The following is a 67,750-nucleotide window of genomic DNA, read 5'->3' on the forward strand; positions in this document are numbered from 1 at the left end:
AAATGAAGGCAAAATAAAGACATGTTTAGATAAACAAAAGCTGAAAGTATTGATCCCCAGCAGAACTGCACAATAAGAAACGTTAAAGGAAGTTTTTCAGGTCAAAGGGAAATGATGCCAGATAAAAACATAGATTGACAATACACAGAGAAATGTGCCCAAAATGGTAAATATATGAAGTAGATAGAAAACACTTTTTTTATTTTTTTAAAATACATTTACTATTTAAGGCAAAAATAATGACAATGTGTTTCTGGGTTTATAATATATGTGGGAGTAAAGCATCTGATAACATCACAGAAGACAGGAGAGGGACAAATGGAAGCATATTGTTGCATGATTCTTATATTTCACAGGAAGTCTTATCAGACTTCAATTCAGACTGTGATAAGCTAAAGGTGCATATTTTCAGCAACCACTTAAATAAACAAAACAAATAGTTGTAACTGAAAAGTCAGCAGAGGAGATAAAATGGGATACTAACAAATACTCCATTAATCCAGAAGGAGACAGGGGGGAGGAGAAAGGGAACGAAGAATAGATAGATTAAATCAAGAACAAATGGCAAGATGGCAGAATTAGACTCAACCTAACTTACAAATCTGTTGCGGAAATAAAATGAAATAATGAAAGTTGAACTCTGTTATAAAGCTGTCCTCATACTAGATACAAAGTTTCGGCTGTGGGTTTCAGGATGGAGGGGAGAAGGCGGGTGCTAAAGGAATGGAAAAGGAACCAGGGGGATATGAAAACTCTCACAGAATAGCTCCTAAGTGGCCCTGCTACTCCCCGCTGATTTTTCTGGGCACAGACAGCTGCGCACCACTCTCACCGATGGGGCATGGAGCCGGCTAATGGGTGCCATTTTCATGGCTTTATGGAACAACCTCACGCACTTGGCTTGGGCTCAACGCCCCCAGGAGTGGAAGCTGAGCTGGTCTGCAGTGCTGTTGTTCGAGATATATGGAAGGCAGGAGACAAGCTTCCAAATCTATCTGCTGAATGTGAACTCTTGGTGGGAACAGCATGCCCTCCTGAACTGAAAAAGGAGAGGGCTCTGTCCACCAAAAGGACAGCATAAAAAGATGGCAGAAGAGAACTAAGACAACAGGTCCGGAAGGAAAATCACAATCAAACACAGGACACAGGGAGCAGATAACTGTAAAATCAGCATTTGACAAGGTTTTTAATGGGCAAAAGGATCAACTAAAACAGGGCTCTCAAGTGTGGTGTGTAGACAAACTGTTGGTTATTTAACTCAGCGAAGGCTCTGGGACTGGAGACACAGCAACGTCTTGTCTGAATGTGTCATCTAAACACTATTTGTAGCTCATGGCAGAGACATAATTCCGTTCAGTTTAGCATTCATTTACTGAGCACCTTCTGACACCAGGCTCTATGTCAGGTGCTGGGGGTACAAAAATTACTGAGACCAGGTCCCTGCCTTCAAGAAATACCCAGTTCTAGGGGGAGAAAGAAGTGAAGAAACAAACCAAAAGTAGTGTGGCTTTGGTCCTTGTATCACTCTGCCATTTACCAGCTCTGTGGCTGTGGGCAAATCACTTAACCTGGTTTTCTCATCCACAAAATAGGATAATAACAACTGCCAGGCGAGATTGTAGTGTCTGTGATTTTAAAAGCACCTAGCACGGTGCCTGGAATATAGTAATTCAGCGACTCTCAACCTGACGGCAGGACACGTATTAGAATCTGGGTGGCAAGTGAAGGGTATTTCTGACCATGCCCTGCCTCCCTCCCCTGCAGAATCCTGATCCCCCAGGAGAATGTGTCCACCTATTCCAAACCCACACGAATGGTGCATATGCAGAATAAAGTTTGAGAGTCACAGATTCAATTCAACACGTAGGGAGAACCTACCATGTGGCAGGTTCATAAACAACTAGTTAGTATTATTTCAACGTAGTGACAGAGGTATGTATAAAATGCTAAGAGAGCGCAAAGAGGAGTCACTCAACCTGGAGGTCAGGGAAGCCCCACAGGCCGTGGCTGGCAGCCAGGCAAACACTGTGAGAAGGGCATCTCGGGGGAATAGAGAGGTCCCAGCTGGCAACAGCATGAGGTATGCAGGGAGCTACAGTCCAAGCATGAAACTGTCAGGGAACTGTATGTCTGGAGAGGGAGGCAAGTGCATGAAGGACAGGTCCAGAAACTCACTTAATCCCATGGGAGGTGAGAGGCACCAGGGTGTGGAAGGGAGGCCTGGGGTTCACTCCTTGCTCCAGGTGGCGTCTCTGAAAGTGGTCCTCAAGCTAAATTTAATGAGAGCACCACCAGCCTGAGACAGCCCAACTTCAAGAGGAATTCCTCCAGGGCAGGGTCCACGGCTCACTCGGCTTTGCTTCCCAAGCATCACCGCCACCCCCACCCCAGAGTATGACCCACAAAAGACACCCAGTTTGCTGAACAGAATTGAAACTTAAAAACTTCCTTACCCAGAATGTTTTGCGTTTTAAACCTTTTCTCCAACAATGGGATTGACTCCATCACAGTTTCATTAAGTCCCCTGATGGGCACACCACCAAGTGGGGAGAGAAGATATGAATGCAAATATTCTCAATACAGTGAAATAAAGGTTATAATTCAAGCATGTGCAAAGTGCTTTAGGAGATAGAGAAAGAAGAAATTAACTGTCAAGGGAAGCCAGGAAATTCTCCACCATGGAAGAAATATTTGAAATGGGTTTTTAAGGATACATAGGAGTTCGGTAGTCAGAGAAAGATGCAAGAGTGTTCCAGCCTGAGGAGAGGCAGAGGTAGGAAGCGTGAGAGGGCTGGAGGTATCCCCAGGATGGACGATTAGCACTTCCAGTCACTGGGGGTTGATATAAGAATGCAAGGAGAGGAGAGCCTAGAACAGTGGTTTTTCAACCTGAGCTGCACATCAGAAACATCTGGGGAGATTTTAAACCATCCAATACCCAAACCCCCTTCCAAACCAATTAAATCAAGATCTCTGGGGCTGGAAGCCAGTCACCAGAATTTTTCTTAAAGCTCTCAAAGTGATTTCAATGTACTGCCAAGTTTCAGAATCACTAGTCCCGAAAGAGGAGATAAGGATTTGCTGCATCCCCAGAGGCCAGGCCCTCTTGGTGGCCTGCAGTCCTGGCACTCACCCCCCACCCCGGGAAAAGACCAGCCACACCACAGCCATGGGTATCTTCCAGCTGCTCATTTTCCCCCATCAGCTTTTTCCTGTGAAACAGCGATTCTCAAAGTGTGGTCCCCAGACCCATAGCATCAGCCTCCTGGGGTACTTGGGAAAAATGCAAATTTTCCAACTGCCCACCAGACCTACTAAACCAGAAATTGGGACCCAACAGTCTGTCTGAACAAGCCCCCCAGGCGATTCTGCTGCATGCTAAGGTGTGGGAACCACTTTCCGGAACATTGATTTCTCCCAAGCTGCAGCCAAGCAGCGTCTAGGTGTGGTTCTGCCTCTGTGGAGGCTGCACGCAGAGCCCTGTGGAGTCACTGCTCAATCAGCAGACACACGTGAGCTGGCCTGGGCGCCATCACATTGGCAGGGAATCAGAGATGCCGGAGGGTGGACAGCCCGGCTGTTTTTGTGGTACCAGGAAAAGGCTTAGGGTAGGGAGGAATGGAGTTTTGTTTATCTTCTCCCTTTTAATACAAAGTGGCCCCTTGAAAGCAAATTCTCAACATATTTTACATCACAATTGGCAGGAAAATCCATGATGTCGATGGGCGTGGATGTACCATCTGCATTTTTCTTTGGAGGAAAGAGGTAGGTTAAGGTGCTGGGGGGTCTTTGGGGCGCTTCATCCATCTCCTCCTCGCAGGCCCCAACCCGGTTGGGAATTCACAATTCCTGGGAGGAAAATAAAATAAAGGAAGCAACAAAGGAAATGAGTTCCCGGTATAGAAATGGAAATTGCGTTTCCCCTCAAGGTCAGGCGGTCAGACAGAAAGGAGGAGTTCACCCAGTGACAGCCACTGCTGGAGCCCTAACCCGGAATTCATTTGCCCTCGAAGAAGAACTCCCAGCTTTCTTGCTGCTGGAGCCGGTCGCTTCCTGAGTCCCCACTCACCTGAGGGGTCAGCCAGCTCCTCAATTACTCAATGAATCGGAAGAACACTAGTGGATTCCCCGCCACACAATTAAAGAGGACAAGTTCCTTGGGATTTTTACCACTTCCTTTCAGCTCCACTGTTCTAAGATAAGTACTGGGCCTACTTGGGTTTTTTGGTTTGGTTTTTTTTTTTTTGGTCCCGCTTCCGTAAACCCGGGAAAATTCCCCAGGTTTGGAAAAACTGCTGGATTTGACAGCGTGTCTGTAGCGCCACCTGGTGACCACAGCTCATCAAAACAGCTCTCTTCCTGGTTCTCTCGTTTCTCCGACTTCAGCTCCCAGACAGGTACGCATTCAGTTCTCACGCCTCGTCGACTTTCTCGTAGGAATTTCCGCCGTGGCTGAAAATCTCCTGTCTTTTCACAGGCACAAAACACAGTACAAACAAGCAACAGAGTTTTCTCTTTCTCTTAAGTAACCAAGCATTTAAAATCTTCTCAGGGACAAATTTCTCTAATTGGCAAAAGGAAGCAAGAGAGAAATTTCTGGCTGCACCCATAAATCAGGGACACTTTCTCCCTTACCGTGACTCCTGGGGTCCTAAGAATACAGGAGAGTTGAGGCACCCTTGACACTATAGTATGCTGGGCTCCAAGTTTCTGAAGCAATATTTGATAGACGTGAAGGACACAGGTGGTGGGAAGAAAAGACGGTCTGGAGAGGTATTGAGGGTAGTGGAACATATGGACAACTAGGTATCAGGAGAAACCAGTTCCAGTCTTGGCACTGCTGCTAACCCACTGTGTGACCTTGGGCAAGTTACTTAATCTCTGTGGACCCTAGTCCCCCAGGCCTATTACCCTCTTCACTATTTTCCCCATAGATTCCATAGTTTTAAAAGATGTTGCCTTCCAAAATGCATCTCTGAAAAAGTAACAAAGGACTTCTCTCTCTCTCTCTTTTTTTTTTTTCTGGTGAGGAAGATTGACCCTGAGCTAACATCTGTGCCAATCTTCCACTATTTTGTATGCAGGACGCTGCCACGGCATGGCTTGATGAGCCGTGTGTAGGTCCACACCTGGGATCCAAACCCCCAAACCCTGGGCTGCTGAAGCGAAGCACGTGAACTTAACCACTATGCCACTGGGCTGGCGACTTTCCTATCTTTAGCAATCAGATTATAAATGTCAACCAGGGCTTCTGATCACCATGAAGCAATCAGAGTTACCACAATGGGTTTACCTCCCAGGCGAAAGCAAAGACACTGATCCGTCTTTATCCTGATTCCCAGTAAATGGATGATTTCTGTTTGGCTTTTAGAAGATTGACCCTAACTCACAGACCCTAGGTACAACTTTCCCAGGACTCAAGGGCTGGGGAGTCCTAGCTTGGGAACCAACAGACTGGATCGTCTTGAGAGTAACTCAAGCTGCTATGAACTAAACCAAGGGAAGAATGGAAGGCTGTGATGTGTATGTGGAGGTAGAATCCCAATTTTAGAAACATCATTACAGGAAATTAACATTTAACAATGCCAGCTCTATGCCGGGAGCTCTAGATACAGATCCCCATTAATCCCCACGCTGGCCTCTGAAGTAGCCAGACGGATGAGGAACTGGGCACAGAGAAGTTAAGGAAATTGCCTGCACTGTACAACGGGGATCAGAACTAGGGCTGTATGATTTCAGAGTGCACAATCTTTCAAAATCACCAACTTTTAAAATAAAACATGGCAATTTCCAGGTATGAACCAACAGCCCAAATTTAAACCACTTTGTTGAATGGATACCTAGGTGCTACTATGTTTCCACAAGTTCCCATCTTCTTAAAATGTAACACTTTTGGTTCCAGTGTTTATAGACAAACTGTCTGACAATCTGTGCAATGTTTGTTCTTTTTGCTATACGTTCGTTTATTGTTGTAAAGCCAATTTCCTGAACTTCTGGCCCATTTATCTGAAAGTAGACTGTGAAGTACTTCCACTCTACAGCCTGATAATTTTTAGTGACTTGGGCTAATGTGTTGTTTCAAGATATGCAAGCTCAGTTCTGGGATATTTTCTTCTATTGTTCCTTTGATAATTTTCTTCCACCCATTATCTGTGTTTCCTCTTCCTGAAATTCCTGATAGTTGAGTATTTGACCACTTGAATAGATATTCAAGTTTTTTAACTTTTCTGTCTGTATTAGGGAATATGATTCAGCTAGGAGTAAAAGAATATCCAGGTAAACAGTAACCTAAACAAATTAAAGGTTTATGTTTTTCCTCACACAAGAAGTCAAGAGGTAGTTGCACTGGTATTATTTTAGGCTCAAGAGTATCAGGGCAAAGATCTCTGGGACTCTCTTGGCCTCTAACCCATGGTCACAAGATAACTGCTGCAGCTCCTGCCATCTCATCCACATTCAAGGAAGGAATAAGGAGGAAGGGGAAGGAAACAGACCGGGTTACATCTGTATCGGGAAAGTAAAGCCTTTCCAGAAATTCCCTGCAAACTTCAATTTATGACTTATTGACCAGAAATGTGTTGAAAAGCAATTCTAATAACAGGACAGTCTAGGAAAGGAAGTTTAGATATTCCACCCCCATGGGGGAGGGAGGCAAGAGAAAAGGGGGTTGTAAAGGAGGAATGAACCAACCCAGTGTCCTAGTTTCCATTCTTTTTCTGCTTTGTTTTGTTTTACTATTTTATGCAAGAATTCCTCAATTTCATCTTCCCAATTTTCTATTGAATTTTTTGTTTCTGCTCTAATCATTTTAATCTCTAAGAGTTCTTTCTTGTTTTCTGATCTTTTTTTTTTTGTTTTAATGGCATCCCCGATTCTTATTTCACAGGTACAATATTTTCTCATCTCCTTAAGATACTTAGAATTTTTCTTTAAGTTTTTTGCCTCTTCTCTACAATATTTTCTTTGTCATCAATTGATAGCTTCCACACACACACACTTTGATCTCTGCTTTTTATTTTTATTTTATTTATTTATTAGGAAGATTAGCCCTGACCTAATATCCGCCACCAATCCTCCTCTTTTTGCTGAGGAAGGCTGGCCCTGAGCTAACATCCATGCCCATCTTCCTCTACTTTATATGTGGGACGCCTGCCACAGCATGGCTTGACAAGCGGTGCCATGTCCGCACCCAGGATCCCAACCGGCAAACCCCAGGCGGCCAAAGCGGAAAGAGCACACTTAACCACTGCTCTGGCCCCTCTGCTTTTTATTTTGATGGTGTCTCTCAAAAGTCTGGTGATCTTTGGTTGTTGATTTATGCTTAAAAATGACACCAAGAAGTAGTTTGGAAAGATTGTGTGATTAGACCAGAAGTGCCACCTGGTGGCCTGAAAAGCAATCAGGTGTCAAGCCACTCTGTCACTGGGAGACACCCTACCCCAGCCCCAGGGGTTATTATGTGTCAGTGTTTCCTCTGGGGTCACTGAGTTTTTCCATTGACCTTTCACTGTGGTCTTCTCCAACATCATGGAGTTGGAGAACTGGGTCTGAGCAATAAGCCTGGTGCCATAGTGGGAGCAGGGAAGATGATGGGGACCCCCCAGCTAGCATGCCCCAGAGCCAAAGACTGGTCAGTTTCTCCAGAGAAAGAACGCCATGTTCTATAGGAATTAGGGAGAGGTTGTCCCTTAATGGTGTGACTCAGAGGCATAACAGATCCTTAGAGAAGCTTTCAAACCATCTCCCTATCCTCAGCCCCGGGACTCACCCTTGCCCCTTCCACTGCCCTAGTGTCCCCCACTCCAGAAGCCTTCAAGGAGCTCAGTGAAAAAATCTCTTGCTGCTCATCAGTCTTCCTCGCTACAGGCGCTTGAGTTGCAGCCACCTCTGCTCTGCTAAATCAGTCACCACCTTTCAAATCACCCTTCATCTCCCACATGTGACCACATCTCTTCTCCACTCTTGTCTTCCCTCCAATCTCTTTGTACGTATGGCTTTATGCCTTTTATTCTTCCACTGTAATTTTGGATAAAGAGGGGAAGGTGAGGATGGAGCTCGGATTTATGCATGTGTTTAATCTGCCATGCTTAACTGGAAGTCTAAATATGTATTTTTTAATTTCTCCAATTTCATAACTATTTCCAAAAAAACCTTATAACCGTTTTATTATGAATGTGGCACCTGCCTCCAGTCATAATATGCCTTAGGAAGTCTATAGGCATATACCAGATTGAACAAGTTTGACAAATATTATTCTGGAAACCCACATTTGGTCAGTAATCTCCAAAGTAAATAACTGGTTAAAGAGGAAGAAGATGAAGCAAATCCAAATTGTGTTTGTGTTCTGTAAGTCAAAGATAGAGCATATTTTGAGAATAAATTCAGATCTTCCAATATTAAAAAATCTGGAGAGTCAGGATAAAAGCGAGCTAGGCTTGTACATTAAAGAAGTAGCTGAACACCTACAGAAAGTGCGAATCCTGGGGGAATCAAGCTGTGAAACTGTACAAATGACTTCAAGATAATTATACAAAATAAAGTACATTTTCAGAAGGTAAGAGTCACCGGGAAAAAAGAGCTAGCCTAACCATATGGAGAAAATCGATGCACTAGGGCTTACCTCATAAGAATGGCTTGTAAATATACCTCTTGTCTAACAAATCTAATTCTACGGATTTGTTTTACAGATACAGTTGCCCAAGTGTTCAATTATATATGTTCAAAGATGTTTATTTTGGAGCATGTTTAATAATAACACAAAATGGAAACATCCTATAGATCCTTCAATAAGGCCCACCAGATCCAGGGATCTAGTGGCCACAGGAATGATAGCTGAGCTGTGAGTGCAAGCTAAAAACTGTAATATAACCCTGGACATCCAAGAGAAAACCAGAGTTCAGCACCAGAAGGGTCTTTGGTGCAGAAGTGAGTGAGGGGTCTTTGGACTGTGCAGGACCCATTAAACAGTGAGGGTTTGGGGCTGCTGGTGCTCTCAGTCCCTCCAGTTCTGTGCCTGACATCTGGAAACCAGACTGACCTCTTTAGACTGAATAAATCCTTGGTGCATTCCACACGAGGAGCCTGGACTTCCTCTTCCACCCGGCAGTTAAGAGGAGCCTCTCCCTTCCCTTTTGGGGTGGTATCAAAGGAGGCCTAGTGGAGAGTCAAAATTTTCACCATCATCTGAAAGTTACAAGGCCACTCCCACTGTGGTGTCAGTGCAGACTACATAGGACCTCAAAGACCCACAGATGAAAACAAAGGATCTTATATTCATGTCATCAGAGCCCCAGGAGAGAAGAAAGAAGGCAGATCTAAAAAAAAAAAAAGTATTATCACAGAAATAATGGTTGAAAACTACCCAAATTTGCCAAGAGACCTAAACCTACAGTTGCAAAGAGTTGAGTGAATCTCAAATAGGATAAATCCAAAGAAATCCATACCAACACATATCATAGTCAAATTTCCAAATATATAGGAAATTTCCAAATTTCCAAAACTGAAGACAAAGAAAAAGTCTTGAAATCAGCCAGAGAAAAACAGGGACAAAACAATTAGAACGGCAGTAGATTTCTCATCAGAAACCATGGATGCCTAAAGGAAGTGGCAAAATATTTTTCAAGTGCTAAAAGAAAAGACCCGTCAACCCAGAACCTTATACCCAGAAAAAATATCCTTCCATAATGAAGGGGAAATAAGATATTTTCAGATGAAGGAAAACTAAGAGAATTGTTACCAGTAGAACTACCCTAAAAGAATGGCTAAAGCAAGTTTTCTAAACAGAAAGGAAATGAAAAGAGAAGGAAACTTAGAACATCATGAAGCAAGGAAGAAAATACACAGTAACCAAAAATATGTGTAAATCTAATAGGCTTTCTTCTCTTTTTGAGTTTTCAAAATTATGTTTTATGGTTGAAGCAAAATTTATAACATTGTCTGATGTAGTTCTCAACGTGCATAGAGAAAATATTTAAGATGGTTGTACTGTAAACAGGGATGGTAAAGGTGTATAAAGGGAACAATGATTTCTATACTTCACTCAAACTGGTAAAATAATGGCACCAGTTGACTCAATAAGTTATGTATATATAATGTAATATCTAGAGCAACCACTAAAAAAGCTACACAAAGAGGTATATTTAAAAACACTGTAGATAAATCAAAATGGAAAAACGTTCAACTAACCCAAAGGAAGAAAGGAAGAAGTAAACAGAAAAACAAAAAACAAACAAACAAAAAAAGCAGAACAAACAGAAAATGAAAAAACAAAATGTCAGACTTAAGCTGTAACATATCAGTAATTACCTTACATGTAAATGATCTAAATAAATCAATTAAAAGACAGAGATTGACAGATTGGATTTAAAAATATGGCCCAACTATATGCTATCTACAACAAATTCACTCCAAATATAATGATATAGGCAGATTAAAAGCAAAAGGATAGGAAAAGATATATCATGCAAACATTAATAAAAGGAAAGCAAGAGTGGGTATATTAATACCAGATAAAGTAGACTTAAGAGCAAAGAAAATTACCAGAGACAGAGAGGGACATTATATAATGATGAAAGGGTCAATCCACTTAGAAGTCATAGCAATCTTAACTGTGTACACATCAAACAACAGAGCTGCAAAATATGTAAAGAAAAAACTGATAGGAGAAATAAACAAATCCACAATTATAGCTGGAGACTCCAACATCTCTAAACAATTGATATAATAACTAAACCAAAAATCAGCAAGAATAGAGAACTCTGCAACACCATCAACCAACAGAACCTAACTGACATTTACAGAATACTTGACCCAACAAGGGCAGCATATACATTCTAATACACATTCTCTCTAAGTGCCCATTTAACATATCCCAAGACAGGCTATGTATTGGAACATAAAACAAACTTCAACAAATTTAAAAGAACTGACACGAAATGGAATGAAACTAGAAATCAATACTGGAAAGATATCAGGAAAATATCCAAATATTTGGAAACTAAATAACACACTCTTGAATAACTCATGGATCAAAGAAGTCAAGAGAAATCAAAAGTCACATTTAACTGATTCAAAATATAAATGTAACATATTAAAATTTGTGAGACACAGCTAAAACAGTGCCAAGAGAAAAATTTATAGCACTAAAGGCATACATTAGTAAAGAGGAAAAGTCTCAAATCAATAATCTAAGCTCACCCCTCAAGAACTTAAAAAAAGAAAAGCTTAATAAATCCAAAGCAAGCAGAAGGAAGGAAAGAACAAAGAGCAAAAATAAATGAAATTGAAAACAATAGAGAAAATTAAAAGAGCTGGTTCTTTGAAAAGATCAATAAAATTGACAAACTTCTAGCAAGACTAACAAAGAAAAAGAGGGAGAAGACACAAATCACCAGTATCAGGAATGAAATGGCGAATGTCACTACAGACCCTGCAGATATCAAAAGGATAATAAGAGAATTTTACAAACAACTTTACACACATAAATTTGACAACTTTCCTAAAAAAAAACAAAACACACACAAACTACCACAACTCACCCAATGTGAAATAGATCATATAACTACAAGGAGACTGAATTCATAATTTTAAAACTCCCAAAAAAGAAATCTCCAGGACCAAATGGTTTTACTACACAATGTAGCATATCTTTAAATAATTACACAATCTCTTCCAGAATATAGAAGAGAAGGGAACATTTCCCAGCTCATGTGACTTATACCAAAACCAGACAAAGCCAGAAAACTAGAAACCAATATCCCTCTTCAGTATAAATACAAAAATCCTTAACAAAATATCAGCAAATAGAATTGAGCAATACATAAAAATAATTATACACTATGACCAAGTAGGGTTTATTCCAGGGATGCAAGGCTGTTTCAATATTCAAAACTCAATCAGTGTAATCAAACCATATTAACAGGCTACAAAAAATCACATGATCATAGCAATTGATACCGAAAAGGTATCGGACAAAATTCAACATTTATTCATGATAAAAATCCTCAGAAAAATATGAATAAATGGGAAATTCCTCAATTTGGTAAAGAGCATCTTCAAAAAACCTATAGCAACATTATACTTAATGGTGAAGGACTGAAAGCTTTCCCCCTAAGATCAGGAATAAGGCAAGGATATTCACTCTCACCACTCTTATTCACCATAGTTCTAGAAGAGTTAGCTAGTGCAATAAGGCAAAAAAATAAATAAATAAATGAAAAGGAAGATATAATTTGTCTATACAAAGAAAATCCCCAGGAGTCTACAAAAAAAAACTACTAGTGCTAATAAGTAAGTTCAGCAAAGTTGCAGAATATAAGATAACGGTACAAAAACCAACTGTATTTCTGCATAGCAATAAACATGTGGACATCAATATTGAAAATATAATATCATTTACAATCACTCAAGAAAGAATGGAATACTTACATGTCAATCTAACAAAACATGCATAGAACTTTTGTGCTGAACACTGCACAATGCTGATGAAAGGAATTTTAAAAGATCTAAATAAATGGGGAGACATTGTGTGTTCATGGACTAGAAGATTCAACATAAACATACATAGATGAAATATAGATATATAAACATAGGTGAAGTATAGAAATATAGAACATAGATAAAGATTCAACATAGATGTCAATCTTCCCAAAAGATACAGATTTAACAAAATTCCTATCAAAATCCCAGGAAGATTTTTTATAGATATGGACAAAGTTATTCTAAAATGTAGATGAAAAGGCAGAGGAACTAGAATAGCTAAAAACAATTTTAAAAAAAAGAGAAGGAGGGGCCAGCTCCGTGGCCGAGTGGTTAAGTTCGCGCGCTCTGCTGCAGCTGCCCAGGGTTCAGATCCTGGGCGCGGACATGGCACTGCTCATCAGGCCACGTTGAGGCAGCGTCCCACATCCCACAACTGGAAGGACCTGCAACTAAGATAGACAACTATGTAGGGGGGCGGGGGTTTGGGAAATAAAGCAGAAAAAAAAAGATTGGCAACAGTTGTTAGCCTGGGTGCCAATCTTTAAAAAAAAAAAAAAAAAGAAGAAGGAAAAAAGTGTAAGGAATTAGTCTATGTTAATCAAGACTATATGGTATTGGTGGAGGGAAAGATATATAGATCAATGGAACAGAATAGAGAACCCAAAATTAGATACACACAACTATGCCCATCTAATTTTGTGTGTGTGTGTGAGATAGAGAAAGATTGTCTCAGAGCTAACATCTGTGCCAATCTTCTTCTATTTTATATGAGATGCCACCCCCATGTGGCTTGACCAGGGGTGCTAGGTCCTTGCCCAGGATCCGAACCTGTGAACCCCAGGGCATGGAAGCAGAGCGCATGAACTTAACCACTATGCCACCAGGCCGGCCCACGCATCTAATTTTTGACAAAGTGCAAAAGCAATTCAATAGAGGAAAGATAGCATTTTTCACAAATGTTGCTGGAGCAATTGCCCGTCTATGACCAGAAAATAAACCTCGACCTCAGTCTCACACGTTATACAAAAATTAATTCAAAATGGATCACGGACTCCAGTGTAAAATGTAAACCATAAAACATTTAGGAAAAAACATGAGAGAAAAAATTCAGGCTCTAGAGCCTGGCAAAGACACCAAAAGCACAATCTATAAAAAGAAAAATTTGTAAATTGGACTTCCTCAAAATTTAAAACTTTTGCTCTGTGGAAGACTGTGTTAAGAGAATGAAAAGACAAGCTACAGAATGAGAGAAAAATATTTGCCAACCACATATCTGACAAAGGACTAGTGTCTAGAACATATAAAAGACTCTCAACATTCAAAAGTAAAAAAGCGAACAATCCTGTTAGAACATAGACAAAGCACCTGAAGAGACATTTCACCAAAGAAGATATACAGATGACAAATAAGCATATGCAAAGCTGTTCAACATCATTAGCCATTAGTGGAATGCAAATTAAAACCACTGTGAGAAATCACTACACACTTACCAGATTGGCTAAAATAAACAGTAACGACACCAAATTCTGACAAGGATTCAGAGAAACAGGATCACTCATGTATTGCGGGTGGGAATGTAAAATGGTAGTATTTGGTCGTTTCTTAAAAAACTAAATATGTAACTGCCATACAACCCAGCAAGTGAGCTCATGGGCATTTATCTCAGAGACATGACAACTTAAACATTTGCACAAAAATCTATATACAAATGTTTGTAGCAGCTTTGTTCATAATAGCCCAAAACTGGAAATAATCCAGATGTCCTTCAATAGGTGAATGGTAAAACAAACTGTAACTACAGCCATACCTTGGAATACTAGTCAGCAATAAAAAGGAACCATCTGTATTGATAGGCACAATTACCTAGATGAATCTCCAGAGAACTATGCTGAGTGAAAAAAACCAACCCTGAAAGCTTACATACTGTATGATTTCATTTATATAACACTCTTGAAATGACAAAATGATAGAAATAGAAGACAGATTAGTCGTTATAAGCCAGGGGTTATAGAGGGAGTGGGAACAAGAGGGAAGGAGTTGTAGCTCTAAAGGTTAACATGAAAGATCCTTATGGTGATGAAAATATTCTGTATCCTGACTGTATCGATGTGAATATCCTGGTTGTAATACTGTATTATACTTCTGCATGATGTTACCATTGAGAAAAACTGGATAAATGGTACATGGGATCTTTATTATTTCTTTCAAGTGCATGTGAATCTATAATTATCTCCAAATTAAAAAGTTAATTTTTTTAAAAACTCAGGGCACACAAAAATAAACTTTTTTCCATAAATCTACAAAGTTCAGCTGATAGAGACCAGGTGGCTCTGTTGATCTTGGCTGGCTTCACTCATGTGCCGGGGGGGGGGGGGGGGGCTTCAGCTGACCTAGGCTGGGTTCCTCTAGATCAACTGGGCAACTTGACTCCGCTCCATGTATCACTCATCCTCAGCAGGCAGGCCTGGATGTGTTCTCATGGCTACAGAAGAGGCGCACAAGAAAGCAAGCTCTAATGGACAAACCTCTCTCAATCCGGAGCTTCATCATGATGACTGATGCAAGTCACATGACTGAGCCCGGACTCAAGGGACAAGGCAGATCACACTACTCATGATGGAAGGGCACTGCAAAGTTACAGGCGCGTACACAGGGAGCAATGAAGAGCTGGGGCTGTGATGGACTCGACCACACCATCCTTGATCACCTCCAGGATTAAAAACACCTGCTACCACTCTTCTTCCTCCTCATAAGCAGACTGTGGCTACTCTCCATTGTTTCATGGATCATTCCACAGGATCTGAGAGCCCTTTTGCCAAAGACGGGTCACAAGGGAAGAGAAGATATGATGTCTAAAAACTTCCCATACCGAGTCAAGCGACCCCTAAACCATCCCACTGCCACTTGTCTCCACCTTCCCCAGCCCTGACCCAATCTTTATTCCATCTGCTGCCCCATCTCTGATTCTCTTCTCACCCCTTCAATCTTCTAGAATTCCTGTTTCTTTCCTAGCACTCACCAGACTTTATTTTATCTGAATCCCTGTCCAAGGTCACTGAGATCAGTTATTTTGGCCTCTATTTCCTCGTCTGTAAAAGGTGAATAATAGCAGTACCTACATTGCTCCATCCCAGTGTTGATGTGAGGATGAAACAATAACACTCACGTAATGAGTTTATACTGCCTGGTTCATAGTAATCCCTCAATAAATGGAAGCAGTTTTTTTTTCTTTAATGTGGAGGTGGGAGACGTGCTCAGTCTAACTGCAGAGAGTTAAAGGAAACACAGGATTCCAAGATGGAATTCTGAAAATATTTTCCCGTGGCAACATTGTTCCACACCGTGATTGTACTCTCTATGACTATTATTCTCCTAAAGATTTTACAGTTCTAGTGCTTCAGCTCAATCCTACAAGTTAAATGGGCCCTCCTGGACTGAACTGGCAAAACTAACCACCATGAAAAATCTTATTTCAAGGGAAAAATGTGAGTTCTATACACGTCCCTTATAAATGAACTTAGAAATAGAATCCACTCTTACTCTTGGTGTTGCCTAGAATTTAATGTTGTAAAGGAAGGTGCTTTGGAGGCTGTAAATTTGTCAGGCTGGTGAATGGTAGACATTCCACTGACCTGAGCTCTCTGAGCAAGAACCTTAGGAGTAAGCCAGATGACAGAGGTGCTCAGGGACAAGAGGGGAAAGCAAAACTGTGTTGTAAAGAAAACTAGGTAGGCCTGGGGGCACGAGTGTCAATAGGAGGTCACAGTCAATGCCTTGGCATGCAGAGGCTGAGGAGGAGTCTTGGAAAGAAACCTCAAAAAAAGGGAAAACAGGGTCCTGAGAGCAACACTAGAGGAGTGGGTACCTACCTGTTGGTGAGGAGGCTGTGAAAACAGAAAGGTTTCAACCAGGAGCTTATAAAAGTATATCTGGGATCCAAACAGAAAAGGAATAGCTAAACTCAGAATTTAAAAATGAAATAGAGTGGCCAGAAAAAGTACAAAAACTGCAGCTCCAGGGCTGAGTGAATAGAAGAGGTGGATTTGGGGCCATTACATGGAAGTGCGAGATAAGGTTTGAATGATGCTATATCCTGAAGCTAAGCTGAGAGGTTTCAGGATACAGCTGGGAGACACTCAGGACTTCTCGCTGTTGTCAAGTTCAGCATGAAGCTGGTCTTGTGGGTGCACAGGACAGCAACGAGCAGGGTGGGAAATGGGGAGGGAAGCGATACTGCAAGAAAGACAGGAAGTGGGGAAAGGAGCTGGCTTTTGGTGGAGGCACAGTCTCTTCTCCACACTGAACTAGTGAGAGCCAAGAATGAGCCTGACAGAGAGCCAGGTCTACCTGGGCACTGCTGGGCCCCGTCTCAACCTGTTAGCACACCAGGCATCCCGTGCATCTGCTGTGTCTGCAACTACATGTGGACCCCAAAGTGACACCAAGATCTTGGTGATATGAAACGCAGCTAGCAAACAGGAAATCTCAAGGATGTATCCTACAGTGGTCATCAAGCCTCTGCTTGAATACGTTTACAGATGGAACCTCACTCATGAGGCACCCGTGTCCTTATTAAAGGACTGTCATTGTGAAGAATTCCCTCCCCACAGCCAGAGCAGAGCTGCCCCCTGGTGACTTCTAGCCCCTGGTTCTCATCCTGCTCTCTAGAGCTAAGTAGTCAAATCTTATCCTTCCTCTCCCTGAGAGCAGGTTGCATTCCCCTAAGTCTTCTCTCTTCTAGGATAAATAATCTACATTACACAGCTTTAATAACCAAGCAAACGATCATTTCATGGTGGCCAAATGTATGCAAAGCACTGTGCACGTGCTAAGTGGGATCCTAAAGTGAATAAATTATCTCCTTGCTCTTCAGGCACAAAAGGTGAAGACAGAGGCATGGACAATGGACTCCAACACAAAGAAGACTGATAAGTACTATAATAAATGTTCAAAACTTGCTATCATGTAGCTATGGGGCAAGAGTAGCCCAAGTCAACTTGGTAGATGTGGAAAGGCTTCTAAGAAGAGGTGGGATTTGAGTCAGTTTGAAAGATGTGGGGAAGGAGGCAGGTGGTAAGTAGAAAGAGTATAGGACATGGGCTTATGGACCTTGGTTTTTAGCTTCCTGTTTGACCTTGAGCATATTTAAAGTGAGGGCCTTGAACTAGATGATCTCTAAAATCTAGTGATAGAGACCACAAAGGGTATAAGCTTGAGTATTCCAAATTAGGAAAGAGTCCAAAAGGGTGAAGCCCTGCCCATATCAAGGAAATGGTGTCTGTGTGTTTGGAGCAGGGATGGGGCAGGTGCTATGAGGAGGATAATTCATTCAATATTCTGCCTGTTGTACTGATACAGCACGCATCACCATTCTGATCACGTCCTGTTGGGACACTGACAATGTCCTCCTTAGAATGGTGATGATGGTACCACCAGCACCATCAGCAGCAACGACATTTCTTTAGCAATTTACTATGAGCCAGACATCTTTGGACGCACTCTATGTATTTACATTTACATCCCATGGAATTCTTATAACAGCCCTATGAGACAGGTGCAAGTTCTATTATTCCCATTCTACAGATGAGAAAGCAGAGGCATTAAAAACACAGAGGGTAAATAACATGCCCAAGTTCACAGAGCTAGTCCAACGGCAGAGCTGGAATTTGAACTCAGGCAGTCTCGCTTGCTGCTTCACTTCTTCAGTAAGAAAACCCAAGGGCAGAACTGAATATAGCTCTGTAGGCATGTCCCGCCTCAGCAGGACAAGGGCACAGTGGCACTATGGCTTCTTTTGCATTCCCATTAACTCAGCCCAAGACAATATCGGCTTTCTTGGAAGCCACACCACACTGAGGATTCAAATTGAGTTGGCGGTCACCTGAAACACTTTTGACATGAGCCACTCTTAAGCCAGGTCAGTCCCATTCTGTTCACATGCAGTTGATTAGATAATCCTAAATGGTGGGCTTTTCGTTGAGCCCTACTACATTCTAGGTTTCAGCTCAGAGTTTCACCCTACAATAATTTTGAAACATAATGCAATCTGATGTTATATCTCCCAGCTTAGCAATAATAGAACAATAACCGCTAACAGTTATTGGAGCCTTAACTTTGTGCAAGGCACCCTGATAACGTTTTTCATGTAGCATCTTATATAGTTAAGTCTTTACACAAAGTCAATTATTACTATTATTATTATTTGCACTTAAGAGAATAGGAAATCAAAGCTAGTCAAGTTACGAAACTTGCTTAGATCCCATCAGGGAGGGACAGACCCAAGCTTCATATCCAGGGTTGTCTGACTCTGGATCCTGAACTCTTATCCATACATTCTCCTACCTCTTTGCATCAGCTATAAACTTGCCATTATTTAAGTCAATCACAAAAAATATCAAACAGAATCAAGGACAGAACTCAAAAGTAAATTATATCCTTCCAGGCATATTTGAATCAATTACTCACGTTGTCATAGACAGCTAGAGATTGAGGGATTTTTTACCTAATATTGAGGGCCAGAGAAGTTGAGCAATTTGTCCAAGCTCACACACCTGGGGAAGAAAGGAGACGGAAGACTAAACAATCCAGAGAGGTCAAGCCCTTCATTCATCCCATCAGCGCACACTTCAAGGATAAATGAGAAACCATCCAAAACGTTTTGCAACGACAGTATCATCTACGTTGCAATTCTCCAACTCATTCACATGCCTCTCATGAGATCTTTACCAACAACCCCATTGGAGTGAAGGTGCACTTCATCAAAGAAAGACAGCCCTGATCTGTGGGAGATGGATTAGCTTGACCTGGCCGACTCTCAGGGAACACGTGGAGTTCTTCATTCTAACAGTACGTAAATCATCCACTTAATAATCTGCTGTAGGATTTTGCAGGGAATGAGCACCAGTGTGAGGTCTTTTGAGACCTGCCAACTCCCTGAAAACTGTGCAAGTCATCTCCAGTCATCAGGCACCACTCCACGGCGGCCTGGCTCTCCCTGAACTGGACCTGAGGTTTGCTTAAAGCTGCTAAACGCACGCCTGCCATCTACTCTTTATCTGAGGCTTCAGCTTCTCTAAGTCGTTTCCACCTGAGACTGTTTTCCTTGGTAGAGAAGTCAAACTGAGTCAGAGTGGCTCTCTTTTCTTTCTGCCTTCTGTTGTTGTAAGTGCATCTGAAAAATTCCTTCTTTTGTTATTAACATTTTCAAGAACCTCGGCTCAGTCAGACACTTACTCCAGGCCTATTCCACCCTTTCGTATCTGCTTTTTGTCACAGCCACTGACGAAGACTCTCTCCTTGACCAAACTTTAATCAGGCTCCTCTGATCCCAACTAGGCCCTGTCCTTGGGCGTGTTCTCCAAGAGCCCGGTTTGAGCAAAAATCCTGCTAAGTCAGTTTAGGCAGAATCTCCCACCCTTAATATCTGATCATCCTTGAGAGCTGACCAAATTCTTCATCCCCAACCATCCCCTAAGTAACGTGCAGTCCCCCTGGCCTGCCTTCAGCAAGAATCCTATGAAGTTGGTTTAGCCAGAATCCCCCTTACCGCTAGTGCTTCCTCCATCCACTGACTCCCACCCTGATCCTTGGCTATGAATTCCCACTTTTCCTTGTTGAATTCAGAGCTAAGCCAGGTCTCTCTGGCCTACTGCAGAACCCCACTGCTCTAGTCCCTATACCTATTGCAATAGCCCTGAAAATGGCCTGACTTAGTGTTTTAACAAGTGACAGAACAATTTTGTCTTTAGAACCTCCCTTGGACGTCTTTTGTATATGTGCTTTTAAAGTGAGAGCTCATCCAAGAACTTCCTCAAAATCAGCATCTTCCCTTTCCTTCCTTCTCCAGATCCCTCTCTCCTACCCCTCATCCCGTAAGAGGCAGAATCAGGATTCAACTCCAAACCGCCTGTGGAGCCTGAGCCTTTAACTACTACGCTGTATTATCCTTGTATGCTCTGCAAATGTGTCAATGACTGAGCCATTAATTAAAACGCAATCAATAACAGAACCTGAGTTCTCTCTCCACCTGCCTCTCAACAATTAAGCAGACATCAAAGAAGAGCCTGAAGGGGACATGAGGGGCAGAGAATTTAAGTAATTTAACCAATGTTAGGAGAGAATTTTTTTTAAAGGTAAAATCATGACTGTGAAAGATAAACAGAGCCAGACCCTAGTTAAAGTGGTAAGGACATATTTTAATCAGTCATATAGTGTTGAAATAGAGAAAAGAGTCTATCACTAACTGAACTGAACTTGGATTTGTACAAGAGTGACCTGGCCTTTTAAAGGGAGAATGAGGGAGATTGAAACAAAAAAACAGCCCACTAATTGGGAAAAATATTTACAAGCTACTTATCCGACAAAGGGTTAATCTCCATAATATACAAAGAACTCACACAGCTTAACAACAAAAAAACAAACAACCCAATCAAAAAATGGGCAGAGGACATGAACAGACATTTCTCCAAAGAAGATATAAGTATGGCCAATAGACACATGAAAAGATGTTCATCATCACTAATCATCAGGGAAATGTAAATCAAAACTACACTAAGATATCACCTTACACCCGTTAGATTGGCAAAAATATCCAAAACCATGAGTGACAAATGTTGGAGAGGTTGTGGAGAAAAAGGAGCCCTCATACACTGTTGGTGGGAATGCAAACTAGTGCAGCCACTATGGAAAACAGTATGGAGATTCCTCAAAAAATTAAAAATAGAAATACCCTATGACCCAGCCATCCCACTACTGGGTACCTATCCTAACAACCTGAAATCAGCAATCCCAAGAGTCCCATGCACCCCTATGTTCATCACAGTATTATTTACAATAGCCAAGACGTGGAACCAACCTAAATGCCCAGAAACTGATGATTGGATAAAGAAGATATGGTATATATACACAATGGAATACTACTCAGCCATAAAAAAGGACAAAATTGTTCCATTCGTATCAACATAGATGGACCTTGAGGGTATGATGTTAAACAAAATAAGCCAGACAGAGAAAGACGAACTCTATATGACTCCACTCATAGGTGGAAGTTAACATATAGACAAGGAGAACTGATCAGTGGTTACCAGGGAAAAGGGGGGGTGGGGGGAGGGCACAAAGGGTGAAGCGGTGTACCCACAATATGACTAACAATAATGTACAACTGAAATCTCACAAGACTGTAATCTATCATAATCTTAATAAAAAAGAATTAATTAAATAAAATAAATAAAAAGGGAGAATGAGGGATTAGGGAGGGGGTGAGCAGGAGTTCAGTAGAGTCAGTGGAGTAATATATTACCAAAAGCTGTAAGGGGAGATTGGTCCATGTGAAACCATATGGGTTTGTCAGGCTCCTACCCTCCCACAGAGACCAGGAGACAGGGACTCTACATTCAGGCATTGGCTCGAACAAATAGTAAATTGTTTTGGCAGCCTTGCGTTTTCTCAAGCAGACACTTTAAGAGGGACTAGGGTCATCCTAGAGATGTGGCCATATGTAATTAGAAATTATGTTAGTGTTTTGTGCAAGTCTTTTTTTTTTAACATTGGCCCTGAGCTAATATTCATCATCAATCCCCCTCCTTTTTTTTTTCTCCCCAAAGCCCCAGTACATAATTGTATATCCTAGTTGTAAGTCCCTCTAGTCTTTCCATGTGAGACGCTGCCACAGTGTGGCTTGATAAGTGATGCATAGCTCCACACCCAAGATCCGAACCACTGAACCCTGGGCCGCCCAAGAGGAGTGCACAAACTTAACCACTCTGCCACTGGGCCAGCGCCTGTTCAAGTCTTTATAGGACAAGGTGAAGCCTAGTCAAGAAAGGGCTCAGGAGAGCCTGGCTAGAGTTTGGTCAAGGAGAAATCTTTGCCAACTCTCACATAATATAAAAGAATATGTGTCAAACATTTTATTTAACTCATTAATTAATGGTGGAACCAGTAAAATGTTACAACCAGTTCGAAGGAGAACTCAAACTACTGTACATTTATAGTTAAATAAGAAATGCTGAAATGAATTTATAAATAGAGGCAAAACTGGAAAAACCGGTCAATATCCGAAGCTATTGCATTCCACGAGAGAAAATTTGCATTTAAATGGAGGGAATTATTTGCATTACTATCACTTTCCTATAAGCCAACTTCTGTCTCTACAGATTTGTAAAATAGCCCAATCAAAAGTCAACAAAGGTGCGCCTGTCTATAAAATCAAATAATCCCCAAAGTTTCCAGTATCCCATTGAAAGCACATCCAGCAATCTCTCTTGCCCGTTTCATAAGCTTCCAGTTTTTCCCTACAGCAAGGTCAAACTGCAGTAAAAGTTAGTCAAGAAAATCAAAACGATGAAGAGTATCAATAATCAGGGATCCATCTGTACAGTATTAGGACGATGGTCAGGTTTACTGGTTAGGTTCCTGAACTCTGAAGATTGATTGCTTGGGCTTCCTCAAATCCCAGTTTTGCCACCTGTGGTTGTGTTACCTTAGGCAATTTTACTCAACTCCCCTGTGCCTCAATGTCCTCATCTGTAAGATGGGCATAACAATAAGTATCTACTACATAACTGAGTTGACAATTGGTAAAATCTCAGTAAAATGTTAGCTATTATTATTATGCCTCTTTGGAGCCTCTGGCCATGTCATGTCTCTGGCCGTGAAAGCATGCCTATCTTTACTCTAAAAGATAATGCCCATTGAGCCCCAGAATTCTATCTTAATGATTATAAATTCTACATTAAGGTGAACATTAATTCTTTCTCCCAAAGTTTCCATTGCTTCTAGTAAACTAACCAGTTCCTCTTTGCCTAGTGTCAGATTCAAGTGTAGAAAACATTTATCACCATTGCTTCCTTTTACTTAAGACATGCCATTAGCATCAAGTTAGAGATTCTGTTTGTTTATCAGGAGTGTTTAAAGGAAGTCAAGGTAATTTAAACCCTCTATCACAATTATATTCTGCCTCTGTGCCAGTGTGATCTCTGTACCAAAAGCAACATCTGTCTTCTCTCTAGCTGGGCCAATTGTAGCAACCTCCAACACCATCACTTCAGTTCCTTCTATTATTTTGTGTTCACCAAAACACCCTAACCACAAGTTACAGCATTACCTTACAGGTGTAGGGGAAGAAAAAAACTTTTTCCTTGACCCTCCTAGATTCTCTGGCTGGCAAATTAGACAGCTTAACAAGAGAAAAACAAGCAGAAGTTTATTAAAACATACAGCTCGCATAAATGTAGGAGAAACTTGGTGATGAGTAATGCAAACTGGTGGTTAGAACTGGGGCTTATGTAGCATCTTAACAAAAGAATAATACATTTACACAACTATAGGAAACAAAGAAGCAGTTATTAATGAGCACATGAGCACTACCCATGACTATCACCCCAGGGTTCAGAGCAGAAAGAGCAGGCAAAAATGCCCATCTCCCAATCTTTCTCAGGAAGCGATCAGACTACTTACTTTACAAGCTGCTGCCTGAGGGTTGGGCTTCTAATTAGCATACATCTAGATGCTAACTGTGATCCTTACCAGAATCTGAAAGAGCCAGTGGGCACTTGCCCTGTCTTCTCCCTCCTGCTCACTCCAACAGTAAAACCAAGTTGCCAGTATCTCCCTGGAAGGAACCTGTCCTCATATATAGCACCCCAAATTTTAGGCTTGCACCTGAAAGACAGATGGCTCGCTATGATAGCCAACAGAGCTTGTGTTAATGAGTCCCACAGGACTACTGCAAGCAAAGAAGCAGCGTTAAATGAGCACAGGAGCATCCGTTATGAGCTATACACATGAACTTAGCCAGGGGGAGCAGACAAAAACATCCACCTCCCAGTTTCTCCCTATAAGTGGTTTGACTGCATACTTTCCAAGCTGCCTGAAGGCCCAGCTAATCAGTCTGCCTCTAGGTGTTGACTGCAATCCTCCCCTTTGGGACGCTGACAGGTCTTGGCACAACTAACAACTACTGGGAACGACTAAGAACAAAGACAAAAGCTTGGAAAGTCACAAAGCTTTAAGAGGCAACCAGGAGCTCAGTTCAGGCTGATTGATAAGGTCCATCTCCTACATAAAACCAGTCTGTCAAGACTACAAGAGGTGGTGGCTTTTTCTAGTTCACAGAAACCAACACACGGAGTCAAGGAAAATGAAGAAACAAAGGAATATGTTCCAAACAAAAGAAGATAAATCTCCAGAAATTGATCTTAATGAAATGGGGATCAGTAATTTACCTCATGAAGAGTTCAAAATAATGGTCATAAAAGTGCTCACAGAGGTCAGGAGAGCAATGCATGAACAAAGTGAGAATTTCAAGAAAGAGATCAAAAGTATTAAAAAGTACCAAACACAAATCATAGAGCTGAAGAAAACAGTAACTGAACTGAAATGCAAGAGAGGTTCAACATCAAACTATATCAAGTAGAAGAGAAGATGATGAACTCAAAGACAGGGCAGTGGAATTCATCCAATCACAGAAACAAAAGAAAAACAAATGAAAAAGAGTGAAAATAGCTTAAGGGAATCATGGAATATAAGTCCCATGGAGTTTCTAGAACTGGCCCAGCCAGAGAACATATGATGCTTTTGTGTAAATGGTCACATCAAGCAGACCAATATATGCATTATAGGGGTCCTAGAAGGAAAGAGAGAGAGAAAGGGGTAAAAAGCTTATTCAAAGAAATAATGACTAAAAACTTCCCTAACCTGGGTTAAGAAATAGGCATCCAGAACCAGGAAGTCCATATAGTTCCAAATAAGTTGAATCCAAAGAGATCCACACCAAGATACATTGTAATTAAATTTTCAAAAGTTGGGCCAGCCCCAAGGAGAAGTGGTTAAGCTTGTGTGCTCTGCTTCAGCAGCCCAGGGTTTTACCAGTTTGGATCCTGGGTGTGGACTTAGCACTGCTCATCAAGGCATGCTGAGGTGTTGTCCCACATAGCACAACCAGAAGGACCTACAACTAGAATATACAACTATGTACTGGGGAGCTTTGGGGAGAAGAAGAAGAAAAAAATTTTTTTAATTAAACAAAAAAGAATAGCAGTCAATTTTCAAAAGTTAAAGACTTTTAACTTTTAACTTTAAAGCAGAAGCTTAAAAGAAGAAATCAAAAGGGAAATCAAAAAATATCATGAGATAAATGAAAATGGAAAGACAACATACCAAAACTTATGGGATGCAGCAAAAGCAATTCTTAGAGGGAAATTTGTAGTGATAAATACCTACATTAAGAAATAAGAAAGGATCCTAACACATTCTACAAGGGCAACATCATGCTGATACCAAAGCCTGACAAAGACAGGATGAAAAAGGAGAACTACAGGCCAATATCGCTGATGAACATAGATGCAAAAGGTCTCAACAAAACTTTGGTAACCATAATTCAGCAATTCATCAAAAGGATCATACATCATGATCAAGAGGGATTCATCCCAGGGACACAGGGATGGTTCAACATCCACAAATCAATCAACGTGATACACCACATCAACAAACTGAGGAATAAAAACCACATGATGATCTCAATAGATGCAGAGAAAGCATTTGACAAGATCCAACAGCCATTTATGATAAAAACTCTGAACAAAATGGGGATAGAAGGGAACTATCTCAACATAATAAAGGCCATATATGACAAACCCACAGTCAACATCATACTCAATGGGCAAAAACTGAGCACCATACCCCTGAAAACAGGAACGAGACAAGGATGCCCTCTATCACCACTCTTATTTAACATAGTACTGGAAGTTTTTGCCAGAGCAATTAGGCAAGAGAAAGGAATAAAAAGAATCCAAATAGGGAGGGCAGAAGTGAAACTCTCGCCATTTGCAGACAACATGATCTTATATATAGAAAACCCCAAAGAATCCATTGGAAAACTTTTAGAAGTAATCAACAACTACAGCAAAGTTGCAGGGTATACAGCAAAGTTTGCATAAATCAGTAGCATTTCTATACTCTAATAATGAACTAACAGAAAAAGAACTCAAGAACACAATACCATTCACAATCACAACAAAAAGAATAAAATATCTTGGGGTGAATTTAACTAAGGAAGTGAAAGACCTATACAATGAAAATTATAAGGCTTTTCTGAAAGAAATGAATGATGACATAAAGAGATGGAAGGACATTCCATGTACATGGATTGGAAGAATAAACAAGTTAAAATGTCCATTCTACCTAAAGCAATCTACAGATTCAGTGCCATCCCAATTAGAATCCCAATGACATTCTTTACAGAAATAGAACAAAGAATCCTAAAATTCATATGGGGCAACAAAAGACCCCGAATTGCTAAAGCAATCCTGAGAAAAAAGAACAAAGCTGGAGGCATCACAATCCCTGACTTCAAAACATACTACAAAGCTACAGTAATCAAAACAGCATGGTACTGGTACAAAAACAGGTGCACAGATCAATGGAACAGAATTGAAAGCCCAGAAATAAAACCACACATCTGTGGACAGCTAATCTTCGACAAAGGAGCTGAGGGCATACAATGGAGAAAAGAAAGTCTTTTCCATAAATGGTGCTAGGAAAACTGGAAAGCCACATGCAAAAGAATGAAAATTGACCATTCTTTTTCACCATTCACCAAAATAAACTCAAAATGGATCAAAGACCTAAAGGTGAGACCTGAAACCATAAGGCTTCTAGAAGAAAATGTAGGCAGTACACTCTTTGACATCAGTATTAAAAGGATCTTTTCAGACACCATGCCTTCTCAGAGAAGGGAAACAATAGAAAGAATAAACAAATGGGACTTCATCAGACTAAAGAGCTTCTTCAAGGCAAATGAAAACAGGATTGAAACAAAAAATAACCCACTAACTGGGAAAAAATATTTGCAAGTCATACATCCAACAAAGGTTTAATATCCATAATATATAAAGAACTCACACAACTCAACAACAAAAAATCAAAAAACCCTATCAAAAAATGGGCAGGAGACACGAACAGACATTTCTCCAAAGAAGATATATGGATGGCCAATAGTCACATGAAAAGATGTTCATGATCACTGATCATCAGGGAAATGCAAATCAAAACTACACTAAGATATCGCCTTACACCCATTAGAACAACAAAAATAACTGAACCAAATAGTAACAAATGTTGGAGAGGTTGTGGAGAAAAAGGAACCCTCATACACTGCTGGTGGGAATGCAAACTGGTGCAGCCACTACAGAAAACAGTATGGAGATTCCTCAAAAAATTAAAAATAGAACTACCATACGATCTAGCTATCCCACTATTGGGTATCTATCCAAAGAGCTTGAAGTCAGCAATTCCAAAAGTCCCATGCACCCCAATGTTCACTGAAGCATGATTTACAATAGCCAAGATGTGGAAGCAACCTAAGTGCCCATCAACAGATGACTGGATAAAGAAGATGTGGTACATATACACAACGGAATACTACTCAGCAGTAAAAAAGAACAAAATCGTCCCATTTGCAACAACATGGATGAAACTTGAGCGAATTATGTTAAGTGAAATAAGCCAGATAGAGAAGGACAATCTCTGTATGACTTCACTCATACGAAAAATTTAAAAATGCAGACAGAGAACAGATTAGTGACTACCAAGGAAAAGGTGGGGTGGAGGGTGGGCACAAAGGGTGCACTTACAACACGACTGACAAACAATAATGTACAACTGAAATTTCACAAGATTGTAACCTATCATTAATGCAACAAAAATTAAATTAAAAAACTAAAAGAAAGAAGAAAGGAGGCCAGCCCAGTGGCACAGCAGTTAAGTTCACATGTTCTGCTTTGGCAGCCTGGGGTTCACTGGTTTGGAGCCCGGGTGCAGACATACACACCACTTGTCAAGCCATGCTGTGGCAGGCATCCCACATATAAGGTAGAGGAAGATGGGCATGGACGTTAGCTCAGGGCCAGTCTTCCTCAGCAAAAAGAGGAGGATTGGCAGCAGATGTCAGCTCAGGGCTAATCTTCCTCAAATAAATAAATAAATAAATAAAAAGAAAAAACTTGGGAAAAAAAAGAAATAAGAAAGACCTAAAATTAACAACCTAACTTTACACCTCAAGGAACTAGAAGAAGAAGAATAAAATAAGCCCAAATTTAGTAGAAGGAAGGAAATAACAAAGATCAGAGCAGAAATAAATGAAATAGAGACTAGAAAGATGATTTTTAAAAGATCATAGGGACTAAGAGCTGGTTTTTTTAAAAGATAAACAAAAGTGACAAACTTTTAGTTAGACTAACTAAGAAAAAAGAAGACTCAAATAAATAAAATCATAAATGAAAAAGACGACAATACAACTGAAGATATAGAAATACTAAGAATCATAAGAAACTACTATGAATAATTATATGCCAACAAATTAGATAACCTAGAAGAAATGGATAAATTCCTAGAAACATACAACTTACCAACACCAAATCATGAAGAAATAGAAAATCTGAGTAGACTAATTGCCAGTAAAGAGACTTAATCAGTACTCAGAAACCTCCCAACAAATAAAAGTCCAGGATTAGATGGCTTTAATGATTAATTCTACCAAACATTTAAATAAGAATTAATACCAATCCTTCTCAAACTCTGCCAAAATAATTCAAGAAGAGGGAACACTTTCAAATACATTTTACAAGGCCAGCATTACCCAGACACCAAAGCCAGACAAGTAACCTACAAGTAAATAAAATCATAGGTCAATATCCCTGATGAACATAGATGTAAAAATCCTCAACAAAACATTAGCAAACTGAATTAAGCAGTACATTAAAAAGATCATAGACCATGATCAGGTGAAATTTAACCCTGGAATGCAAGGATGTTTCAATATATACAAATCAATCAATGTGATATGCCACAGTAACAAAATAAAGGATGAAAATCATATGATCATCTCAATAAACGCATCTGAAGAATTTAGCAAAATTTAGCACCCTTTTATGATAAAAACTCTCAACAAATTGGGTACAGAAGGAATGTATCTCAATATGATAAAAGCCATATATATGACAAGCCCACAGCTAACATCATACTGAATAGCAAAAAGCTGAAAGATCAGGAACAAAGATACTCACTCTTGCCACTTTTATCTAACATAACACTGGAAGTCCTAGCCAGAGCAATTAGGCAAGAAAAAGAAATAAAAGGTATACAAATAAGAAAGGAAGAAGTAAAATTGTTTGTTTGCAGATGACATGTGTAGAAAACCTTAAAGATGCCTCCAAAAAACTGTTAGACCTAATAAACAAATTCAGCAAAGTTGCAGGATACAAAATCAATATATAAAAGTCAGTTGTATTTCTGTGCATTAACAAAAATGTATTGGAAGGAGAAATCAAGGAAACAATCCCTTTCACAATAACATCAAAAAGAATAAAATACCTAGGAATAAATTTAAACAAGGAGATCTCTGTACTGAAAACTATAAAACACCGATGAAAGAAATTGAAGAAGACAGAAATAAATGGAAAGATATTCCATGTTCATGGATTAGAAGAATTAATATTGTTGAAATGTCCATACTACCCAAAGCCATGAGATGCAATGCAATCTCTATCAAAATTCCAATGGCATTTTTCACAGAAGTAGGAAAAACAATCCTAAAGTTTGTATGGATCCAAAAAAGACCCCAAATGGCCAAAACGATCTTGAGCAAGAACAAAGCTGGAGGTATCACACTTTCTGAATTCAAACTATACTACGAAGCTATAATAAAATATTGTAATCATAACAATATGGTATTGGCATAAAAACAAACACATAGATCAACAGAACAGAATAGAGGTGCCGGCCCGGTGGCACAGCAGTTAAGTGTGCACGTTCCACTTTGGCGGCCCGGGATTGGCTGGTTTGGAGCCCGGGTGTGGACATGGCACTGCTTGGCACACCATGCTGTGGTAGGCATCCCACATATAAAGTAGAGGAAGATGGGCATGGATGTTAGCTCAGGGCCAGTCTTCCTCAGCAAAAAGAGGAGGATTGGCAGTAGTTAGCTCAGGGCTAATCTTCCTCAAAAAAAAAAAAAAAAAGAACAGAATAGAGAGCCCAAAATTAAACTCATGCATATATGGTCAATTAACTTTCAGAAAGAAGCCAAGAATATAGAATGCAGAAAGGATAGTCTCTTCAATAAATGGTGCTAGGAAACAGGACATCCACGTGCAAAAGAATGAAACTTGATCCCTACCTTATACCACACACAAAACTCAACTCAAAGTAGATTAAAGACTTAAATGTAAAACCTGAAACCACAAAACTCTTAGAAGAAAACACAGGGCGTAAGATCCTTGACATTGGTCTTGGCAATGATTTTTTGGATTTAAGACCAAAAGCAAATGCAACAAAAACAAAAATAAACAAGTGGGACTGTAGCAAACTAAAAAGCTTCTGCATAGCAAAGGAAATCATCAACAAAATGAAAAGGCTATCTATGGAATGGGAGAAAATATTTGCAAACCACATATCCAATAATGGTTTAATGTTCGAAATATGCAAGGAACTCATACAACTCAATAGTGAAAAAACAAATAACCCAATTAAAAAATGGGCAAAGGACCTGAATAGACATTCTTCCAAAGAAGACATACAAATGGCCAACAGGTACATGAAAAGGTGCTCATCATCACTAATCATCAGGGAAATGCAAATCAAAACCACAATGAGATATCACCTCACCTGTCTATTAGGATGTTTATATCAAAATGACAAGAGATAACAAATGATGATGAGGATGTGGAGCAAAGGGAACATTGGCACACTGTTGCTGGCAATGTAAACTGGTACAGCCACTACGGAAACCAGTATGAAGGTTCCTCAAGAAACTAAAAATCCAACTAACATGAGATCCAGTAATCCCACTTCTGTGTATATATATCCAAAGGAAACAAAATCACTATCTCAAAGAGATATCTGTACTCCCATGTTCATTGCAGCATTATTCACAATAGCCAAGATGTAGAAACCACTTGTGTCTATCAACAGATGAATGCATAAAGAAAATGTGACATACAGTTATATGCCCCATAACAACATTTTGATCAACCACAGACCACATATATGATGGTGGTCCCATAAGACTAGTACCATATAGCCTAGGTGTGTAGTAGCGTATACCATGTAGGTTTGTGTAAGTACACTCTATGATGTTCATATAACAATGAAATCACCTAACTATGCATTCCTCAAAATGTATTCCCGTCATTCTGTACCACATAACTGTATATATACATATGCATATATGTATACATACGCATATATATGTGTGTGTGTGTGCGTATATATATATATATACAGGGTATAGAAGGAATGTACCTCAGCATACATGACAAGCCCACAGCTAACATCGTACTCAACAGTAAAAAGCTGAAAGATCAAGAACAAGACAAGGATGCCCACTCTCACCACTTTTATCCAACATAACACTGGACATCCTAGGCAGTGCAATTAGGCAAGTAGAAGAAATGAAAGGCATCCAAATAAGAAAGCCTTTATCACATCCATACGTAAAATAGAATATTTTCAGCCTGAAAAAAAAGGAAATCTTGCCATTTGCGACAACATGGATGAACTTGGAGGGCATTTTGCTAACTGAAATAAGCCAAACAGAGAAAGACAATGCATGGTATCACTTACATGTGGAATCTAAAAAATAATTTAAAAATTTAAAAAGTCAAACTCATAGAAACAGAGATTATAATGGTGGTTGCCAAGGGCTGGGGGGTGGGGGAAGCAAGAAGAGGCTGGTAAAAGGGTATGAGCTTTTAGTTATAAGATGAATAAAGTCTAAAGATCTAACGCATAGCATGGTGACTATAGTTCATAATACTGTATTGTTTAATCAAAATTTGCCAAGAGAGTAGAACCTAAGTGTTCTAACCAAAAAAGGGGGGGTCAGGGGGAGGAAATACGTGAAATGATGGTGGAACTCAATGGTGGAAATCCTCTCATAATGTATGTGTATATCAAAATCAGCATGCTGTACACTTTAAATATATTACAATTTTATTTGTGAATTATACTGCAATAAAGCTGGGGGGGAGGGGTGGGCAGCAAACTGTGGGAAGGTAAACATATGAGGGGAAAGTAACGGAAGGTTCCGGTTGTTTTAGTGAGGTTTGTTGTGTAGATTCCTCTGGTAGCAGCTCCAGGCTGATAAGAGTCTAGAGTTGTCTCCAGTGATGAAGAATCCTCCTTCCCTTCCTGGTAAGAGGCAGAATGCAGAGCGTTTTTCCCGCGGATGCCTTTTCTTAATTGCCTTCAGCTCAAAATATGCCCTATGCCAAAGCGGCATGTTTTGGGGTAGCACACTCTGAACCCCTTCACAGGCACACTTCGTGACAAATGGTGCTTCTCCTCTGCTTCTTTTTTCAAATGTTTCATTTGAACCAGATTCTTTCGTTGCTTCATTTCATCTCTGATCCCATTTCAAGTTTCATCATTGAGATGAAATAAGGATGTCACAGCCCCAAAGTAACGTGTTGACCATTCTAAAATCTGCTCATCTGGCCTTTCAAGTCTTATTTGGTTATGCACTTATAAAGATGGGCAAAATCCCCCAAATTTTTCTGAAGATGAGCTTTTTTTTTTCTTTTTAGACATTGGCACCTGAGCTAACAACAGTTGCCAATCTTCTTTTTTTTTTCTTCTTTTTCTCCCCAAAGCCCCCCAGTACACAGTTGTGTATTCTAGTTGTCAGTGCTTCCAGCTATGCTATGTGGGACGCTGCCCCAGCATGGCCCGATGAGCGGCGCCATGTCCAAGCCGAGGATGGGAACCAGTGAAACCCCGGGCTGCTGAAGCAGAGCGCGTGAACGCAACCACTCAGCCATGGGGCCGGCCCCTGAAGATGAGCTTTTTATCCATACATTCTAACACTTAGAGATTTTTCCCTGAGACATAATCCCAGTAATCATTTAAATAAATTCCAGAATCCAAGATTAAGGCAAATGGAAAATAAATACAACAATTTCAAAAATATCCATACCCAATAATTCGACTCCCTGGGAATCACTCCTCAGGAGACAATGCAAAATAAAGGCAAAGATGACAAAACTATACTCTGCAACATTATTCATAACAGTGAGCACTTGAAAACAAACAAAATATTTAAAAATATTTGCCTGATTAATAACTTTAGTGCTTTCATTTACTGGACTCATACCGCCATTAAAAATTCTATTTATGAAATATATTTGTTGGTACGGAGATATATTTATGATAGATGTTAAAAGAAAAGTCACAAAACTACAATAACATCTTAACTATGTAAAATCAAGTACATTATATTTTTTGAGGGATCCATCTGGCTGACATAAACACTCAAATCGGCTTAAGCAAAAAAAGCAGGGGCACAAGGAGTCTCCAGACACCAGGTGGCAAGTGGAGAGCTCCCAGGAACCAGGGCAGTACTCTCTCCTGCCCCCTGGGGTCCCAAGCTCTCCAATTCTCTCTTGATTAGTTCCTTCATCACTTTCTCCACCCATCAGCTTTTTCTCCTCTGCTGCATGGGACCCAAACAGGACCTCCCAGTTAAAACAGTTGAGGCTGGCTAGAATCTCTGTAACGCTATTCCAAATTTCTTGGACATAGAACTGAATTGGCCCAGCTTGGGTGGGCAAGACCACTTGTTGTCCAGTTGGATATAGTTAGAGGGGCAGGGCTCATTCCGTCCTGCTTGCTACAGGGGTGTAGCCCAGTAGGTGCATTATTGGGGGCAGCGTGAAAGGAAAGGGCAGTGGGCCAGGCAGACACCTGAAAGGTAGCCGACTGTTATTGTCATAGAAGGAAGGAAAGACACCACATCTTTAACAATATTTATCACTGAATGACCGGATCGCGGTGGTCTTTATCTTATGTAAGTCATTTTACGTTTTACAAACTTTCTCTAACACTGTGTATTTTTAGAATCAGGAGAAAAGCAGGTTTAGTTTTGTTTTTTAATATATAACATGTTTTGAGTCCTGTCCCTATTATGCGTCAGCTTGTTGGGTGTGGGCGGTGCCAAGTTGAATGATTAATGAAGATTCTCTGTCCTCAACCAGCCTGCCTCCTTGTACCAATTGTCCCTTCCTTGTGCCCATACTTACCTTGCCAAGACCTTGTGGGATTCTGAATGTTTCCACACCACTGTCATGGCATTATATAACCCTGAGCTCCAATAACAACCATAGTCCATACTAGGTGATTTAGTTATTGATTATATGCATTTGTCAATTCTTAAATTGCTTCAAATGAATATATCTCATCTTCCCAAAAAAGACTGTAAGTTTTTTTAAAAAAAGAATAACCGTTCTTAGTATTTCTTTAATGCCCCTTCAGTTGACTAGACTGGTGAATGTTATGCGCAACAAATATTAGTTTGCTAGTTAAAATTCACTTTGAGTCACAAAGGAACTACTTTCCCATAACCACACTTCATTTGGCTCTCAAGGATCTGTTTGCCCAATATTTAAATGGCCAGTTCTTCCCTTACTTTTTTTTGAAATTAACTTCAATTCCTCTTTCGCCATTCACACTTCCTTCATCTTCACATTTCAACCAGCCAGCACTCACGGTTTCAAGATCACAAGTATGGTCATAAATGTCTGTTTCAGTTAAGAATCTGGATAGAGTGGAAAATCATTTTTAACCGTTTCTTCTTTCATATACATAGGAAATTATATCCCTAAAATTGTGACATTCGGTCTTTAAATGAGTTTTTGTGGCTTCTTCTATGGCTGGGGTTGGATTCTGTTTTTAAAGTTTTTTCAGTGGTTCTATTTGAATACCATCTTTGAATCTCATAGGAGAGGTAACATGGTATAGCCTGAAGGCAGAAAGACCAGAGTTTGGATCTCAGGTCAACTGATAGGGACCGTTAGCAAGATACTTTACCTCTCTGAGCCTCAGTTTCCTCATCTGTAAAATGGGGATCATAACACTTGCCTCTCACTGTTGTTAAGATTAAACATGTGAGCAATATCTGTCACATATGAAGCAGTCAGTAAACGTTCGTTAAACTGATGAAATGGAAAGAAAGTAAAGAACTATCAGGAAAACACCCACATAATTGTCCCTAAGGGCAGTGAGACTCCTTGATAAATGATACAGAACTCCTTTTAGAGTTAAATTACATGGGCAAAGGTCAGTCCTTCCTCCAGTAAAAAGCCAGGGGCGGGGCTTAACAAGGAAGTGGTAATCCTTTCCTCAGCCTCAGTCCCAAACCTGAAGAGGCTACATCTGGATGTAGTCTTACATTGAACGAGCCTTCCTCAATGAGAAGCCAAGAAGACGTGGTGAAAGTTACCTCTTAAGTTTTCGTGGAGAGAGACTCAAATACAGAAATATCCCTCCTGACCTGATCCTTACCCGAGCTGCAGCCGGAGAAGCCACTGACAGCTTCGAGACCAGGTAACACCAGGAGGCACTGGTCTTCATTCTCAGCTGCCCAGGAGGACACAGTGTGTCTTGAGTCCTGGCTTTACTAATGAGGTGACCTAACTGGGGGAGACCTTTACTGAGTTTATTAAGTTCCTATTATGTAAGTCTCAGGAAGTAAAACAGGTTTCAAGGAAAGAGAAAGAAAGCTATTTAAGTTTCTCTTTTGCTACAGAAGGTTTGGGATGGTTAAGAATATATAAGTGGATGAAACATTTGTAACATTAAGCAGTCCTCTTCAGTGAGTATGTGACAAGGCATGTGATGACATGACAGCTGGTCAGTGGCAGGAGCCCATGGAGATGCTGACTCCCTCCCCTAGAGTAGGGATGGGGCTGAGGGTGGGAATCCCTGGGTTTGAGCCCAGAGTCTTGAGCTGTAGGAACTGTAGGAACTCAGGCACAAGGTCCAGTCCTGGCAGACCCCCGAGAGACTTCCTTGAGTACAAGCCCCGGATAAAAAGGGAAATTCCTCTCCCTCCTTTCTACAAAACTCCCTCCACTCTTGAGTTCCCTGCCCCCTTGTTCTTCACTCAGAGTCTTAGTCCTTTGTTACTTAATATGACCTAAGGCTCTGTCTCTCAGTTTAGATTCTACTGTAGGAAGTTAAGACGTTTTACCTCATACCTCACTTCACCCTTAGGATTAAAGAACCTGTCATGCTCAGAGATGACACACAGGGGAGAAAGAAGGAGACGCTCAAAGTTCTGAAGTTCGGGGGAGGAAAGAATAGGGCAGCCTCTGATGGGCATAAGGGGACACAGGGTGCTGAGGGGCAGGCTCAAGGCAACCAGACAAAATTTAGCTCAAAAGGTGTCCTGGGAACCTCCCTGGGGATGAGCATCTACACCCCTGAATTACACTCGGGCCTCGTCTATGCATCCAGGGCAATGGAAGTCAGCTCTTTGGCTGAGCCTGTTGCCAAGGGCTCCTCCACGCCCCTCACACCCGGGACAGGCCCTGCAAGGGGAACCTAGTGTGAGTTCTGTCCAGCTTACCCCGGCAACCTGTGGCAGCCTCTGTGAGTGGAACCACAGAGCACACGCTCGTGTTGTGTCCTCCGTGTGCTTATCCATTATCTGCCATGGGAAGGGAAGTGCAATCTAACCTCCACAAATGAAGCCAGGGCTAGAAAAATCCCCAAAGGGGTCTGGCCACAGCAGGAGTTTAGGCGCCGGTGGCCTTCTCAGGACAGCTGCTCCTCAGGACAGCTGCGGAGGCTGGGAGGACCTTGGCCATCCAGGGGGCTGGAGGGAAAGCACTCGGGGAAGGAAAAGAGGCCAATGAAAGAAGGCCTGTGACCTTGCGTTGGAGTGTAGGTTTGCCCTGGTTTGTTCTAGATAAGGAGAGGGTATGTAAATACACAGGAGAAGGGAGGGCTGTGTCCACTGAGTCACTGAATTAGAACGAGCTCGCAGGTCTCATTCCGGAGCCCATTCGCCCTCCAGGCCCTGAACCAACACCCAGGGCCCCCACCCAGGGCTTCCTGTCCAGAAACATAAACATAAAATTGACATGGAAGTGCCCATAAACCCCAAAGTTGGGCTTTTACTTTCGACAGGTGTGCCACACGAGCTCACACGGCTCTGAGACAAGGCTTGTCTCCACAGGGACCACAGCACGCCCCTGACCCACGACGAGCATGCGCAGGGGGACGACGCTGCACCTGTTCACTATGTTTCAGCATCTGAGCTAACACTGTCGCTTGAGCACTGCTGTGCTTGTGTGGCCCTCTCCTCCTTGGCTGGCCTGTCAGCTGGGCCAAGTACCCAGTGCCTGTAACCCAACAGAAATCTCTTCTCTCACCAAATGGAAGGCCTGTGTGCTCCATCTTGACCTCAATGGTTTCCCCCCTTTTCTGATGTTGCTCCTGAATCGGCATTTAGCAAACTTGTTTCTTAAAGAAGTCAGACCCTCCCTCCCTCCAACACCACTACACATACAAGCAGGCACGCATGCGCGTGCACACACACACACACAATTTTACAGTCCGCATACTACATTAGAAAGGTTTTGTTTATTTGTTCTTTAACTTACATGGAGGTTTCTTCAGAAGCATAGTATTATGGCTTGAGGAGAGGGCCCACCCTCCTACCCCAAGGACATACTTCCTGTCGGCCGTGCACTTCCTGCCTACAGCGTCCTGAGCTGCCCAATTTGAAAGGAAGCTTTGACTATACAACCTCGTAAATCCTCTCCTGACACAGTCCAGCTCTGGCGTCCTCCTGGCTCAGCCCCTTCAACGCCAAGTCCACTGCCTAGAGTTTGGACCACATAAGCTGCCCTCTCCTCACTCTTTCTGGCTCATTCTCTTGCTTGTCTCAGGTTGCTCAGTCTTGATTCTTGGTCCATTTTACTCGCTTACATGTACCTCAGCTCTCAATATTTCTCAGCAACATCTTTCCTTCACAGGGTAACCAGATTTGCATAAAAACACAAGACACCCAGTTAAATGTGAATTTCAGATAAACTACAAATACTTTTTTGGTATAAGTATGTCCCATACAATGTTGGGAGATACTTATACTAAAAAATTACCTGTTGTTGACCTGAAACTCGAATTTGACTGGACACGCTGCTTTTTACCTGGAAGCTCTATCATCACTTTTCATTCATTCATCAGATATTTGTGGAGAACTTACCACATGTCAGGCATTATGCTAGGTGCTGGGAAAGCTGGTCCCAGCTTCTGGGAGAAGACTGGGAGAGAAGTTCCAGTCTTCATGTCTTACAGGATATAAACTTTCTATACACACAATATATATATATAGGACTATAGGAAAGTAGAGGAAAAGAGTATGGATTTTGTGCTAAACCTAATATTTGCATGTCACTAGTTTCCTTAATTGCTGCATTTGAGCTTGCTTCTATAAACATATTAAAATTTATAGAAAAGGCACCCTATAAAAATAATATAATTTTAGCGAATAATGACACCAATATTTCTTGAGCATTTGTCATCGACTACGCCCTATTTTAAGTGCTTTACATATACTAATTCTTTATACTAATTCTTTTTATCCGCATACCATCTTGATGACGCAGGGGAGTTTTTCATCCCCATTTTACAGATGGGAAAGTGGAGGCACTAATAAATTAAGAAATATGCTCGGGTGCACAGCTAGTAAGCAGATGACCCAGGATTTGAACTAGGTCATCTGAATCAAGAGACCAGCGCATTAACCACTACTCTGTACAGACTGATGCTTGTATTATTATTTATGGTTTATGAAGGATTTTCACAGTTTGTTATTTAATCCTCCTATATAGTCAGCAAGTTGGATAATATGAATCACATTTTATAAATGGAAAAACTACACCTCACAGAGGTTAAGTGATTTGCCTGAGTTCCTTTACCACTAAGTATGAAAAGCAATTCTTCAACCTATCTTTTCATCCCAAATGTTGCGCTCACCCCAATAGACCATCCGAAAACTCCTTGGAGCTCTTCTAGAACAGTGTTGCCCTAAGTGGGTCTCATAAATATTATTTTAAATCAAATACTTGTTCAAACGCTTCAATCAAGCTCTAGTCTAAATGCTTTACAAATATTAAATCATTTCATCTTCCTAACTCGTTTCATCTTCATAAGAGTGTGAAATAGGTACCGTTTTAAACATGAGGGAAGTGAAGCATAGAGAGAGACGTCACATCACTGCTAGTGGTAGAGTCAGGATATGAACCCAGACAATCTCAGAATAGGAAAAAATTCCACAAGTCATTGTCCAGTGCGTTTTTGTATCAGGCATAATTGTTGTCACTGGGCATACAGCACAGAAAAAACAGCACACAAACATGCCTGTCTTTGTGGTACTTATATCTAGATAAACCGGAAGACCTGGCAGAAGATCCCCATGGCGTGTGACTTAACCCAGCACCGAGAGAGGGGTGAACTGCTCACCTGAGAGGATGCGTGTGGGGGAGGGTGGGAAGGGGGAGGCAGGAGGGTGGAAAAGATGGGAGGAGCACATGCTTTGCACAGATGTTGAAGTAACTCCTGACAGCGAAAGGTTGGCCATGGTGCATAGTGAGTGTGAAACTGGGAGAAGATGAGGGAAGGACTGTCGAAACCAAAGCCCTGGAACAGGACAAGAATGTGAACAGACAGAAGGGAGGAGGAAGCCTGGTGGTCATGCCCCGACTTTGCACCACAGCCCTCAAGCATTTGCTTATATTCAGTTACCTGAGCCGGGTTTGTGGGGCTTAGGAATCGTGTGAATGTGTCTGTGTGTGTAGTAGCCGTCTCAGGTTTTGCAACTCTGCCCTTGGCCACCCTGGGAAATCCATTTCTGTCCCCTCCATCTGCACCTGACGTCCTGGCATAGCCCGCTGCAGTCCCCTCCCGAACTCACCCAGCCAGGGCCCATGGCTTTCTCAGGGCCTCGCCAAGGAGCAGTTCTGCAGAGGAACAGCTTCTGTATCAGCCAGTGTGAACATCTTCCAAATAAAGGAGAGGAAACAAGGATGGAAACGGGAAGCATCCGGCAGGCTGGCAGGGGAGCTACTTCAGCCCCCACGCCTCCTTCAAATCGAATCGGAGGGCGAAGTTAGAGACAATCCAATGTGGAAACCGAGGACCAAGGGGGTTGAGTGACTGCCCAAGGACATTGCAAGTTAGAAGCTGAGCCAGCCCTGACCATCGGCCTCCAGACACCCAATCCAATTTAGCTGTACCTGTCACACTGCCTCCAGCCCTGTCTGCAGTCAGTGTCCCATCTTTGGGATGAGAGGGTACAGTGGAGAGAAAAGAAGGAATATGCCAGTCAATCCCATTAGTATCACTATACCTCACTTTATCACACCAGCTCACATGCCAAAAGACAGTCTTAAAGTAGGACAGTTAAGAGAAGGGAACACGATTAAGAGCCACATCCAGGACAGAGTCAGAGGGCCTGGGATGACAGTTGTACTAGAAAAAACATAATAGCTACCACTTTTGAGCTAGGTTCTGGATTGGGACTTCTAATGCATTATCTTGTACCTTCACAGTATTCCTGTAATACAACTATTATTATTTTCAATTTACCTATAGGAAGCTTAAGTTCAGAGAGGTGAAGTAACCTACCCCAGGTCACACAGCTCTAGTCAGTGGTATGGCCAGAATTTGAACTCAGGACTGTTAGACTGAGATGCCCAGCCTGTTTTCCAGTCCACCCACTGCCTATGAAATTTTAATCCAACAAGAGTTGGTCGATCTGGGCTTTCTGGCATCTGGGACGAAAAGGAAAATGTAGTCCTTAACACACAACAGAAGAAAGCAAAGTAAAACATTAACCAAAAAGAAATGATTTCCTAGCTGGAAACCAGAAAAACAGTTACATCATGAAAGCTTAAACCGAGCAAAATCGGTTTATTACGTCTATCTGGTTATTCATATGAAAATAAAGATGAAACCCCTCCATCCCTGTCATCTTAGTGCTGGTATCAATCTTTCTAAAACACGTCTGTGATCACATCACTCTCCACCCAAAACTTCGAAAAGCTCTCCGTTGCCTCCACCAGTGCCCTTCAAACTTGTAAAAAATAGCAGGATTTTTTTCATATGAAATCTCACATGGAATGCCAAATACGGCAAGAAACAGAAGCAAACCTCTACAAGCTAAAGCAGAGGGTAAAGAAAGGAGAGAGGATAGAAGGACCAGGGACCCCAGACACTGCCCTCTCCCTAAGTGGCCTCCCCCTTTGCCCACTTACTTCTCCCAAGAAGACTTTTAACCGCCCTCCACGGTCTAGGCTCCTTTTGAAATGTACTGATCAATCAACATGAGAAATTGCAAAGCTTTCAGCCCAACATTCAAAGGCCCCCCTAATGGGGCCCCGAATGCCATTTCACTCATTGTCCCTCCGCATCCTTGAGCCCCAGCTATCCACAGCCACATGCTTATTCTATACAGTTCTCTCACCACTCTTCAAACACATCCTCAGTTCACCCATGGTCTACCCTCTGCCCATCCTGTTCTTAGCCCAATATCCATCCACCGGTCTAAACCCTTTGTATCTTTCAAGGAGCCTTCATTCACCCTATCGGTAGCTCTCCATTCCTCCTCCAGCTCCCACATGGGCTGCCTGCAACTCTGTTCCAGCTCCTAGCTCACTCTCTGTTTGGAGTTATCTATGTGCATGCCTCTCTTCCTCATCTCTTTAAGATGGGACTTTCAGAAAGAACCCTGGCTTTTCCATCTCTGATTACCCCCTGCCTCTGAGCACAAACAGAATAGGTGCTCAATAAATGCTTATTGAGTTTTACCTCTGTCTCTCCCAACCTACAAAGAGCAGATTGCCCACAGGTAGAAGGATGCATGTGGACTTTGTTGTTGCAGGCCCGCCATGTGCACCACCAGTGCATGTGACCTGGAGGAGATCCCCCTGGATGATGATGATCCAAACAGCATAGAATTCAAAATCTTGGCGTTCTATGTCAAACAACATGTCTTCAAGAACACCTCTACTGTCATCTCACCAAAGCCGCTGAGAACAAGAAGTTTGTCCCAGAAAGTAGTGGCGAGTTGTTCAGAAAACGATTCATGGACACAGGTGCCGTGGCCTTGCAGAAATTCCAAATCCAGTGAGAAGACTATAAACCTTGCCAAGAAAAAGTCTTCTTGGAGAACACTCTTTGGAGTCATAGAGAAGGGGGAAGATGCACAGAGCTCACCTACAGAGGTCTACGCTCAGGGTAGAGGAGTAGCGGAATATCAGGGTCCTCGCAGTCGGCAGTCATCGAGGTCCCTTTCTAATGTGGAACAGTCCTCAGAGAACGAAGGTAAGCTTTTGAGAATTCCTTCCGTCCCACAACCGAATCTTTCTCTCCTCTGTGTGCATGTTCATCTCCTCCCAGCTAGTAATGTGGCCTTAGGCAGGCACTCATTGTGCCTCAGTCTCCCAACTTATAAAAATTCAATAATAATTGCCCTACATTTCTCAAGACTGAGTAGAAAAGAAGAGGATGGCAGTGAAGTGTGACTGGACTGGTTTTCTCGCTCCATGGTCTATAAATAATCTTGCTGCCCAAATTCCCAATCCTCTGTGCCAGAGACCAATCTAAAGGAGAGTCCCAGACAGGGGCTCAGGCTGCCACTCTTCCTAAGGTAAGTCAACTCACGTCTCTGGGCCTCTGTGTTTCCATCTGTATACTGGAACATCCCTCCCGCCTCTTACGGTGGATGGAAATATCAGGTAGCTGTATACAAAAATACTTTTCAAAGTATAAACCACTCTAAAAAAAAGAACTGAGAAGCATTTTGACAAAAATCTTCCCTCAGTGAGACAACATACTTATGTTGAATAAAAGATTTTCACAAAAGGCTTTATCATGGAGCATGGCCCTTCATCCACAGACCTTGGCATAAGCATCTTCTTCCCCTACAACAATGCCCCGTGCCCAAAGCCCAGTGCCCGATGCCCAGATTTTAAAAGAAACCCCCCCCTCCTGCTGGGCTGATTGGACTGTGTAACTTGTCAGTAATTAGTCAACAGGTGGCAGTAATGTCTCAATTTTAAATGCTGTGACTGACGTGGACAACTTTAGATCATTCACTATGATCAAGGAAACTTCCATGTCCCATTCGACAGAGAATTTGGGACAGGAGAAGTTAGGGTCGGATTATCTGGGGCGCTCCTCCTCCCCGCAGTGGTACAGCAGACTCCTTCTGCTGGGGGTGGTGGCTGAGCTCTGGAGCAAACAACAGTTTGGAGGCACCTAAATAGGCTTTTCTGCTTGGCCTGGTCTCTGGACTTTGCCAGGAGACAGAGGACGATTTTACAGACTCTCGTCTTCTAGCTTTCCTGAAATAAATGATATTCTGTATTTCAATATTATGGAAGTATCATTTGACCTTTTTTATTTTCTAAAACTTCACAAGCTCTATATAGATATACAGATATCCCTAAAAAAGTAGAAATTATTACTTCCTAAGGAGGCTTAGCTTTAAACATTTATGTACAGAGCATCCTCTCTTCCCACGTTTCTCTTTCCTCTCTTTCTTGTTAACTATCTGGGTGGTTAGCAGGTTTCATGTCAGATGTGACTCATGAGAGCCTTGCATTCTATTTCTATTTTGCCACATAGAAATCAGAGCTCAGCAGGTGGCTTCACCTGGGTTCTTTTAACTAAAGGTCACAATTTAGCCTGAGCTGCCATTTCCAGGACTCAGACACCAGGCTAAGTGAGAACTATGAGGTTATGTCCCAGGATGAAAATTTAGTAGCGAGAGGCCTTAAAAGTAGAAAAATGAACATCGACGCCAAATTTAGAAACTATCAACCCAAGTTCTTTTACTCTTGAATCTTGGTTTCCCCACAGTTATGATTCGCTACATGTGGAATGTTGCAGTTAAGATTAGGTTCAGCAACATATAGTGGAAAACTCAAATAACTGTGGCTTAAATAATAAAGAGAGACCATAAAAGAAGACCAAAGTTGGGTAGCCCAGGCCTGATATGGCAGCTTCCCAGTCATTAGAGATTCTTATTCTGTCCTTCCTTAGCTAGTGGCTTCCAACCTTATATTCCTTATATTCCAAAGTAACTGCTGGGACTCCAGCCATCATGTCTACATTTCAAAGAAGAAGAAAGAGGAAGCAAAGGAAGAACAAAAGGGTGTCTCCTTTCTAGATAATTCAGCTCTCTTTTAGAGAGCATTCTTAAAACTGCACCCAACTTTTCACATCTCATTGGTCACGCCCTACTGCAAGGGAGGCTGGGAAATGTAGTTTTTTCAGCTGGATCCATTGTTACTTCTGACACTTCAGGGGTCTGTTACTAAGAAAGGAGGAAATGGAAATTGTATGGGAAATAGTCTCAACTATATGGAAATCTCTCCCAAACTCCCTGCCCCATCCCTTTAAAACAAATGCCTCAGGCCAAAGGCTGACTGGCACCTTCCCAACCCTGCTCTGCTTTTCTTCTTGGCCCCACAGTGACCCCCTAAAATAGACTTGAAAGGATGGGCAGTCTTTCTGTTCTCTCCCCAACCCCATCCAATCTTCCTTTGCCTATCAGATGGGACCAACTCTGACGAGAAGGGAAAATTAAGGTATTCAAGATGGGAATCTTGACTAGAACTAGCTCATCTGAGTCAAAACGTGTTTGCTTTTAGTTTTTCCTGCACGTATTTCATCTGCATCCGTCCTTCCATGCCCACCAATTCATAGAAAATGAACCACCGTACACAGGTTAGTCAGATTGGGTACTTCTGAGCCTGCTAGTGGTCTTGTGATTGCCCTGCCACATGGTGGGGGCTGGAGGGTGAGGATGAGGGAGCTTGGGGGCCATCGTCTGCCTCCTTTAAGTGCAAGATGGGCACACTGTGACTTCCAGTGGAAGAGCCATGCGCTGGTCACCCTAGACAGGCTGCACAAGGCCTGAGAGGTAGAAAATGTAAGCGTTCCTTTCCCATCTCCTGCGGACACAAGGGAAGGCTCCCACTGGCTTTGGGCTCCAGCCTCTTGCCCTTTCCTTGCCAGGGGCCATGGATGGCCAGCATTCAAGAGGAGGCTGGTTGGGCTGCAATAAGGTGATTTAAGAGTGGAAAGCATATTTGGTTTGGTTGTTAAAATGGGAAGGAACAGCATTGATCCCTGTCTCCTTGACCTGTCCAATTTTTCTCTCTGTAATTCACTTGTGTTTTTGAACCCTATGGACGGAGCATGAGAAATATGGCTTTTTAAGGAAGCCATAGTGTCTTTTTTTAAAGGAAGGCGTATGGACACAGCATTAGTTCCCATGGCCTTTCAGTGAATGCCCCGAGGGATGAAGGGCGAGCACCAAAGCTTTCGTGCTATGGAAGAATCCAGGGAAAGAGGACCAGAAATCACCTTGGCAGCTCCACAGATGTCAAAACCTGCTTTTCACGTGACACAATCCCTCCCGGGACCCAGGCCTTGCCCCTCTCATCTATCCTGTTTTACAAAGCCCAGGACTTCCCCCTGGCACCCCCACCCTTCCAGCCAAAACCCCGCTCTGTCACTTTCTTCAAGTCTTGTGAATTAAATAGTGTTGTTTTTCAAACATTACATGATATGACTGCCCCATAGGGTATCAAAGCCAGTGTTTGTACCAGCTTCTGAAAGTTAACAACTTAATGACAAAATGACAATGCAAATTTTACTCCTGAACAACTCAGCGACACTGCCTGCCCTCTCCACTCATCCCTGACCAGGGGCAAAGCTGACATCTTTCACAGGCTATGACAGTCATTGGGCCAATACCATTTAAACCTTTATGTCCCAAAATACCTTATTCTATAGTTAGTTGTGCAAATAAGTGACTATAAATTCTGAACTATAAATTCTTGAAGGCCATGGGTTGCACTCTATGCATCCTTGTGGACCTATCAGCTTTAATTGGATGTTTCCCAGTAGACATTGAGGAGAGAGAAGACATGTGACCATACGAGCTAGGGGAGTTCCGAGTTTACTTGACAATGGGCTTGAGTAATGAACATGGCCTGAGAGCAGACATATTTCTCTTTCCTCAGTGACCAACCCCCAAAGGCTTGTCAACTACTGAATGCCTTCCTATGCACATAAGGGCCAGCTCTCCAAGATATAAAGGATGTCTAAGAAAAAAAAGAATAAAAATAAAAGCATAATGAGCATTCCCTCAAGCAAAGAACTAAGCACTCCCTTTTGTGTTTCCTCCTTTGCAAAGGGGAAAGGGGACCCTAATTTTGCAAGACTTCAAAAAGAGGGTGCAGAAGGGCAATTGTTTCAAGGTGGCAATCATTCCTCTGTGTATCCCCCACCCTTCCCAGCCTCTGCCAGGCAACTGCCAGTGCTTTGTGAAGAATGGGCCTCCCGCCTCCACACACTCCCAGGCAGTTTCCTCTCACTCTGGGCTGGTCTTTTCATTTCCGGCAACTGTGCATACCAATGAGCTAGACAAGGTTCTTCTGAGAGGGGCCTCTCAGCATCATTTTGTCTTGTTTCAGCTGTGGATCCCAAAGTTGTCTCCATTGCCAACCGAGTTGCTGAAATTGTTTATTCCTGGCCGCCTCCAGAAGAACCCCGGAAGAATGGAAGACGCGCCAAGCTTGACGGGTCTATTAAACTGGGTTACCCCCCTCAGCCCGAGTGCTCCCAGTCTACAGCTGCAAGCGCCAAGAAAGGTAAACTTCCCTTCTGAGTGTTCGTGTGGGGTTGGATGTTTGCCAGGCAGAGGTATATGAGCATTTATGGATTTATTTAGCTCAGGGCTCTGCAACTGGAGAATCTCTGCTGACCCGGACCAAGGGCATGACAGCAACGTGCTGGAGGCAGTGGCCTCTAGTTTAAGAGACCAGCCCAAGCTCAGGTGTGTGTGCCAGGAGATTGAAGCAACATACCCAGCTCACCACTAAGTCCAAAGAAAAGTCTCCCGCTGAGGGAGAGGGGCAAGTACAGAGCATGCACTCAACCTTGTCCACAGGGGGAAATGCAGTATTAGATGTGACCATGGTAGCAATGGCCAAGGACCAGTTTGCTCATGGGAGTACTTGGGGTGTAGATGGAATGTCCACCCAGAGATTTGTAATTTAATATTGCCTTGTGTTCCTGTGAAAAAGAAGCGGGTTGTCAGACACCAGGTCTGGTGCAGAATATGAAGCAGAACTGAGAAGTAGTGACCCAACTGGGTCAGTTGTCACCAAAACAGTAGCAATAGCTAGGACTGTAGATCCCATCAGACTGGCAGGACTTCCGGAGCTGAGGGGAACAGGACCAAGTGCCACAGGAAGAGAATTTCAGTCCCAAATCTCTCACTAACCATGGCCCTCGCTCATGGCTCTTTCCTCAAATTCCAGTGGAGGATGAGGAGCAAAGGTGACATATCACATGACATGTCACAAAGGTGGCATGCTGGTTGGCAGCATGCCAAAGCACAAGGCAAAAGTCCTCCCTCCAAAGGTATTGCTGTCTCCCAAACCCGGAAGCAGAGTGGTGGGTCTGTCCACCCGGTGCTGTACTATTGGAACCACAAACTATGCCAGGGCCTAGAGAGAGGAGCCAGAGGAGAGGAGAGCCCTCTGAGTCTGAGAAAAACAAAGCATCTCCACTTATCGCCATCTCATGTGTGCTGGGCAAGGTGAAGCAACACCCCAAACCAAGCTAAAGCTAAGACTCTCATCCTCTGTGCATGTGAGAAATTCGGGCCACTCTTACAGCAACGTTCCCAGACAGGGGCAGCAGCAGGTAAAATCTACACATGGGCGATGGAAACACACATTCTTTCTTCTCCCAGGTGACTTCAGTCTCAGACTTCCCACCTACCTCTTACCTTGCCCTTCAAGAGACCTTCTTGGGACGTGATGTGCTGGATTAATTTCCTGGCACCTCTTTCCCTCTTACCTGGGACAAACATGAGGACTCAGTGACTTCAGAGATTGTGCCAACAGCAAAAAAGTGCTGTTCTCTCTGTAACTGGCTTTTCTGTTTGGATTCTGTTCTATAGCAATGACCATTTTCATCAAATTTAGTTGTTAGCATGTTTTCAGACAAGAACAATCATACGCCACCTCCCCCATTCCACTGCACACACAACACACCAACTGTGGCCATCTTTCTATCTGCCGTGTTAGGCTTTGAAGTGGAAGAACTTCCAAATTTTATTTACTTATACCCCACCTTGTTGTAAAGACACGGCATACAAAGTATAAATTTTAAGATAAGGTTTCGATAAAATAAATCAAGTTTGAAAGATAATGTAAAAAGAAAATAGCAGGAAAATGGAATGAGTTTAGTTTCAAAACTGCAGGCCAGGAAGACAGTACTGCCTCCTAGATAGGACCACAAATTTGTCTCTACACCTTCTAGCAGCTAGCACAAGGGGGAACATGATCAAATAGGAGATTTACGGTGTCCATATGGAAAGGCACCCTCTGTTCAGGAGAAGCCTAAAGACCAGAGAGATACTTCTCCTAAATATCTTTAAAGATAGGATCATATGTAGTGCAACTCACATCAACAAAATTCTTACAGCAAATGTAATGATGAATTTCATGGTGAGAATTGGGGGGCTGAGAGAAAAAAGGAGAAAAAAAGGAAAGAGGGCACTGTAGGAGAGGGTGTGTGGAAGGGTTTGTGCCTGAACAAAGAGGTGAGGCAAAATTTAATTTGCTAAGAATTACAAAGCAAGCACACTTCTTCCTAATATCTAACCAGACAAGCATTGTTACTGGAAAAATTTAAGATTTTTTTTTCCTTAAAAGAAATAACTGGAATTTTCCCCTGACAGATGAAGAAGACCAAAACATAGCCAAAATCGTTGAGCTGCTGAAATATTCAGGGGATCAGTTGCAAAGAGAGGTAGGGAGCTTCTTGAACAAATGTGATTTCTTTCTGCGCCCGCACACTGGGACATGAGAACAGAATTGTACCCCAGGTTGTATGCCTTTTCAAAGTTCTGGTTTCCACTTAGTCCTAAATTTTATTTCCCTTGGAGTGAAAATTCTTCATGCTGGCAGCATCTCAAAAATGAATCACTTTGGAAAACATAAGTAAACCTTCTGGAGCCTCCTTGGAATTTTTGGAAATGAAAAAAGTAACTTTGTTATTGCAAGAAAAGACACCAATATAAATTAAAACTTGCTGAATAGAATTATTAATCTAGTTCCCCGTGTAACTGATCCTCAGGGAAGTTTAGACTCTCGCATTTGCCCTGCAGCCTGGATATCTGTGTCCCGCAGCTGCTCAAGGCTGGCGTCCTTACTGAAACCTCTCCCTAGAATGTCTGGACTGTTCTTAGCAATTCAGCCAGGGAGGAGGGTTAGCGTCACTTGGAGAACTTTGGATTTCCTGCCATTTAGAAGTGGAGACCCACCATTCCGATAGGGAACACGTGAGAGTTGCCTTCAGATAGAGTTGGTGAGCGGGCCCCCACTAGAGTCGGAAGAGCTTCTGAACACAATCTCTTCCGCGTCCACCACCCGCAGACTGCTGAGTAGTCTCCTGGGCTGGCCTGTGGACCCATTCCCTTGTTTTGCCAGGGTCCATGGGGAAGAAGTCAGGCCCTCTGGGGCTTCTGCAGGAGGGGGAAACAGCACTAACTGACCAGCCTCCCTACCCTAATAACAGCATGCTCAGCGGCTCCTCTCTCAATGCCTTTGTTAGAGGTGCGCCCTGAGGATGGTGCAGGAGGGTGAAGGTCATGGGAGATGGTGCCGAATGAGAAATAGTGAGAAAACTGGGGATATCAGACTAAAGAAAAGAGAAGGGGGTGTGTGAGCTTTGGGGCCATAAGTAAAGGATGGATAGGGGCGCAGAGGAAGCAGAAAATAGAACATGGTGCATGATTTAAGGACACCCTGTGTTTCCCCAGAACTAACATCAATGGGTAAGAGTTATTGGGCAATTGATTTCTCCCCATTTTAAGAATGAACTTTCTAGCACTTAGGGCTGCCTATCAAAGCCAAGGGCTGCCTTGTGAAGGAATGATCTTCCTGTCACTAGAAGAATTTCAAGTAGAGGCCAATAACCAGCCAGCAGTTCAGTACATGAACTGCAAGGGATCCCTTAGATATCCTCGAGGATTTTTTACATCTCGAAGGTTCTATGGCTCTTGGGACAACCTCCTTCCTGGCCTTCCTAAGCAGTGACTTGCAGTAGGTCAGGGAGCCCAGGGATGGGAGGAGGTATGAAGGTGACTCCTCCAGTGATGAAGAGAGATGCTTTCATTTTCACCCCACAAATTACCATTTTAAAAAACCTCACTATGCCTGAGGCACTCTCTTGATGATTTGGGGCAATACTTTCCATTATTTATGTGGAAAGCGTGGTTTTTGTTCCCTTTATGTGGTTCCCCAGTAAAGGACTGTGGTAGGAACACCGAAGGTCTGACTTGTGCTGTGTGGGTGTGAGTTCCCACTAGAGTGGGACAGTGACATGGGGAGGGGCCCCACCATGGCCACAGAGGTGAACAAAGCTGCCCATCCCTGAGAGCACATGTGGGCTCACCCTGCACCTCCGTGAGAGGTCAAAGAGCAGGTGCAACCAAAGCGGGCAGGGGTACTCTGTGGAAGGCGTTTCTTCCTGGCGTTTGATTCTTTCACTGTTCTGGCAGAGTGCAGGCTTCCAGCCACCCACTGAGGTTTTGAGTCTAACTTCTTCAACTGGTCACTGATTAGGAGCAGCCCATTCTTGGTGTGGAGGACGCTGGTCATTCCTGCTTCAGATTGATAATTCCCATAGGCCCCTGCACCTCCCAGAAGTTGGGGGGTGAGCTGGGCTCATAAAATAACACCACTCCACCAAAATCTTTACATAGCATCTGACTCATCCGCAGAATATCCCTTTTAGAAAGAATATTTGTTGCAAATCTGCTCAGCACATCATTCCTCAAGGACAGAACTAGAGGATTTTCAAACATTTAGTCCCTGCTCACTACAGAATTTCTGTTTTCACATGACAACCATCATATTAACAGATATTGCAAGGATGGCTTTATAAGGAGGATTTATGACACAAGCTCTGATTTTTCAAAAGAAGTAGAGGCAGTACTGATTTTTTTAAAGGTACGGTAGTCCAAAGGAGGTAAAGCAGAGAGACATAAGGTTCAAGAGAGGGATATAAGGGGCCAACCCCACGGCCAAGTGGTTAAGTTCGTGCGCTCCACTTCAGCGGCCCAGGGTTTCCCCAGTTTGGATCCTGGGCGCAGGCCATGCTGAGGCGGCATCCCACATGCCACAACTAGAGGGACCCACAACTAAAAATACACAACTATGTACCGGGGGGCTTTGGGAAGAAAAGAAAAAATAAAATCTTAAAAAAAAAAAAAAGAGAGAGGGATATGAGGTAAAATATAATAATGGAAAGAAATCGGTGGATTTGTTTGTTTGGGTTTTTTTTAAGTGAATATATGCACCTCAGGGTGTCTTCCCTGACGCCTCTGTGCTCTGGTAGCATCCTGAAAAATGACTAACATTTCGAGAGCACTTCTCCATGTCGGGCACTATGCAAAGTGTTTCACTCAGTTACTCTCTAGTATAAGTACTGTCATCATCCCAGTCTAGAGAAGACAGACCTGACGCTGAGAGGTGAAGTGATTTCCCTGAGATTCTACAGCTAGTAAGAGGTGGAGCAGGGGTTTGAGCCAAGACAGTGATTTCCAGGCTTTGAATTCTGTCCTTTACACGACCTCTAGCAAAGCACTTGGCACGATATTGCAATTGTCACTAGACTGTGAGCCCGTTGAGTGAGGCCTGGGTCTTAATCACCCGCAGTACCTGCCCACTGTAAGTGCTCAGAAAACGTTTGCTGAATGTCGAATGAATGGGCTGGTCAGTTTTATCACTTGTTTGTCCCAATGAAAGAAATTCCCAGAGCAGGAACATGCTCCATCCAGTTCTGCAGGGTGCTGTGCTAGAGTCCAGGGTTTTTCCCTTGGGTATTTCAGTGGCCCACTGTTGACCTGGGGAGACTGCCTCACTGGGCCAAGCAGCTCTACTGAAGGCTTATTCTCTTGTACGCAGCTGGAGAGAGAGAAGGGTTTGATGAACAGCTTCCAGGATGGGCTGGCCTACTCTGATTTCAAGACCATTACCGACCAGTTCCTAAGGGGTGTGGACACCAGGGGAGAATCCGAGGTCAAAGCTCAGAGCTTTAAGGCCGCTCTCGCGATAGACGTCATGGCCAAACTCACTGCCATCGACAACCACCCCATGAATAGGGTGCTGGGCTTTGGAACCAAGTACCTGAAAGAGAACTTCTCACCCTGGGTCCAGCAGCATGGTGGATGGGTAAGTGCATCCTATTGAAATATGAGTCTTCCCAGAACTCAGAAGAATGGGGTGGAAAGTTTTTTGTTTTTTTTTTTAAAGTGAAGGGAACACATCTGTGAAGCAGTTCTCATGGGTTTAGGACACTTAAGTGACAAGAGATTTATCCCATTGATGGGAACATATTTTTAGTGATTATCTTCATCATCAATAAATATTTACTGAGCTTCCAAAGGGCATGTAGGGTATGTGTGTGGGGAGAGAGGGACTGGTCAGCTGTAACAGGAAATGAAGAGATGTTGAGATATAAAATGTTTAGATAGATATAATTTCTGTTTTCACAAATTTTGCAGGCACTGGAAGTCTGGCAGTGAGACAAGGAGAGGCAGATACTTCCCCATCCTCTCAGATGCTGACAGGGTGTGGGGCTAACACTCATGCAGAGATTCAGTGTTCATGACACTTTGTCATTGCTGCTTGAACCCAGACATTTTGACAGGGACATTTCGATACAAACTAAAAAGCAAACAGTTAAATTTTCATCTGTTTTTAATTATCTGATATTAGGCAAAACAGACATCTTCACCCCTGTGCCTCAGCCTCAACCTCTCGCCCATCCTTTATCCCCATCCTTTGAGATTTCCTTAAAAGTGCTGTGTTCAAATGGCCTCATAAGGTCAACCTTGTCAAAACGCCTTACCCCAGGGCTTTAAATCTCAGCAAGGCTAGGGCATTTTTGTCTGTTCAAGTTGCTCCTCAGAAGACACACCTTTGCCCCTCATTATCCTTGGTCCTCTTTCCATTAGAGTGGTCCAGGGGCCAGCAACAAGTATGAGTCTGCTCTAGGCATGGCCAGCATGACTCTGGGGCCTCCAAACAGGTTTAATCTCTTGGCTCCCAGAGGGAAAGTGCAGCTGATCTTCTGAAGTGCCCACCATGGTCTTCAGTGGCTGCCCATTGGGCTTACCCAGTCTTCTGTTCTTTCCTATTTTTCACTTTTGCACCAGATATGATGGCCCTTAAGTAGCTGATCTGAACAACTAGGGCTCTTAAGTATTCTAAATTTGAGCAGCCTTAACTTATGCTGAGGATGGATTCCACATCATTTCAGCGTCAATTGTTCTTCCGTCCACGACTCCCTCCGGTCCCTCCTCTGCCCCAGAGCCTTTCCTGACCACTCCAGCTCAAGGTCCTCGCCAGCCTCTGCCCTCTTACTAAACTTCACGGTTGCACCACAATCATATACAGGAAAACACCATCACTGTTGGGCCTCTTGATATTTTTTTCCAGAGAGATTATAAGCGCCAATTGGGTTCACAATGAGATATCATTTCATACCCATGGTATGACTAAAATAAAAAAGACAAGTGTCAGTGAAGATGTAGATAAATTTGAACCCTCATACACTTCTGGTTGGATTCTTTTTTTTTAATAATTTTTTTTAGTTTTAATTTTTGTTTTTATAGCAGTAACACTGGATTATAACATTATATAACTTTCAGATGTACATCATAATATATTTCAAATTCTGTGTAGATTACATCATGTTCACCACCCAAAGACTAATTACAATCCATCCCCGCACACATGTCCCTAATCACCCCCATTCCGCCCCCCCTCCCTCCCCCCTCCCCTCTGGTATGCTGGTTGGATTCTAAAAGGGTCCAGTCCCTTTGGAAAACAACTTGGAAGTTCCCCAAAATGTCAAACATAGAGTTACCAATTCCACTCTTAGGTATAAACCCCAGAAAATTGAAAACAAATGTCCACATAAAAACGTGTACATGAATGTTCATAGCAGCATTCATTATTCATAATAGCCAGAGTGGAAACAACCCAAATGTTCATCAATGATGACTGGAAAAACCAAATGTGGTATATCCACACAATGGAATATTATTCAGTCATAAAAGAGAATGACGTCCTGACAGATGGATGAACCTTGAAAACGTTATGCTAAATGAAAGAAGTCAGACAAAAGGACCATATATTGTATGATTTCATTTATATGAAATGTCCAGAATAGGCACATTCATAGAGACAGATTAGTGGTTTCCTGGGCTTTGGGGAAAGGGAATGGGTGAATGACTGCTAATGGATGAGGAGGTTTGTTTGTAGTGATGGAAATGTTCTAAAATCAGATAAAGGTGATGGTTGCATAATTCTATGAGTATGCTAAAAGCCATTGAATTATATACTTTAAAAGGATGAATTTTATGGTATATTTCAATAAATGTGTTATGACAAATAGCAGTTCTAATTCTAGTAAGCAAATAAAAAGAGGAAAGAAAAAAGACGATGAAAGTTTTTATTTACTTATTTTTTAATTTTGCTGCCGGTACCAGAGAGAAAATCTGTTCCAATCAGAGAAAATAGATTGTTTGGTAGAAATAATAAAGGGAATTTTCAAAGGCTTTAAAAGTTGATGGCACCAGTTCTTTATCATTTGTAGTTTCAATTCAGAATTTATTAGGTTACTTTTCCAGGTCATGATAAATCCTAATCTTAAGTCTTGGCCATAGTTAGGTTTAATTTGGAGCATGTAGCTGGAAATTGGGAGGAGGAAAAAGGAGAGAGAAAGGACTATTTTTTCCAAAATGACAAAGAAAGAGTTGCAAAAAATAAAGAAGGATGTTGATAAAAGAATATTTAGGAGTTGATATGAGCTATGAAAGTGTGAAGGAGATGGGGATTGAGACCTGAGCTCAGTCTCCCTAAACAGGAAAGATGACATGAATGGCAAGCCTCCATGGCCTTCCATTGGCCCCAGGTATTTTGGTGGCTCTCTGGGGTGTCCTTGTAGCAGTGTGGAAGGAAGAAAACTATTCCCAGGCACAAGCTTTCCAGGAGTTCAGGGTTACTAACTATCTCAGTATTTAATCTTCCCAAGTGAACTGCAAATCTGGGAGGGCAGGATTACATATTTTATGCTCTTTTTACCTCTCATAATTCCCATTACACAGATGTTCAGCCAATACTTGTAGAATGAGTCAATCAATCAAATGAATGAATAGCAACTTTATCTACCAAGCATGCTGAATAAGCTACTATGAGATTTTAATTGATTCCTTGGCCCTTTTTCCTCACTGTAGAGCATGGTTCACATAGTTAGCCTGCAATCCTGCAACCTCACCCACTCTACAGCACTGTGAAAGGAGAGGTTTGCAACCTCCGTAGTCATTAACCTTGCAGTATCTACTCTTTTGAATTTTCAGTACAGAATCAAAGCCTTTTCCCATGGAGCCTGTTAGCCCTGGAAGTGCAACCTAAGTCCTTAGCTGATGTTTTCCTTTCAGGCATACCACAGATGCCAGTCACCTTTCCAAACCCTCCCCCAACCCAAACACAGTCTCCAAGCCTCAGGCCATGCCTGGGATAAGACAGCAGAGTTAACAGGCATATGTTTTCACTTCAACAGTGAATCAAACTTGGAATTTTAAGAATCTATTTCTCTTTTTCCTTTCTAGGAAAAAGTATTTGGGATATCACATGAAGAATTAGACTGAAACATCAGAAGATTTGTAATCTGGAATACTCATCGTCCAATTGTGGTCCTGTGTACATCAGTCTCAGCATAGACCAAGGGAGAAAATTAAAATGCACAAGGCAGATGGAGCATTGAAGTGTTCAAACACATTATTCCTGTGAGTCAGGAGGCATCAGGAGATGCCTTGTTCGTCTCCAGCTCATAGAATGTAGTAGCATGGTCCTTGACATCCATGTTTTTCAGGCCCTCCATTGAGTGTGTGAGGAAGTCTAGAAGGACAAGTGGCAATTTTCCTTTCAAATGTTCAGGACAGAAACCATCCTACTGCCCCTGCTAGCTGCTTTACAGAAAGTGTGTTACAGGTATTGGCTGATCTCATAAGGGCGAAATGACAAATCGTGCATGTGATTACTCTTTGGTTTCTGGTACTATTTATTTTTTAAACTACACTTGGGATGGCCTAATAATGACATTGTTTCAAGCTTGCCTCTAGGAAGATGTTGCTGTTCATGTTAGTAGACATAGCTCAAAGAGACTCTTGAATTTACTACTGTAGACACTAGTTTAGGGAGATACTGCCATATCTGCCTTTTTGACTCACTTCTCTGGGAAAATTCTTTGGCAGTTTGAAAAACATCCACTTGGGAAAAACAATTACTCCTACCACCCACAACTCTCTCAGTGACCCCACCTCTACTTCTCAAGGTCTCTGGGATTTTCTTTGTTATTTCTTGAGGTAGTGTAATAATTAGTACCTGGTAAAATAAATATGTGGAAAGACAACTTATGATGTGGAAAGAGAGAATGTTTACAAGAGAATGGTTAAAATAAGTAATAAGTAATAGTACTAAGATTTCTGTAAGGATCAGATGAGTTAATTCATCGAAAGTGCTTACAACAGTGGTTGGCATTTGGCGCTCAGGGTTCACTTACATTCACTATTAGGCACTGCCCTCAGCTCAGCTGAAAATTTCCTCTCCTCTCAAAGCAGTCACTGATTGTTTTTCTGAAATTGATACTGTTCAGAATGAGGTTTTCTAGTAAGTGAAATACGTTACATAGAAAATGTTTAAGACACACAACAATTTTAAAAAATACTGTCAAATTATAGAGTCTTACAAATTTCTGGATCCCTAGCATCCAGCATGAAACCTGATGAAAAATGGATGTTTAATAACCTCTGATGAAGGTTGATAAACCTTTGAATAAATGGATGAATTAATGAGACACACTTTCAGCTCTGAGGGAAAATTGGACTTATCTATGATCGCATGTTTCACTACCCTACCCATCTCAATTAAAATGAGTTATTCTCTTTTACTTTCTTCCCCCACACTGAAAGGCATAAATGTTGGGGATAAAGGAGTCTCTTTTTACGGATGGAGACCAGACCACCTCTTCTTCCACTTTGACCCAACCATTCCAAACTATTTGCATCGCCCAAATGTATTATGCAAACTTGCACCTCTGAGCCTTCATAACAGTATTTTCTCCCCTTGGATTGTTCTTGTCTTCTGCTCTTCTTCCCCTATTTCCACTAATGCAACTAACTCCAGCCCATTTTTTACAAATTTCCTCCTTCATTTTCTCCGGAAGCATTTGCTAACCCTCCCTTGGCCACCATGGGGCTACATTTGGATGCCTTTCCTCATAATGACGCTCCGTAACACTCTGTATATAGATATTATACTTAATACATAAGAATACCATAAGAACTAGTCTTTCACACTGGATTGTGAACTCTTTTGTAAACAAGCATTATGTCTAATTTAACTTGAACTTTGTAAACCTGATACCTGGCGTATTTTTAGTGTACAACTGTAGAGTCATACCCTCGCCTCACTGCTATACTCTGTAAATCAGTAAGACTGGAGTATGGCTCAAGTTGCATACTGTTTTAACAAGCTCTCCAAGTGTTCCAATATCATCTGTAGTTTCCAGCCAAGATGAAGTAATAGTGACTGAATTTAATCTTCTACTTAAAACAACTGAAAAAATGGATAAAATGTATGAAGAACAGTTTTCAAGATGTTGTGCATCAGGTAATAAAGGACTGGTCCCTGAGAGATGAGAAACAAAGTGAGCCCTGACTGCCCTGGAGTAGTGCAGGTAGTTTCCAGGCTGTGTTGGAAGGAGGAGAACTCATGCAGGTCTCAGCAGTCTCCCTGAAGAGAGAAGATAGAGCCCAGAAGTCCAGGAAGGCTAAGGCAGCTAAAGTTTGCAAGTCAAATAATGGAGAGAAGAGAATGGCACACAAAGCTCCAGAGGTCAGAAGACAGGTCCCCTCAAGTTTTCAGATGAATACTGATCAATACATGCATGTGAAGACATTACCGAAGGCTTGTGAAAGAACCACCTGAAAATATTAAGGGGAACATTTTCCAAAACTCACAATGGGCTGAGAGTAGTGCCTATTTCCACTAGTAAGAATGGAAAAATTTCAAGATTTGCATGGCAATAGGTAGAATACTCCAAAGAATTTTGCCTCAGTAGTGGGAAAAAAATTAGCTCTAGACTAAACATTCTTCTGATTCTGCCCAACAAAGATAAAGAGCAAGAACCAAAAGGATTAAACTGTTATCAAGTAACATAGGTATGTTCCAAAACAAAGCTCAAGAATCTTTATAGGATCACAAAAATATCCAACATCCAACAAGGTAACAGTCACAATGTCTGGCATCCAATCAAAAATTACAAGGCATGTAAAGAAGCAGGAAAATGAGACCCATAATGTGGAGAAAAATCAAGAAAAACCACCTCAGAAATGATACAGCCAATAGAATTACTAGACAAGCACATTAAAACTATTATAATTGTATTCCGTCTGCTCAATAAGCCAAAGGAAAGACTGAACAGGTCAAGTACACATAGAAATTATAAATATGACTCAAATCAAACTTCTAGAGAAGAAATCTATAATTCTGAGATGAAAAATACACTGAGATGTTGTAGAAGAATAGATAGGTAAACTTGAAGACAGAGAAATAGATCCAAAATATAACACAGAGAAATGAGACTGGGGAGAAAACAACAGAGCAACAGTGAATTGTGGGATGACTTTTACTGGCTTATTATGTGTAATTGGAGTGAAGATTTTCCAAATTTGATGACAATTATAAATTCACAGAACCAAGAAATTTAATGAACCCAAGCACAGAAAACATGTAGAAAATTACACTAAGCCACATCATAAATTGCTCAAAGCCAGTGATAAAGAAAAAAAATCTTAAAAGTAGCCAGAGAAAAAGGCATATTACATAGAGAGAAACAAAAAAATGAAAGAAAACCTTTCTTGGGAAACAACACAAGAAAGAAGAAAGTGGAGTAACACCTTTAAAGTATCAAAAGAAAAAAACCTTTCAACAAAGAATTCTATAACCAACAAAAAGATATTCAAAAAAGGAAGGGGAAATAAAGACTTTTTGAGATGTGCAAAAGCTAAAAGAATTCCTCACCAGCAGAATTGAGCTAGAAAAAATGTTAAAGGAAGTCCTTTAAGCAGAGAGAAAATCATAACAAATAGACCTACAGAAAAGAAAAAGCACTGGAAATGATAAATATGTGAGTAAATATAAAAGGCTCTTTTTTGTATTTAAATCTCTTTAAAAGATAATGGGCCATTTAAAGGAGAAATAATAACGTGTTGTGGTATTGTGGGGATTATAACAGGTAGAATAGAATGTATCAGAATAATAGTACAAAGGCTGAGAAGAGAGAGATGGAAGCATAATTAGAAGGTTCACTATATGTGAAGTGCATAATTTCAATTGAAAGTAGACTGTGGTAAAATGTATACTATAAATCTAAAAAACCACTAAAACATATACACACACACACATTCACACAAGATTACAACTAATTAGTCAACAAAGGTGATAAAATGGAATCATAAAAAATAGCCCCCCCCCAAAAAAAAAATGGAAAAGGAGAACAAAAGACAGACAAGATGGAAAGAAAGCAAATAGTAGGTTTGTATATTAAACCAGACCATACCAATAATCACAACAAATGAAAATGGTCCAAACATCCCAATTAAAAGGCAGAGATTACTGGATTAGATTTAAAAAAAAAAAAAACCACACGGAGGCATATGCAGTCTACAAAAAACCACTTTAAATATAAAGACATGATTATGTTAAAAGTCAAAGGATAGAAAAAGAAAAACCATGATAACACTAATCAAAAGAAAGATGGAGTGACTATATTAATATCAGTCAAAGTAGGTTTCAGAGCAAAGATATTAATGCTAATTAACATTGTCACTTAATAATAATAAAAGAGTCAATTCATCAAGAGGACATAACAATTTTATTGTTTACGCATCTTCTGGTGTGTGTTTTTTTCCACCACCAAGAATTCTCCAACACTAGCTGGGTATCCTACAATTCAACTCAATTCTGACACTATCTGCCTGGGGATAGTGTCTGATGTCACAGGTTAAGGGTTCAGTCCCATGAGACTGGCTCCCCCTACACACTTCAGACACCAATTACAAGTCCAGATTGTCATCTGGGCTTCTGGCCGACAGGCTATAAATCAGAAGTTCCCAAGAGCCCTTCCTTGGGTGCAATTAATTTGCTAGAACAGCTCACAGAACTCAGAGAAATATTTTACTTACTAGATAAAAGGATATATCTCAGGAACAGCCAGATGGAAGAGCTGTATACGGCAAGGTATGGAGAAAAGGTCATGGAGCTTCCATGTCTTCTCTGAGCACGTCACTCTCGTAGCACCTCCATGTGTTCACCAACCCGAAGATCTTTGAACCCCACTCTTTTGGGGTTTTACAGAGGTTTCATTACAAGGCATGATTGATTAAATCATTGGCCAATGGCAATTGATTCATCCCCTGCCTGGAAGTTGGAGGAGGGGGTGTGGATTGAAAGTTCCATCCCTCTAATCACATGGTTGGTTCCCCTGGCAACAAGCCCCCATCCATAGGTTACCTAGGGGCTTTCCATAAGTAACCTCTTTAACATAACAAAAGACACTTTTACCATTCTCACCACTTAAGAAATTCCAAGGGTTTTAGGAGCTCTGTACCAGAAACAGGGACAAAGAACAAATATATATATTTCTTTTTATAAATCACAATATCACAATCTACACAGCTTCAAAATACACGAAGCAAAAAACTGATAGAATTGCAAAGAGCAATAGACAAATTCACAATTATAGTGGAAGATTTCAATACTTCTCTCTCAATAACTGATAGGACAAGTAGAGAGAAAATCAAGGATCCTGTAGACTCCAACACTACCAACCCACTTGACCCAAATGACATCATAGAGCATTACACCCAACAACAGTAGAAAACACACTCTTTTCAGGTGTGCACGAAACATTTACAAAGATAAACTATATTCTGGGCCATAAAACAAATCTCAATAAATTTAAAAGGATTCAAATTAGACAAAATATGTTTGCTAATCACAGTGGAATTAAATTATAAATCGTAAGAGAAAGTTATCTAGAAAATTCCTCAAATGTTTGGAAACTAAATAAACCATGTCTAAATCACTCGTGGGTCAAAGAAGAAATCTGAACTTAAAGAAAATGAAAGCACAGCACTAGAATTTATAAGAGGCATTAAAGTAGTACTCAGGGTGAAATTTATAGCACTAAACACCAATACTAAAAGGAACGGTCATTAATTGATGGCTTCAGCTTGTACCTCAAACTAGAAAAAGCAAATGCAGAGTAGGCATAAGAAAGGAAATAAAGGGAATCAAAGAAATAGAAAACAGAAAAATAATGAAAAATCATTGAAACCAAAAGATGGTTTGTTGAGCAGATCAATAAAACCTATAGCCTGACTGATTGGGAGAAAAGGCACCAATTACCAATAAAAGGAATGAGCGAGGTGGCATCACTATAGGACATACAGATATTAAAGTGATAACATTGGATATTATAACAGCTTTAAGCCAAAAACTTGACAACTTAGATGAAATGGACACATTTCTTGAAAGATAGAAACTACCAAAGCTCACTCAAGAAAGAATGTAAAATTTTACAATTCCAAAATGGAAAACATTTTGGCAATTTCTCAAAAAGTTAAACAAACATCTACCACATGACCCAATCATTTTACTTTTAGGAACTGACTCAAAGGAAATGAATTTGGTCCAAAACTTGTACCAAATCTAGTAACTTTATTTGTGAAAGCCCTAAAGGGAAAAGAACCCAAATACCCATCAACAGATGAATGGATAAACAAATTGTGGTACATCCATACAATAGAACACTATTCAATAAAAAAAAGGAATGAATTATTGGTATATGCTGTAACATGGATGAATCTCTAAGAGAAAGAAGCTAGACTAAAAAAAAATGGCACACGTATAAATTTATTTATACAAAATTCTAGAACATGCAAACTAATCTACTGTGACAGAAGGCAGGTCACTGGTTGCCTGGGAACAGGGAGGGATCAAAAGAAGGAATTTCAAAGAGGCATGAGTGTTTTGGGGTGATGGAACTGTTCATTACATTGTCTAATTATTTTGTGGGTATATATATCACAAAAATGAATCACTGTATACTTTAAATACATGCAGTTTATTGTATGTCCATTATACCTTAATAAAGCAGTTTATTGTATGTCCATTATACCTTAATAAAATTTTTTTAATGAAAACATTTTCAGACAATCAAAAGTAGAATTTGTCACGAGCAGACTAACAGTATAAGCTATACTAAAGGGGGCCGGTCCCATGGCCGAGTGGTTAAGTTCTCAAGCTCTGCTTCAGTGGCCCAGGGTTTCACCGGTTTGAATCCTGGGCGTGGACATGGCACTGCTCATCAGGCCATGCTGAGGCAGGATCCCACATGCCACAACTAGAAGAACCCACAACTGAAAATACACAACTATGTACCGGGGGGCTTTGGGGAGAAAAAGCAAAAACAAAAAATCTTTACAGAACAAAAAAAAGAGATATACCAAGGGAAATTTTTTAGTCTGAAGGAAAACTATACCAAACGGAAACTCAGATCTATACAAAGGAATGAAGAACACCAAAAAATAATAAGTATGTGGGTAAGTAAAAATATATTTCTTATCTCTAAATTTTTTAAAAAGAATTGACTGTTTAAAGCAAAAATAACAATGTATCATGACATTTATAACATGCAGAAGCAAAATATATGACAATAAAAACACAAGGGACTGGAGGAGGAAAAGGAAATAGACTGTTATAAGGTTCTCATACTATATGCAAAGTGGTGTCCTATTTCAAGGTAGATGACAGCAAGTTAAGGACACATACTGTAAATCATACAGCAATGACTACATATGAGCATAGCTAGTGAGTCAATAGTGGGCATAAAATGGAATACTAAAAGATACTCAATTCAGAAGAAGGCCAGAGAAGAAAAAAAAAGAACAGCTGGGACAAAAACAGCAAGATGGTAGAGAAACCCAATCATAGCAATAAATGCATTAAGTAGAAATGGCTAAACACTCCAATTAAAATACAGAAATAGAATCAATAAAAATGACCCAACTACACTCTATGTAGCTTTTTTTTGGGGGGGAAGATTGGCCCTGAGCTAACATCTGTGCCCTTCTTCCTCTATTTTATATATGGGATGCCTGCCTCAGCATGGCTTGATGAGCGGTGCTAGGGATCCGAACCAGTGAACCCCAGACCGCCAAGGCAGAGTGCGCAAACTTAACTGCAGCACCACTGGACCAGCCCGGCAACTAAGCTCTGTTCTAAGTCTGAACAAGAAAGAGAGGTAGGTTAAAAGCAAAAGAATAAAAAATATATACAGAACTAATAAGAAAGTTGATATGGATATATTAATACCAGTCAAAGTAGACTCAGGTCAAGGAAAATAAGGACAAAGAGGGACATTACATAATGACAAAAGGGTGATTTATTAAGACCTAACAATCCTAAATTATGCAGAGTTCAAAATAAAGCAAAAACTGACAAAACTAAAAGGCAAAATAGATAAATCCACAATTACAGTTGGAGATTTCAACACTCTTCTCTCAGTAATTGATAGAAGCAGACAGAAAATCAGTAAGCATGCTGAGGGCTTGAACGATATTAACCAAACAGACCTAACTAACCTTTGTAGAAAACTGTTATCTAATAACTGCAGAATACTCAAGTGCCCATAAAACAGTCACCATTACAAGACCATAGTCTGGCCCATCAAACAATCTCAATAAATTTAAAAGGATTAAAATCATGATCATTAAAATCTATGATCATTACAGAATTAAATCTAAAAATAACAAAAAGATACCTGGAAAATTCATGAATATTTACAAATTAAACACATTTTTATGTAATCCATGGTTCAAAGAGAAAGTCACAAGTAAAACTGAAAAACGTTTTGAACTGAACGAAAATGAAAACACCAAAATTTGTGGCATGTAGCTAAATTGTGCTTAGAGGAAAATGTATGGCTTTAAATGCTTCTATCACAGAAAACAAAGGTCTAAAATCAGTGACTTACGCCTCCACCTTAAGCAGCTAGCAAATTTAACCAAAATAAGTAAAAGGAAGGAAATAATGAGTAGACAGCAATGAAATTGAATATGGACATACAATAGAGAAAAATAAATTAGAACAAGAGCTGATTTTTTTAAAAAATCAATAATATCGATACAACTTCAGTTTGACTGACCAATATAAGACATAAATTACCAATGTCAGAAATAAAAATAGGCATTAAAAGGATAAGGGACATACTTTATGTCAATAAATTGACAACTTAAATGAACAAATTTCTTGAAACACATAAATGATGAAAATGGACATAACAATGGAAAATATGAATAGCCCTCAATCTAAACTGAGTTCTCACTTAAAAACTTTACTGTGGGGGCCGGCCTGGTGGTGCAGCGGTTAAGTGCACACGTTCTGCTTCGGTGGCCAAGAGTTCGCCCATTCGGATCCTGGGTGCAGACATGGCATCACTTGGCAAGCCATGCTGTGGTAGGTGTCCCACGTATACAGTAGAGGAAGATGGGCACGGATGTTAGCTCAGGGCCAGTCTTCCTCAGCAAAAAAGAAGAGGATTGGCAGATGTTAGCTCAGGGCTAGTCTTCCTCAAAAAACTTTACTGTGATATATATACATCTGCCCCTAAGACTCACAGCACTGCACAGAACTTGAGGTCCTGAACTTTTCCTTCCCATGGAACCCCAGGAAAAAAGGACTCAAAATACAAGTCTTCAAGGCCATGCAGTTGGGTAATGGCAGTGGGGAACTTTTGGTAGGATCATCAGAAGTCAAAAAGCTCTCAAGATAACCACTTTTGTCTGCCATAGAGCATGTGCTGTACCATGGGCCTTGGGCGGTCTCTCTTTTGAGAGGTGTACATTTCTTTGGAATGCACAGCAAGACCAGAGAAGGTGCTGAGGGAAGCAGGCATCAAATAGGTATGTGCACAGAATAGGCTACCACATCGGTGTTTGGCCTCCAGGAGACTCTACCCTGTAATACTATTCATTGCCCAGAATGCTTTATGGACAAGTGGCTCTCTGGAACAGGTAGCGAACTGGCTGAAGAGTCAAGGTTGAGAAAACTCTATTCGAGATTGATACAACAGATACTGAGAATAAGAGTTCAGACATGCCTTGACAGTTAATTAAAACGGAACAGAGACAAGAATCTAAATCTCAGTTCAGTGTCCTTTTCCTTCCACCCATTGCCAACTGTCTCTGATCAAATTTTGCAGTGGAGTTTTTCATAATCAAATTGGGTATTTCTCATCAAATTTGGTTACTAATCGATTGATTATTTTGAGGAAAAAATGGGCTACTTAGCATGGTACCTGGTGGACAGTAAATGCAGGCCAAATGTTAGCAAGGTTATCCTTTACTTTTAGCCTCTTTACTGGGGAAGATTGGCTTTACATCGTGACTCAATCTGAATTTACAAATGCAAATCTCAGGTGGGAAATCCCCCGGGGGACAAGGGGAGATTGTGCACAGTGCATGATGGTACAAATGGATAGAACCCGAGATCTCAGTACAGTGTAGGGGAGGAAAAATATCCGAGCTCTTGACTGGGACCCTTGTAACAAGAGATTAACTAGAGAAAAGCATACAAATATATTTGAGTTTTATGGGACACAGGAGCCCTCATAAGGAAATGAAGACCCAAAGAAAAGGTTAAACCTGAGTGTTTTTATGCGAGGTTTGATGAAGAGTGGGAAGTCATGGAAAGATATGATAGGACTAAGAGTAGGAGCTAAGTGTAGTAAACTGAGGGAAGCTTAGCAAGGCCTGTTTGTTCAGTCTTCTCTGTGTCCCTTCCTCTTCTGAGACAAGGATGCTCTCTCCTCTGGGTATAGCAAGGGCACCTCTCACATGAGAGATTATGACCTGCTTCAGGGGAAGGTCAGAGTCCTTCTTGCACCTGCTATTACTCAAATTTCTTTGTTAAAATATTCAATATGCCAAGTTGCCATATTTTGGGGTGGCATGTCCTGAACCCCACCAGCAGTAATTCATCTTTTGATTTTACAGAAATAATGCAACCATATACAAGACAAAGAATTAAAATGGAAAAGACTGCATAAACTAAGCTGAAAAATCTATCTGGAAAGAAGAACCCAAAACAACTTGCAGTGTGTTCCCCATTGCTGAGCTTGTCTTTATTTTTTATTTATTTTTTTGAGGAAGATCAGCCCTGAGCTAACATCTGCTGCCAATCCTCCTCTTTTTGCTGAGGAAGACTGGCCCTGAGCTAACATCCATGCCTATCTTCCTCTACTGTATACGTGGGACACCTACCACAGCATGGCTTGCCAAGCGGTGCCATGTCCACACCCGGGATCTGAACCAGTGAACCCTGGGCTGCCAAAGTGGAACATGTGCACTTAACCACTGTGCAGGGCTGGCCCCTTGAGCTTGCCTTTAAGTCAGGCAAACCAATCATAGCTCTGCCTCCTTTCTTTGACTCACTGGGAACAGCAAAACATGTGATTGTTGTTTTCCCTCCAAGGGAAAGTATGGGAGGTTTCAGCAAAGAAGCTACAGGAAGCTCACTTATTCAAAGGCATCTGATAAGGAAAGACCTTTATATTAAAACTTGGTTTCCATTTAATGATCTAATGTTTGGGCTCAACTACTGCCAAACAAAAAGCAGTTTTCCTCTCTTATCAAATGAGCAAACAAGACTCAAGCAGGATGTGGTAGTTCTGAGTTCTCATTGGTTTCTCCATGGACCCTTATGCAAAAAGTATTGTGGGGAAGAAAAATAATTTTCCCTCTACCCTTCTGAGTTCTTAGCTGAGACCCCTGTAATAAAAGGCAAAGTAACAAAAGAAAAACAAGTTTATTAACATGTATGCCTTTTGTATACACAGCAGATACTCAGGGAAAAATGAGTAACTCCCCCAGGTGGCTTACAATTCAGGCTTAAATACCATCTTGTTACCGCACAAAATTGGGGTTCTCTTGCCCAATGTGCATAAAACAGCCAGTTAATTATGGCACCAGCTTTTGGGAAAAGAAATCAGCTTTATTCTGTGATCTGCAGGGAGACAGGGGGCATGTGCTCTGGGATCTGCCTCCCTGATTCAGGATCTGGGGCAAAATTTAAGAGGTTAGGGAGAACAGGCTGGCATTCCGAAATGCTGGCAGGACAGGCTTTGATTGGTGGGCGTCAAGCATTTATGGTAAGGTTCTAAACAGTCTTCAAGCCTTTCTAGTCAGGTTCTAAACATT

The 67,750-nt window shown here is 41.4% G+C and overlaps 1 protein-coding gene across 3 annotated transcripts; it reads left to right on the top strand.

The window, feature by feature from the left end:
- The first annotated feature begins 15,855 nt into the window (after positions 1–15,855).
- BCL2L14 (BCL2 like 14) lies at positions 15,856–56,838 on the top strand. 3 transcript variants are annotated; one of them, XM_070619116.1, is made up of 8 exons: positions 15,864–15,965; positions 17,354–17,412; positions 35,657–35,856; positions 42,203–42,645; positions 46,812–46,988; positions 49,091–49,161; positions 52,323–52,589; positions 56,036–56,838. In XM_070619116.1, exons 4-8 carry the CDS (start codon positions 42,210–42,212, stop codon positions 56,072–56,074), a joined length of 990 nt encoding a protein of 329 aa, XP_070475217.1. In that variant the 5' UTR covers positions 15,864–15,965; positions 17,354–17,412; positions 35,657–35,856; positions 42,203–42,209; the 3' UTR covers positions 56,075–56,838. The 3 variants fall into 3 exon arrangements, with proteins under 3 accessions (XP_008511749.1, XP_070475217.1, XP_070475216.1); XM_008513527.2 differs by lacking the exon at positions 35,657–35,856 and having other exon boundaries at positions 15,856–15,965; XM_070619115.1 differs by lacking the exon at positions 35,657–35,856 and having other exon boundaries at positions 15,865–15,965; positions 17,354–17,407; positions 42,202–42,645.
- Positions 56,839–67,750: the final 10,912 nt, after the last annotated feature.

Source organism: Equus przewalskii, chromosome 5 (assembly GCF_037783145.1).
Source record: "Equus przewalskii isolate Varuska chromosome 5, EquPr2, whole genome shotgun sequence".
Lineage (NCBI taxonomy): Eukaryota > Metazoa > Chordata > Mammalia > Perissodactyla > Equidae > Equus > Equus przewalskii.

Coding starts and splice junctions, on each gene's coding strand:
- BCL2L14 (XM_070619115.1), top strand. CDS start 15,938: ATGAAAAATCTTATTTCAAGGGAAAAAT. Junction 15,966..17,353: donor TCTTATTTCAAGGGAAAAAT/GTGAGTTCTATA, acceptor CTTGCTCTTCAG/GCACAAAAGGTGAAGACAGA. Junction 46,989..49,090: donor AGCTGCAAGCGCCAAGAAAG/GTAAACTTCCCT, acceptor TTCCCCTGACAG/ATGAAGAAGACCAAAACATA.